Source organism: Gallinula chloropus (genome assembly GCF_964237585.1).
Source record: "Gallinula chloropus genome assembly, chromosome: 24".
NCBI classification, from domain to species: Eukaryota; Metazoa; Chordata; class Aves; order Gruiformes; family Rallidae; genus Gallinula; species Gallinula chloropus.
The window spans coordinates 1,237,600-1,309,344 of record NC_140109.1 but is presented as its reverse complement, the minus strand read 5'-3'; the positions used below and the strand labels follow the sequence as shown (position 1 = coordinate 1,309,344).

At 46.8% G+C, this 71,745-nt stretch overlaps 1 protein-coding gene across 1 annotated transcript; it reads right to left on the bottom strand.

Annotated features, from left to right (window-relative positions):
* Positions 1-12,486: 12,486 nt before the first annotated feature.
* On the bottom strand, positions 12,487-52,351 carry ARHGEF12 (Rho guanine nucleotide exchange factor 12). The gene is made up of 38 exons (XM_084275074.1): positions 52,330-52,351; positions 45,089-45,187; positions 44,567-44,616; positions 43,772-43,829; positions 42,867-43,045; positions 42,200-42,277; positions 41,575-41,694; positions 40,847-40,981; positions 39,260-39,331; positions 38,419-38,511; positions 37,728-37,838; positions 37,146-37,244; positions 36,457-36,499; positions 35,968-36,073; positions 35,020-35,157; positions 34,480-34,512; positions 33,900-34,014; positions 32,738-32,843; positions 32,299-32,508; positions 31,716-31,845; positions 31,415-31,450; positions 30,695-30,849; positions 29,886-30,032; positions 29,067-29,152; positions 27,469-27,594; positions 26,552-26,666; positions 24,213-24,313; positions 23,882-23,959; positions 22,586-22,661; positions 22,006-22,173; positions 21,454-21,541; positions 20,477-20,566; positions 20,256-20,332; positions 19,655-19,879; positions 17,851-18,336; positions 16,015-16,325; positions 15,239-15,311; positions 12,487-14,615 (listed from the first exon to the last, which is right to left on the bottom strand). The coding sequence occupies exons 3-38, from the start codon at positions 44,603-44,605 to the stop codon at positions 14,605-14,607; spliced, it is 4,314 nt and encodes a 1,437-aa protein (XP_084131200.1). The 5' UTR covers positions 44,606-44,616; positions 45,089-45,187; positions 52,330-52,351; the 3' UTR covers positions 12,487-14,604.
* Between the last annotated feature and the right edge of the window lie 19,394 nt (positions 52,352-71,745).

Below are 71,745 nucleotides of genomic sequence, written 5' to 3'. Positions count from 1 at the left end.
CCCCCCTCCCCGCTGCCCAGAATCAACACGGCTTGTTCATTAAAGGAGGGAGCGTGGCAGCATCCAGCCTGCGCGTCTGCGCATACGACAAGCACCTCGTATAATCGAAGAGGAATTATTCACAAGCACAACTCCAACGGAACGCATTCCAGAACAATGAACCTTTTCTTTCCAATCCAAAGCCTGGGAAAAACACATCAGCTGAGGAGCGTTTTCCTCACCGCCTGTGACTGTAGCACGCTGGCTGCAAATACAGCAACGCACAAGCCCCCATCCAACCATCTATCCATCCAACCATCTATCCATCCATCCACCCCAGCCCCGCTGGAGATGTCCAGCACACACGCTCCCACGTACCAGAGGCATCCCCAGAATCATACCCCGGCAATCCACGGGAGTTGCAGCCACCCAGCCTCCCCCCACCCACCCCCCACAGCCCCCCCGCACTCTTTGAACTTCATCTCTTCAGAAAAGCCGGAGCGTGGCATTTCGCAACTCTAAAGACCCCGCGGCCGCCAAAATTCCCCCCCCCGAAAGGGGCTCGCAGTAAAGTCCTTTAGCAAGTGCTGCCCTAAAACCGGGCGGACGAGGCTCAGCGCCGCCGGCAGCCACGCAGAGCCTGCCAAATTTCGGCGCCGGTTCGCACCTCGCTGCCGGGGCTCAGGCTGCTCGGGGCTCCGAGCGGCCCCGCGGCTCCGCTGCGGCGGTGGAGCGGTTCTCCCCGGGGGCCGGAGCGGGCGGCGAGGCTGGGGCGGGCACCCCTCGGGGGAACCCGGCCGGCGCTCCCGGCCCCGGGGAGCGGTACCACCGAGGGGGTAGCGGTGCCTCTCTCCGAGCGGCCGTGCCTGCCTGCCTGCCTGCCTCCCTCCGAGCGGCAGGGCTCCCCCGACCCCCTCCCCATCCGTCCGACCGACCCTCCCTCCCCCCGGCGGGACACGGAGACGCTCGACCCCCCTTCCCGCGGCAGCCCCCGGGCCGGCTCCTACCTGGGCTGGGCGGCGCGGCTCTGCCCGCGGCTGCTCCGGCCCCGCTCCGACAGCGGCGGCGGGTCCCCGGCGGCGAGCGGGGGAACTGCAGGGGGCGGGGGGCGGCCGCCGGGGCACAGCGCCGCGGGAAGGGGCTGCTGGTCGCGGGGGCCCCCCCGCGGGGATGGAAGAAGGGCGGGGAGAGGGCTGGAGGGCAGAGATCAGGGGAGGGCGGGATGATAAATAGGCCGGGACGTGGGGGGGGATGGTTGCTGGAGGACGAGGATAGGGGGAGGACAGGGCAGAGCGGGGATGGAGGGGAGGAGAAGGGAGTGGCGAAGGAGTGCCGGGGAAGCATGGTGGGATGGCGAGGGATGGGGAATCGGCGGCGGAGGGGGGGTGCGGGGGATGCTAGAGGGAGGGCAGAAGCCAGGCTGGAGGGAGGGCAGGGAGCAATGGGCACTGGAACTCTTGCTTCTGAAAGTCATCGGTTTTCCCAGTGCCAGGTGAGCACGACTGGGAGGGCAAATTCCTGACCGGAGAGACTGTACCTTCTCCCCACACGTACCTCAGCCACTTTAAGTCCTACACCGCCCGAGAAGAACAGGCTGAGAGGCTTTCACTACAGCTCCTAAAAATCTCCCTATTCCATGTAAATCTCCTCCTGGAGCCCGGAACAGTAATACACGTTGGGCACTGACATCTCCTAGCTCCGAGGAAGGGGCAGGACCTGTCCCAGAGCACAAGGCTGAGACATGTTGGTTCCCTGAGCACGGTCCCTGGGGGATGTGATGCTCCAGCCTTCCCCGCTCCACTGCGGTTTTGTTTTCCTGTTTGTTTGGTTTTCACAGCCAGCAAAGCAAAGCTTTTAAACCATCAATTAACTGGACTCCTGCTTTAGGAGCAATGAACTATTATTTGACAGACATTCATCTTCCCCTCCTGCTGAGAAGAATTAAGCTGGAGGAAAAGAATCAGCTTCGCAGGAGGGGAAAAAAAACAACAAAAAACCCCACAACAACGCCTCTGCTTCAGAGAGAAATTACTCATAAGCTACATAGGTAACAGGCACAGGGTGCTTTGAGCTCATCCCTTTTACACATCATTTCCCTTAGGACAACAAGGCAATTGTCTTGTGAATGACCTTTTGTGACCTGCCCAACAGGCCAGCCCAAGCACTTATTATTCTCTGTGGAGAAGAGCACTGCCCCTGCTCTGCTTTTGGTTTCTGACTGTGGCCCTCCAAGTCCAGCCCCATGGTGAGGTCTGGGGGATGGGAGCACACCGGCCTGGCTGACAGCTGGGATTGCTTCTGGACCCATAGCATCCTTTTCGCAAACTCCAGAAGCAGATTACGACAGAGCCTACCTCTGACCACCCCGGCACCTGGCAGGGCTTCCTCTGTTCAGCCCTCACAGGCACCATCCCAACAGATGCTGCATCCTCCTCATCGCTCCTGCCCTCTCCTGCCTTTGGAGGGATTCGCTTGTGCAGCCACGCTGCTTTCTGAGGTACACCCCTGCATGGAGTCCTTCACTCCAGCACCCCCACGAGCCATCCTCTGCCACGGTGTCACAAAGGTCAGGGCACCTTGTCTGGCAAGACCTACCCCGAAGGAAGCATGGAGGAGACAGCAGCCCACACAGCTGTCTCTGGTCTCCAGGGACCTGGAAAGCAGAAGGCAGATGTGCTGCCTGACCCTGCTGTCCCACAGGTGGCTGAAGTCTTCCTTTTTACCTCACCTGTGATGGGCAAACCTCCAGGACAGCATCAGCTGGGGGAGCAGCACACCTTCCCTCCCCACCTTATCAAGACCAATTCCATCCAGGGTCTTGCAGGATAAAGGCAGCATGGCTGAGACTCATCCAGCTCCCTCCTCTAGGCCCTTGCTTTCCTCATCCCCTGCTCTTGAAAAGCTCAGGCTCTCCTGCTGCAAGTCTCGCCACCAAGTTTGAGCAAAGATAGCTGGATTCCAATTATTTCCAACTTAATTTGCTCTCTGGTTTCTGAGACATTTGTGTTTTATGCAAAACCTTTGGGGATCTTTGTGCGTGAGATAATTCAGCAGGGGAGAAAAAACGGGGTAGAAACTGCCTGCAAATAAACCTGGTTTGGAAATAAAAAGGGATTCTAACCGTAAGAGAGAGGGTTTGGAGCTGCCTTCCAAAGGGGGAGGAGGAGGAGGGAAGCTGCCCAGCTGGCACTGAAATGGTTTGGCCACTTTGTGAACCAGGTTACCGGACACAGGTGCCTGTGAAGGCAACGTGGGTCTGCAGCCAAGAAAGGCACCACAGACCTTCCAAGATGGTAAATCCCCAGGGTACGGTGGGTTGGGGATCCCACTCATGGTCGGGGGGGCACAGAAAGACAGGGAAGAGGTGCTGGTACTCCAGGAAGCCAGAGAGGTGGTGACAAAGGACCCACTGAGGTATTCAGGGTGGCCTCAGCCAGCCCCGAGGGCTCCTTTTCTGGGGGTCCCTGCTAGACCCAGGGGAAACCAGGTGGTCTTCGATAACTGTCCAAAACAGGAGCTCAAAACAAGGGTTGTACTATCGTGGGTCCAGCTCAGTCCAGGCCCAAACACGCTCCCCAGCAGGAGCTGTGCCTCCACAAGGTGTAAGGGAGCCTGCAGTGATGCATATGGATCCATCCACCCCTCTTTTCCCAGGCAACCGCCGCACTGTTCCACGGGATAATCTAACATCCACAGATCTGAGACATCTGGGGGGAAATAGCCCTCAGTAATCACACCACTTACCTCACAGCCTCTTAGATATCTAAGCAATTAAATTACCTTCTTCCTCTGGGTTGTGCTAAGAGGGGCTCCCATCTCCAACCGGCGTGGAGTTGGATCGTGAATCATTTAAACAGCCGGTACATTTATCTTCATAGGTGGCTGTATTTCAGCAGAAGAGTAAATAACTGTCCCGCTGTAAAAAAGAGTCAGTCAAACCCATGAAGTACTGCAACGTTTCTGGGGATGGAAGACAGGATTTCTCATGTGAATGTGTAAAAAAATAAAGCTATTATATATGGGGCTGATTATTATATTTTTTCCTCCTTCAAGGTTCATAACAACTTCCTATTGGCACCAGAACGTGTCCAAATTAGATAACTTTATAGATAAGAACGGCTTTGAAGGAGCTGGTTAGTGGAATAAGTATCTTCTGGTAGTTACATAAAAAAGCCCATCTAATTATATATACATATTTAGATGGCTCAAAAAAAGTTTGTAGGATGAGTTAGATAAATAAGGAACATTTTGCGGAACAGTTTGTTTGCTTTCCCTTTTATGCAAAGGAAAATGTGTGTGAATTTAAAGGAGCTGAAGTCAGAAATGGCATCTGTGATCCTCAGGCAAAATGTGGGGCAGAACCAGGAGTCCCATCTGAGGAGGCTGCTCCACACCCGGCAGCGTACTGCTCCCCCTCCGACGCACGGGAAGGTCCAAAGCTTGGCTCTGGGTGAGGATGTGGCCCTGCCAGGGGGTTCCCAGCAGTGGAATGCAGGAGGTGGATCTGTGCCCAAAGGCTGTGTGGAATCAGATGGGGGGGTCCCCACTGGCATGCTGTCCCTTTGTCCTTCTGCAGTCAGGGATGCACGCTGCCCGGGCGCTCTGGGGAGAGATGCCTTGTTTCCCAGAGATGTGGAAGCCCCACTACCACGCTGGCATCATTCACCTCCACTGCCATTTAAGCTCAAACATGTTCCTATGCACATAGAGTTAGTGTGTAACACTTCCCAGGGAGGTGGAGTACTGACCCTCCCAGGTGCTGGACAGACGATCCTGGAAAATTAAAGAGGTATGCATGGTGCTGTGCCTTTTGAGGGATGGGAAACAGGGGCCAGAGCAATGGTACAACTGCCATAAGGTCACACAAGCTCATCCCAGGTAAACCCAGACCACCCTTAGGCACAGCCCTGTGCTTCCAGGAGGAGATCCATCCTCTTCAGACAACAATAAATATCAGGCTGATTGTTTGCAAAGTGCTTATCTTCACTTGCATCTTAGTTTTCCTCACTGCTTAATGTTCTCTTCCTTGTAATTACTCCCATCAAAGGCTGTTTTCTCCTCTACATATCCCATTCACACCAAAGAAAAATAAAAGCAGACATTTAAAAAGCAAAGGGAAAAAAACACCCAACCAACCCCCCCTCCCAAAGCCCACCTCTCTTTGAAATGTGGTGAAAGCAAAAGATTTGAGACTTTGAGGTGAGAAATAATTCAGGGGGTGATGAAGAACAGAACTGACTTCAGAGATCTCATCAGTGGGTTGGTCCAAGTGACTAAGGACACAGCCTGGGGAGGAGGCAGCGGTGATGCAGCTGCTCTGGGCTCTGGCATCAACTGACAGACCCTCTGAGCCCTGGGAGAGCATCGTGCCTTCATCACCTTTGCAGTGGGTTCAGGGAACGACAGCTCCAGAGTCTCTACTCCAGCTGTGACTTGCTCTGGCACAAATTAATCTGCCTTGAACCTTACAAATCCTCCAGTCTTCAGGGAAACAGCTTTCAGAGCTGCAGACACACCTCTGTCTCCCTCCAGTTTCTGAAGGAAGCGTAGATGCCCCAGACTCACCTGGCCCTCAGGGCTGGCCAGGCCATGTGCCACCCTGTCCTGAGCCAGCAAGTGCTCTTCTGAGTCCAGCTCCCAGCACCCTGTTCTGCTGCTTCTCCTCAGCACGGCGAGTGATGATTTCCAGCACTGAGGCCAGGAAGGCAGCCCAAGGGGGCAGAGGCTCAGGCGCAGGATGGTGTCTATCACCACAGGCACATCCCAAGGACAGAGCAGAGCCCAGGGGAGTGGCTGAAGCAGGGCAGCCAGTCCTCATCCTCAGTGCAGTGAGAGGATGGGAGAGAGAGAGAGAGAAGCCAAGACTGGGAGTCCTTCCCTGCTCCTTCGCTCACCAAGCTGCTGGGAGCTCTGCCCCCCGTGGGACAGGCAGCGCTGTTAGCAGCACTTCTGGGGTGGGATTCCTTTTGTTTCCAAGGTGGACCGATGCTGCCCCACCTCACACAAACGTTTTCCTTTTGGCAGGTCCAGACCAGTTGCAGAACCCATCTCAGAGAGAGAGACAGATGAGCATTAGCTCAGCAGTGACAGGGGCAGTTTTATTACAGCAGAATAAAGAAATTGCAGAGGGAGAAAGGATGAGTTCAATATAAGATGCAATTGAGGCTATTTGACTTCTGCTGCATGCATCCACTAAAATGATGAAGATGAATGGATCAGAGGGGCTTTCAAAACGTTGCAGACCTGTTTCTTCCAGGACAGAAGAAAAATCCCAGTATTTGGAGGTGAAATGTCGGGTAAAGGGCACGCAGAGCAGGACAGCCAACAGGCAGGTCCTGTAACCAAGTTCTTGCAACTTAGTGACCAAACACCAGATCTGGTGGAGAAAGGGGAGGGCATCTCTTCTGCTCAGTGCTGCCTAATTAAACTTCCAAGTTTTAAAAGGAAGTAGGAGGGAGGGAAACCCGCAGCAGGATTTAAAAATGCAACGAAGACCCACAGAGGAGGGTTTAATCTCCAAAGGTCAAAGGGAAGCGCAGGTGGAGTTGTGTCAAACACATCTGTAGGAAACTAGAGAGACAGCATTCTTCCAAACCAGAGCTGAGGAGAGGCAAGCACAAAGCTTCCTCCTTCCTACAGCAGCTCAGAATGGAGATGTTGTTTTAGCACCAGAAGCAGGATCTGAATTGAAGCTCTGAGCGACAGGAGGGAGGAAGATGTGCTCGTTAATATCCTAGTCTAACAATAATCTCAGATAGCAGGAATTACCACAAAGCCTCCACAGGACTGATAGAGATGTAGATTTACTCTCCCTTCCACGGAGCTCCACTTAACGCAGTTTATTCAGCAGCACTGAGTAAATATCAACAAGAAGGTTAAAATATTGATCAGGGAAAATACTTCACACTGAATAAGCTGCAGACATCTGGAAACAAACAAACTGGTGCAAGAAAGAGGCAGGGATATTCTGGGCGTTTTATTCTGCCAAAAGCCCAACTGATGATTTGCAGCTGTAAACTCCCATCTGGTGAGGAAGGAGGGGAGGAATAGATGCTCACTGCCTGGAGCAGCAGGAGGAAGCCCTCTCTGCTGGTCTGCGACACGGAGGAACACAGGAGGGATCTGAACAGTCATCTCAGCTGCTCCGAGTGCCCAACTCAAGTTTTGGGTGGCCAGGCCCCTCATCCAGAAGCCACCCCTTCCCTCCTTTTTAATTCACAGGTATCTGGAGGTTTGTTAAGCCACCACAGACATACACTGGGTCTCCTTCCCATGCTGTAGCACTGCACTCAGGTGTTCCCCACCGAAATGATGGCATGGCTTACACTTGGAGCAAACACATCTGAGCTTCCCTTTCTTGTGGGCTGTGCCTGCCTGGGTCTGTTTCTCCAGCCAAACCTTCACCCTCACAATAATGGGACAGTATCCTCTCGGCACTTGGGCAGTGGGTGGACACAGGTACCGTCCTTGGTGCTCACAACGACCCTGGCATCACTGGGTGTGTGAGCAATGGGGGTGGATACCTCTGGGTGGGTCCCCCTGGGCTTAAGCAAAGGCTGGGAGAGACACTTCATGAGGGAAGAGTGGTGGGTGGATGGCTCAAGAAAGGCATTACCTGGGGGGCTGGAACTAGGAGATCTTTGAGGTCCCTTCCAACCCAAAGTATTCTGTGATTCTATGAGGTTGGCACTGCTTGCACCTCAGGACCCCAAAACATGCTCAGCACAGGTCTTGTTAAGTCTGTGGCACAGCAAAGTCCTTGGTCCCAGCTAGAGCTTACCACGTAAGACACATTCACCCACCAGTATTACCCAGTTCCACAACGTTTCTGGGAGCTACGCTGCATGACCACAGCACTTTAAATAACATAACCCAGAGATGACACAGACCCATCTGAAAGAAGACTCCTTGAATCCTCTCTTGTGCTTTCCTTCCCTATCTGTGGGCGGCAGCCATGAGAGATTAATTCCATGGCCGTGGACATGAAAGCTCCCTAAAAGATGCAGTACAGCTCTCTCCCATCCCTGGGATTCAAGGGCATCAGCTGCAGAAGACACTCAGCAGTATCTGAGCTGTTTATTCTCAATCATTTATTTACAGCAGCGCAGTAAAGGGAATGTATAAAATAACATTTAAATAGGCAAAACACGAAGAGCATCATTAGGAAAGCATAATAGAGCTGAGATTACCAATTATAATACAGTAATCTCTCAAGGAGCTCCACATACGTACTGCAGAAGGGGAGGGGGGAGGAAGAAGAGAGGCCTCCAGACAGTGGGTGATGTACCTGCTGCAGGTTGTTTTCTGCTTTGGCACTTGGTTTTTCTTCATCTATTTTTATCAGCTTGTCTATCAGGAACATCTTCCTTCCAGGGAAGTCTGGAGCTCAGGACAGGAGTATCACTGAATGACAGGGACTCACAAAGCACCCTCTGTGGAGAACACAACAGAACAGAGGCCTTGGCACAAAACTCTCAGCACAGATGTTCCCTATTAAAAAATTTGCAAGTTCCCTCAATAGCCAAGCTTCATTTTCCTTCTCTTTCAAATTTCTATTTGATCTGAGTGGAGGGAGAAAACATCCAGCACAAGAATGGAAATGAAGAGCCTCCCGTGCTCCCGGTGCCGATGCACAAAGCAGCATCACCCGCAACCATCCCCATGGGCGCTCGATCCCATGGCTTGTGAAGGGGAGACAAGGGCTGCCAAGCAGAAGGGGGAAGAAGTTTCATCTTCTGGCAGCCCTCACTTGGTAAAACAGAGCAGTCTGGAGAGGAAAAACAAGCAGCTAAGTTCTGCTGCACCCATCACTTCACACATACACTCCATCTCCAGAGAAGGTGGTCCCAAAAAGGACCCGCTGGAACAAACCAAACTCCTTCAAAGGGACAAAGCTTAAAACCAAAAGACACGTAGAAGGAGGAAGATTCACTTTACAGAGCACAACAAAACCATTGTTGAAGCCCACTGGAGTCTGGCTAACGTTTCCAGTAAAGCTGAAGCCCTTTGGTTGAGCAGCAAACACTTCCAGTCAGGCTTCAGGGGGAAATTAGCCCAGCAAGGCTTCAATGGTGAAAATTTGCAAGCTGAGTATCGTGCTGAAAGGCTCCACACTGACAGCACCTACTGTCAGACCAGAGTCTGCTTTAAAATAAGCCCAGGAGTGAATAAAATCAAGTTAAAGTCATCAATTGGGTTCTCTGGTTGGGTTTAATTCCAGACACTGCAAAGCAGCTGGAGCACGGGAGCACAAACCCACCTTGGACAGGAAGGGAAACTCCCTGCTCAGGTTTAATGGCCAGAGAAGATCTGAGGAGCCAAAGCTCTAACAGCAGCAGCTCTGTTGGACCTTTCCAAGCCTTCATTACATTGCTGTGAGCGACACAAAGAGCGAAATGCCAGTGAACAAGCAGCCTTCCAGCAACCCAGCAGTGGGTGCTGCACCCAAGGGGGAAATTCGCTGCTTCCAAATCACCACCAGCAACTGCAGAGACCAACAGAGCAGCCACGTGTGGGCTACACCCTGTGTGAAACAACCACAGTGTCACTTACCCCAGGGAATGTCTTCAAGTACCATCTGCAACTCCCATCAGGCGGCAGGACTTGGTTGCTGTCTTGATGCCCTAATTCCTCCTCACTGCCCAGCACTAAGGGGAAGGCATAGGGATGTTTTTCCCTGTACAATAAAGATTGGGTTTTGCACAGAACCAACCCCCACCCTGCTTTAGAAGGCAGCTCCCAGACAGGCCCTTGTCTGCTGTTACTCTATTTTGTCACTATTTTCTGCCCTGGTTTAGCCTGAGCCCCACTGTTCATGCTCCACGTGCAGATGGCCCTGTTGGATTTTTGGACAAGACTGCTGGTGGGACCAACACTGAGAAGCCAAGAAGCACAAGTCCTGACTCCTTACTCATCAGGAACTCAGCTCTTCAGGAGGTGGGTTTGACTTCAGGAGCCGACCTGGCATCCCCTAACCAGCTCTGACCAGCAGAGATTTGATCAAGGTACTCAGGTATCTGTGAAAGACTGGACACAGTCAGTCCCTGTCAGGACTTTTAAGACTTGATTAAAATCTCTTGAGATTCAATAGATTATCTGCTCCCCCCACCACCCCCCTTCCCCTTGTTTTTTCCCCAAGGGCACAGCCCTTTGGAGCAGACACCCACGATGAGACACGGGACCAAAAGCAGCTCCTTGAGCAGATGCCAAGTCCAGGAACACCCATCTGCTCATTCACCAGGTTGGGATGGGGGTGGGATGTGGATGGTTGGAGGGAACTCAGGGATTAGAACCCAAATTGCTCCAGTGGCCCAAGCACTTCCTCTGCACCCAGCAGGAGAGAGCACAGCAGGAGGGGAAACCTCAGTGCTTGGAGCTACCTTTCCCCTCAACCAGAGCAGGAAGGCAGCTTTTCCACTCCCTGGGGTTGGCTGGGCACAGGAGGGCATCTCCTCTGCTGCTGGCAGGGGGCTCTCACTCTCTCCCCAAGGAAGAGCAACTCATCAGTCAGAATCGTGCTAAGGGGGAGAACCGGGGGTCCCACATCTGCGACAGCACCAACAGGTCCTCTGCACCCAACGAAACCTTCCCCTGCTGATGGAAACTGTCCTGCCAGGCAGGCAATCTTAAAGCACAACCATCCCCAAAAAATCCAGCAGACAAACCTTTCCTTTAAGCTTATTTAATGATATTTGAAACGCTTAAATTTTCTATTTCCCAGATCCTGAAAACAGATTTTTTTTTTAAGTGACCAATATTTAATTCCAGAAACATACAACCTTATCAGCTAAGTCATAAAAGAGCTATTTTACAAACATACATCTGGATAATTAGAACAATAAAGTCTTTTTAGACATTCAAACATGATCAGTAAAAATACAGGATTATTAATAAAGATTTTTGTGTACTTTTTTTAAAGAATACTTCCAGATTTCTTTCTTCTTCTCTTTAAAGTAAATCTCTGTTAAGAGTACATGATTGTATGTTGTACAAAGAAAATAAAAATACTCTAGTATGAAGAGAGCTCCACAAGACTTAATTCAAAATAAAACAGCAGTGTTTTGGCTGCAGTATCCCTTTTGCAGTACATCTGCTTGTCAGTTGGCACCTTTGGGGAGGGGGAGGGAACGGAGGCATTTCTTTGGGGAACAGAGGGAAAAGAAAATTCCAGATACCATCAAGCACTGAGATTATAATCCAGGGTCACCTGCTGAAGCCTCAGACCATCTTATAGTAACGGAGACAGCATCAGCACACCCAAGTTTAATGCAAACACTGGAGACAGGCATAGTGCCACCTCAAAGCTGACCAAAACCACCAAGGCTTATGAGCTCTTGAGGTTTATTGCTGATCCCACCTATGGGATGTTAAAGAAATCCCCCCTTCCTACAGACAAGGAATGTTCAAGAGGCCAGAGCAATCAAACACCAGCTCAGCATTCACTCTTCTCCTTCTCTACAGGAGGAGACAATCCCCCTTTCCAGAAAGCACCCCTCAGACTTCTTTACTCACCCATGAACTGTGTCCAGCAACAGCAGAGGAGAAGCCGCTGCTCAAGAGGACACAAAGGAAGGTTGCCATAGTGTATCTCTGTTCCCAAGAGACAAACCACTTGTTCCTCTTGTATTTGGGGAAGAAAAAGAGAAAAAAACACCCTGAAAAACACAACTGAAGCACTGGGGAGGAGGGACTGGGGCAAACAGACCAGAGAACATTGTCCTGCTCTGCTGCCCAGTCTGACCACGGGAATGTGGCATCAATCACCAACCAGGGGCAACTTCAAATGCTCCTTAGGCTGGAAACTGGGATTTTAAGGAAAGTGACCTCATGGCAAGGGGGGAGAGAGAAAATCCTGAACAGTGCACTGAAGTTCCAGCTCCTTCCACCTAGCAAGATGCAGCCTGAGATCTGCCACACAGCAGATGTGCTAGGGAGGAAAGAGGAATGAATCCCTTGTTATCTCAGGTTCCTGCTCTCAGGAGAGAACAGATCCCTGAGCCCATTGTTCTCTCAGGCAGCAACACTCTACTCATGAGGATGGCCAGTGAAGCACAAGCAGGCCAGCTGAAGCAGTCCCCAAACCAGGCAGAGAGCACAGTGTGCCCTTTCTATCACCCATGGAACTGGCAAGGGAGTGCTGGATGATGCTACAAAATGCTTGTGCAAAGGTGAAGATGTCAGAGGCTGCACGGGCACTGCTGCCCCATGGCCCATCTGAAGAGTGACACACTTCTGCAGCATGCTGTTCACCACCAGCCTTGGAATGCACACAGGTCACATCTTTGGTGGTCTTCCAGAATACTCTGAGAGCCAGACTCAGCTCTCATCAAGCCCAGGGGTAGTTTTCAATCACCAGCAGATGCCCACTGGAAAGCTGAGACAGCTATGGTCCTAACTTCTCCTGTTTCTGGAGCACACAGACCCAGGCAAGCATCATGCCAACCACTGACTGGGATCTGTGAGGACAACAAAGGTCCTTTTCTTTGAGGCCTTAAGCACCCGGTCTGCTTGTCACCCAGTTCTCTTCTGGCAGGATCAGGTCAAAGATGCTGTATCAGCATGAGGCAGCGTTCAGGTGCAGGGTGTTCCAGAGCAGGTCTGGATGCTTCCAGCCAAAGGAACTGTGTGGCTGGGGGCAAGGAGGGGAGACCCCACCCCTCAGATTGAAAGTGCTCGGCTAATACTGATGCTGTGCTCACACTGGTGCCACAGGATGGGCCTTCGGGGCTCCCAGGGAAGAGAACTCTGGCTGGTGCTGGCAGTGCAGTGCTCTGCTGCTGAAGAATGACACTGTGCAGAGGGTTCTTAAACCAAGAGCAACCCCACCCTGCTCCCTGGCTTTCACACCAGGCCCCAAGCTGGCCCAGCTCAGGCTGGGTACAGGAACTTACCCCCTGCACCTCTCTACCCTGATGAGCAAGGACTGGGGTTTTCCCCCTAGGTGAGGAGGCAAAGGACAGACCTGCTTCTCTTCAGCTGCTGGCAGGGAACACGTTTGTTTCAGAGGAGCAGGGTTTGATCTTCATGCTGAGAGAAGATGGACCCCCAGCAGGTCATGATGCACTAACAACGCTGCAGCAGTTCCCACACGTTCAGGGGGGTTGCAGTTTGGGCATGCTGCTCCTGTTGGGCTTGTTACATCGTTTGAAACTTGGGAAGAGGGTGCAAAAGAAGGCTGCCTTACACACTTCCCACTAGCAGTCGTGTTCAGAGTGCCTGTGAAACCCAGGACAGCTTGAACCACCCTGAGCCAAGCAGGAACTGCCTGTGACAGAGCAACAGCTGACTCTGGCTGCCCAGCGTTAGCTCTCCCAGTGCCATGGTCTTTACCATCTCTTTCCCAGACTGGAAGGGATCCCAACATCAAAACCCTACAACAGGCCTAAGGAAGCACTAGAGAGATGTTCCAGCCTCCTTTGTTTTGCACATCTTTGCTTCAGTGAGAACACATTGGCACAGCTCAGTTTAAACACCAAAACAAACCCCAAACAGCCTGACCCTACCCCACCAAAAAAAAAACCCCAAACCTCCCTGAGCCCTCAGCAAGACATACTTTCAGGTACTAAAACTTACTGGCCCTATAATCAGCAGTACCTGTGGCTAACTCAAATGGCAGCCCTTATTCATTCAGTAGTGAATCAGGGGCAGAGCTGCCCCACATCTTTGAAACACTTCTGGGTTTGCCTTTTTTTTTTTTTCTTTTTTTTTCTTTTTTTTTTTTTTTGATCCAGAGAAGAGTTACAAAAGTGCTGCAGGTCCAAGTATTTTTATCACTTTACAAAGGAGACAATGATCAAAGCCAACAAAGTCAAGAAAAACAAACAAAAAAAAATAAGAAACCTGTTTTTCTCCCCTCCCAGTGTGGAGAAAGGAAACTCTGAATGGGAGAGGGGAAAACTTGCCCATCTCAAGTGCCTGGCTATTTACTGCGTGGAGAAGTCTCGTTACACCCACGGTGACACGAGCTGTTCCCACACAACTGTTGGATACAGAGAGTTCCAGCCACAAGTCACCCTAACACCTTCATAAGCAGCTCCTGACGTGGCAGCCTGAGGGCCAGCGGGGAGCACGGAGTCCAGTCCAGTGAAGAGAAGATCCCCTGCACATAGGGCACCGTCCCACTCCGACCCGCCCCTTGCTTTGGGAGGGGGGCAGGCAGGGTGTTCTATCTGCAAAGGGCTAGAACTGCCCCTACCCAATTAAAATACAACCAAAAAAAAAAAAAAAAAAGAAAAAAAAAGGCAGATTAAAAAACTTAACCTGTGCTTTAGATACACGGAATGAAGTCAAATAAATACATTGATTTTTTTTCTTTTTTTTCTTTTTTTTTTTAATGTCTAAATACATTTTTATATCCTACACCCAAAGCTCTGTACATTTGGTTTGGTTTTTCTGTTCTGAAAAATGAATTTCTGGTAGCAAGGAGAGGAGCAGGATAGACTAGACTCCCCTCACTGACAAGATAGTGCAGATGCCCCGCAGGAGAAGCACCCCGTGCCCACTGTGCCAGAATACAGTTCACGTTTGGGTGGTCCAAACCCTCTCATCCCAGAGTTCACAAGGAAGACAGCGGGTGCTGCGTCCTGCCGCTCTTCATCCAACCTTCAGCCACTCCTGAAAACACGACTAGCTTCTGTCTGCAGGAGGAAACACAGCACAAAACAGGGTGGTGAGAGAGAGCGGGTGGAAGGGGAGATGAATGCCACCCGTTTGTGAACACCAGTGAAAAAGAGGAAGCCTGATGGGAGAGGCAGAGCGCCCATTTAACCTTCAGACCTTCATTAGGGATTTCAGCAATTACATCTCTTGGGTGCTGAAGGACAATTCAAAGGGACCCACAGCAAGGCAGATGTACTACTGGATGTACTACTGGACATAGAGACAGCCCAGAGAAAGAAAAGACAGACTGTGGCCATTCTGCACGTTCAAAACTCTTCCTCTGGGACTTCACATCAATCCAGTCTCCTCTGAAAGAGGAGTGGTACATCCTGAGACACAGGTCTTTGGCAGGTAGGGGTGACTCAGCTTGCAAACAACCTTTTCAGAGGAAGGCACGAGCTCCTCTGCACGTGTGAGTCTCAATGGATTCAACTGACCTTTCTTGGAATCATCCCAGTCTCAGCCCTGTGACAGCTGCTGAAGTAGCTGAAGCCTTTTGTGTGTGTGTGTGAGGAACATTAATAACTGAATTTGTGCTCTCTGTTTAATGCCTGAAGCTAAGGTGGTGCACGCTGCCCATCACAGGCAGGCCGGTGGGTACCTGAGTGCTCTCCTGTGGAGGCTGATCCAGCCAGCCCTTGGCGTCGGAGAATGGTGTAGTCTTCCTCAACCTCCTAAAAAACAAGAACAACCCCCAAAATTAAGTTGCTCTTTATTTACCAAGAGAACAAAGAGGGTTTCAAATGGGAAAGGGGAAGTTTCACTACAGGTCAGTGGGCTGGAACCACCCGTGTTGCACCGTCTGCCTGCTATATTCTCCTTTCTTTCCAGATTTCAGTTAAAGGCTGGGTACTGCCTTAATGTGCTACTACCTCACACAGCAAGATGCTGTAAACCTTCTGCAGCAATGGCTATTATGTATAGAGAGTCCCCATCACATCCCAACCATCGTTTTGAATACAGTGAGACTAGAAACCTTGTTACTGGTCTGCTGCACCTTAGCATCTTCACCTGACGCCAGCAGCAGTGTGCTATGAGATCAGTAAGTCTTTTTGTGTCAGGAATTCCTACTCCCCAGGTCAGTGGCCCCTTCAAAACTCTATGGTCATGGATTTGCATCCACTTGGTCCCAGCCCTCAGGAATTTCTCCAAACATACACACCCGCTCACTCTAGCAGAGCTATTTGTTTCTTGTAACCCACAGCTTTAAACAAGCTAAAAAACAGCCCTGAGTTTCTGCTTCAAAAAGCTTCCAGAGATGAGAACCAAAGACATAAAAAGGCATGGCTGCCTTTCTTCCCCCTCAAAATTATTGTCAAGCTCTTTTCTAAAACAAAACCAAAGGGATGGAGTACAGGGAACAGAGACACAGCGTACCTTTAACTTTTCAAGGTCATCCTCTATCTTCTGAATATACTGCATCATCTGCACACGTGACTCTATAGAGAAGTGAGGGCTTGCTGCAAAGGAGCAGGGCTCTTCCACTCCCCCCCAGCGCGGGGCCATCATCTCCTCAGCAAACGGGGAGCTCCCTCCGTCCGACTGGGTGTCCCGTGGGGAAAGCGGCTGGTGCTGTGCAGAGTCCAGGGAGGTGCGGCCACCTCCCGCGCACTGGAGCACCAGAGACACCTCATCATCCGTGGAGCTCTCCTGCACCGTCCCAAATCCATCAAGGATCAAATAATTTCCTGTTAAGAGAACAGCTTTTTACTAACACCTCCAGCTCTGTAATCACCGAGAACCACTGAACTGCAGACACTTTACGAAAGATAAGTGGTGAGAGGCCCATCTCCTGAGACAGTTTAAAATGGGTAAGGAAAAGCATTTGCAGATGCTACGCAGAATAGTGATGGCATCAGACCAGACTAGTTTGGTTCTGAATTGGGCTTTGAAGATCACGGCTGGTTTTCGGACCTGCAGTGTGAGAATTACACAATGAGATGAGCTCATCTTCTACCTTCCCCTTCTTCTGTTAGAACCTCTGGAAATCCTGCACCTGACAAACCAGCCAGCCACATTTCTAAGGTCCATTAACCAGCTGTGGTACTGAGGATGCTCTTAGATGTTTGGTTAGCATTAAAATTTAGCTTGCTGATGGTATGCTAAAAGATAAAGCAATTATAGATGGAAATGTTTCCACAACCTGCACCCAGCAATAGGATTAGAGTAAACAGATTTCTCTGCGGTATTACAGGGTTGAGCACAAACAGGTCAATCTAATTCTGGTGTCCCTGCACAGTTAAGAAAGTAAACAGCATAAGAGGTGACAAATAAATTAGATGCTTCGAGTTGTTGGCTCAGTTTTAATAATTTAAAATGTCTCAGTAATTCAGGGAAAGAATGATTTTCAATCTGCAGTTGGAAGGCAGCAATTCAGACAGGCACAAATTGGCTTATTCACAAGGATAAAATCCAATTGTTAAGTAAAAGCACATTCATGGGTAAGAGGCTCAAGACTAATAGTCATATAGAATCTACCTACTAGTAGCTACTACTACAACACACACAAGAGAAACCTCAACTTCTGTGCTAAACGTGTCAGCAAACCAATGCTGTGCTTTACAAAGCCCAGTGAAAGCACTCACAGCTGCTTGTCCTACAGCTGGATTTCTACTGAGTAACAGCTCTACAACCTTCTGGAAGGTGAGAGCAGATGCTGCTCAGGTAAGGGCCAACTAGATCGTACGTACTACTAGTAACAGGAATGAATAAGCTTTTAAGAGCTTCAGACCAGGGTGAGGTGTCAGGAGACAATTACAGGGCAAAGCTAAACTCTAAGTTTCTTTTCTGAACCCTGATGAGGAGGAGCCAACACAAACAGCATGAGTAGGGGGGCTCTGTGTGTACAGGCTCAGGAAGAAGTGCTCTGCCCCCAGGGAAAACATTTTCCTTCCAGGGCCCAACAGTCAGCTGAGAGAGAAAGTGGTCCAGTGGCAGCCACAATCAAGAGCTTGCACTGTGCCTCCCTAATTACAGCCTGTCACAGTGTATTAACCCCACAGTATTTCAGCTTCCCCTCCCGTGACATGCAGAATTCAGTGGGCACATGCTTTTGGGGCTTGAATGACTGTCGAGGTCTGAGAGTTAACTTTGAATGTCTTACTCCACATAAGCAAGAGAGGAAAAACCTACTGTGATTTTCTCTAGCTTCTATTTAAACCTGAAGCCAAGTCTCTAATAATGAAGCTGGACGAGTGAATGCGACATGCTCACCTGAGATCCGTATTTGCACTTCCTCTTCCTCCTTCCTCTCCATGAGTTCACTCTCTGATGGATTCTCATCGCTGTGAGCTTCTCGAGCATCAAAAAAATGCTCCCCACTCTCATCAGCACCCACCCCTTCCAGCTCCGTGGCTGAGACCTCCACGTTCATACCCATGCGGTCTATGGCCAAGTTACTACTCGACCTGGGGTCTCTCCCCACCAGCTGCATGACATCCCCTGGAGCTGGCGAGCCAGCTGAAGTCCGGAGGCCATAACCAGCTGCAGGCTCACTGGTTCCGGTTCTCGGAAGCGTTCTGTCTGTGCCAGGCTGGGGGAATTTGTTACTGTCAGGGTGCTGCAGTCCAGGCTCACTCCCACTCTCTGTCTGGGCTTCTTGAGAAACGGTCCTAAACCTGGGAAAGCGCTGCCGGTCTTCAAGGGTCCCCTTCTCAGAGAAGCCAAGCTGCTGTACCAGCAATTGTTTCAGCAAGCCCACTGCAAGCAGAGATAACATTCACAAGGTGTCACAGACCATAACCTCCACAACAGTGCTTACACTAGGCATAAAGGCCACCCTTTCAAAAAGGTGCCTTTCATAACAGCCAGCCCTCTCTCTGCTCTCAGTGGGAAAAACAGGGATAAAGCCAAATATAGAAGGTCTGAAGCCCTACTCCACGTTTCACCAAACACATCAGCAGAAGTTCCATCTTGCTTAGGGGGAAACAGAGAAATCTACTGAAATTATCCAGCAAGTGAACTGGGGTGCAGGTGAGTGCCTGGGTTTTATCCAGACCCCACATGAACTCAAAGCCATGGCCAGAGTAGGGATTCCCACCTGAGGAAGCAGCGTGCTGAGAACACTCTACTCAACTTGGAAAGGACCCATCAGAGAAACTGAAGGCACTAAAATTTCCCCTAAAATTTCATGCAAATTTATGCTTGTTTGAACTGCATCCCACGTTCCCTCAGCTCTCAAATTATCCCAAGCAAACACTTCCTAACAAGGCTGCATTGTTCAAAACAAAAATACAGTACCACCAAGAGCTCAGGAACACTGTTCCTTCTCACCGTGCAACCCTCACGTACCACCCAAGACCAGCTATGACTTCACAGGACAGAACAGCCACTCATCTAAGTGATGGCTCTTGCCAAAATGTGAGCGACCACTGGTGCTGTTAGCAGGCTGCTCTTTTCAGTCTGGGTAGGCATGAGATGCCAGGTCACTAACAGTGTCTGCACACACCCTGTGGACTAAGGTTATTTTCTCACTGGTCTCTGAAAGCAAGTACCCATTTATACAGCATTCAGAATTAGAAAAGGACTTTGAATAATGCAAGGAGAAATATAGATGGATCAAAAGATCCACAATAAGCTATTAGATTGCAGGAAACTCTCATGGCTTGCAGAGAGAGATGGAGGAGGGAATCAGGCCAAGGATACGAATGCTCTGCGTTCTGGTAAAAGCAAGTGACACACAGAGAAGTGACAGAGACTTCCCTCCGAGCACAGCTGAGGGACTTTGCATCCATTTCAGAGTTGCCAGGAAGGATAAATGGATTAATGAATTAATTCAAATGATGGGGAGTTTTATTTAGGAATTGCACTGCTGGATCTGATCGAGTAGGTTGCACAGCCCTGCGTCCCTCCTCTGAAAGGAGTACAGCAGAGAGAGCAGAGGAAGTGCTGAAAAATTCCCCATCAAACAAAATTCCCCATCAACAATTCTGCAGAGCAGTCTGTCCATCAGGATGGCTGACCTAACAATTCCCACCTCTACGTCACACCCCACCAGGCACAGCCCAAAGATACTTACAGTTCCTTAGTGCATCCAGTGCCCACTGCCCTTCCGACACCGAGGGTGAACTGGAGGCCGTGTGCTCGTAGCACGCAGGAGAGCCAGGGGCCAGCTCTGCCTGCTGCACCTTATCAAACTGTCTTTCTGATGCAAGGAGACTCTCTACCTTGGACTTCTCAGACATGATGGGCGAAGGCGACTGAGCATTCAGTATCAAGGGAGATTCGAGGCCTAACTCTTTATCTAGTGAACAGAAAGCATACATTCCAGTTAGCTGTGGCAAAAGGGATGAGAGGCTGCAGGAAATGCAGCTTCAGGCAGCAAGCTCTGAGAACACTCAGTAGTACAGTTCTGCAGCGTGGGCTTGGTAAAAGGCCAGTTCCTTCTGGGGGGTGGGGGGTAGAATCTTTCCCAGCACTTTATAAACCAGATGGAAATAGTGAGGGTACATTTCCAAGAGGCGGAGTATCCCTTCAACATGACTTGTAAGGAAATCATTCCTTTCCAGAAGAACAGCAAAGCTACCAGAAGATTCCCAAGCCATGAGGAACACGGCTTGGCATAGCTGTGCTCCCTGTAGTAAATCTACTGGTACCGTTTACCTACACTGCTGCTTTACCTGGGCTCTGTAGACTACTGGCAGGAATGTCATGTTGCTCTTTGAGCTTCTGCTGCTCCTCCTCTTCACGCTCCTCCCTGCAAGAAGGAAGGAATGAACACATCCTTGTAGTCACACAGCCAAATTGCTGCACAAGAGTCAGTGCTTTGGCTGGCAGTCTTCGAGCTGGGGCACCGGAGAAAGAAAACCCAACCCTTCCTCCTCCAGACACTTTTACTTACTCGCCAGGTCCTGACTGTGGTAATGGAATCACTCTTCTAGTACTCCCCATTTTTACAGTCCCTGCCATCTGAGCTATAAGGTCCTGCCACCTGCAGCAGAAACATCAAACAAAAAACATGCAAGGCATGAAGAACTGTGAATGCTTCAGTATTAAAGACCTCTTAAATCCAGCCACTATCACTACTGCTTTTCTTATCAAGAGAAATCTCTTTCTTTTCCCCCCATTCTGTTCCACTCAATGCAATATTTCTCAGCCTTCATAAGCGAAGCACCATGGCACAAAGCTCCTCTTGCCAGGATATTCTTCAGCAGAAAGAAATGAATGACAGGGCTTTATCAGGAGCTGTCAGGTGAGGCAGTTATTTTTATATATAAATATATACAAAAGCATTAAGTAACTTTTCTCATGTTACTGAAAAATTTCCGTATGACGCACTAGAATAGCTGCTGTGTGTCACACAAGTGAGTCTAAGCCCCAGTTATACTCCAGAAGAAAAACCTTTCTACCAAAGAAGAAAAGGCCTCTAGTGAGGGAATCAAATCCTCACAGCGGGGTGCTGACGGGGCTGCTGTGGCAAAGCCTGTGAGGCTCACTGGCTCTGCCTGGGGATGAGGGGTCGCTTATGTGGCAGTCCAGGATTGCAGGGGCAAAGAAAAGCATTTCTGAGGTCAGGAAAGGGGTTGGAGTGAGCCCCACATTACATCTGGGGTTTCCTAACACACCTGTGTGTATAAACACACAGGCACTCACTCCACTACCATTTGTATACGCTCTCCCTCTGCTTCATTCCAAGCTGGGAGAGGCCATCCTTGGATACTCCCTGTGCAGGCCAACAGAACTGCGCTTTCCACCAGGCTCAGAGAAGGAACTCAGGTAATTCCCAGACACCTGCACCGTTACCCCAGGCAAAGAGATGTAAAAGATCTCTCAAGTACAACGAATCAAGCAGCAGATGGAGCTGAACCAGTTACTTACACGTTCTTTTCTGAGACAGTCTGTGCCACCAGTTCATAAATATGAGCTCCATTTTCCGACATGGAGATGACGAAGAAAGCTTTGTTATCTGAGGCAACACAGGGAGAGGGAAGAATTTAGCTGTATGCCAGAGGCAATGAGAGCACAGCTCACAAGGTAGCCCTCCAACATTATAACACCCAAACATCCATCTTCACCCGCCCAGGAAATTTTTCTATTAGTCCTGAAGAAAAGAGCTATTACCGCCCAATCCATTCTGAAACAGATTCCTTTCTCCTCTTTTCCTTCCTAATAATTTCTAGAGTACCTTCCATCTATTATAATCAGAGTACTTTAATTTAGAAGTCTATTTAAAACTCAAGCTATGCTTATTACCGATGCAAAGCAGTTAAACAGCTCATACATGCAAAGCAAGATGTTGGACAACCAAGAATTAAGCCTACGCTTTTTTCCATGTTCTACTCTGGAGCTCGAGACAAAAACATCTATCCTCCACTGATCTAATCTTCATTTTTGGCTGCTTCTTTCGTATTCCCAACTGGTTACACTGACCTGTTGCCACCTGACGAACCAGCACGGTGTTCAGTTTGATGATAGGACTGAAGGTGTGTTTACTGTCAGCCGTCGATGCCAAGATCTTACTATGACACTTCAGGACCAGTTTATCATCTTGTTTCTGCAACAGCACCAGAATGTCCTCCAGAAGCAGGGTGTAGAGATCTGCACAGAGTGCAAAAGAACTCAGAATGAGTTACAGAGATTCATAGTTTTCTATCACACCCCTGCAGAAAGGAAAAGGCTGCATTTTTGATTACTCATGCAGAGGCAGTAATCAGTGCTGTGCCATTCCAGGCAAAGCTTGCAAATCTTCCTCATCAAAACTACAGCAGAAAGCTAGGGATGGAATTGGATCGTCTCAGGACTGACTGCTGTGTCCCTGCATGGCCTTAATGACACTCCAGCACATTTCAGAACTGACAAGAATAATTTAATCTGCTCTGTGAAACACACAGGCATTATTATAGGTGGCAGGAAGGATGATAATGGGAAACTGCAACGTGTTTCTTTTTCTTTCCCTCTCAGCAAACACACACCAACCCAACCCCAGGGCAGCTGATGGAACAGGACTCACCAATGGTTTTGTCACGATTAACCTTCCAAGTCAGGGGCCCCTCATGAAGCATTTTTCTCTTTGTTAGATCCAAGTTCTGTCACCAGGGAAAAGATAAAAAAGCAGCACTATGAAACCTCCATAGAAGCAAGGAAGGGTAACACACAGGACTGTCAGAGGGAAGGCTGGAATGGGGACACCCATCTGGGGATAAGCAGCTAAAGCCAGTCTGGAAAAAGAAATGCAGAGCAGGAGTAGGGTATGCTTGTGCACCAGAATCTTGTGTGAGAAGTGTTTGTTATCACTCTTCTGCATTCACTGCTGGGGTCACAGGGTAGAGAATTTTCCTACTGAGGAATTAGGATGTCATCCAGTTTCTAGGAGGAGTTTTTCTAATAGCCCATGTAAAGTTTGTCTTTCTAGTATTACAACTGGTTAATGCTTCAGCACTCCATTTGCAAGTCAAGCATGCCTACAAATGATATACTGATACACAAATCATTCCAGTGATCGGATGGACTTTATAATGTCAATGGATTCCTCAGTCGTTTCGGTGCTCGTGACATTTAGATCTGCAGGCAAGCAGAAGTGACAGTTTTCACAAGTCATTCCTTCCAAGTGGCAGAGTCTACAATCAATGACAGCAAGATTTCATAACTGCCAGTAAGTTCTTCGTTTCCTAAGTAAATGCTTGCAAGTTTATTTGTGGAAGGCAACACGATGCAGTTTTACAGAAGAGTTTTCATATAAAAAATTCTTTGGATACACACTGACTATGGAGATGGCAGGGTTGTGATAAATAAACAACAGAGAATCTATGGAAGACACAGGAAAAGACTTGCAAAAATTAAGAACTGGGGATAAAGAACCAAATCTCAAGGAAGAGGTGCAGAAGCAAAGAGAGAAGAGTTCTCAGGATTAAGTTACCTACTTGAACATGTGTGAAAGAAAAGGAAATATGAGTGTTTCAAGTTGCAAGTGGCTATTGGTGCTCATCCTCCACTTGCAACATGAAAACCTCATAAAGTTAGTCCTGCTCCAAGGATGTTGACAGAAAGTAACCAGTTTCACTAAAGTAACTGCAAGAATATGCAGAGCCCTCAAACACAGTACTTGTAGCACAGGACTTAAGACTTTACTTGACTATACCTGTGGATCTCCTATACAAATCAGCCTGTGTACAAGCTCTTCTTTTAAAGCCACCTGCACTGCCACATCTGGTGGCTCTCTGAGGCCTCCCTAGTTCCAGCAGCACACCTATGATGCGATCATGGGAGAGAGTCAAGATTCACTAATTGCTGCAGCATTCTCACTCACCCTGAACTCATCCATCATGGGATCCTCAGACTGCTTCAAGTAGGACAGGTCGAGACGACGCTGATAATCTTCCAAATGCTGCAGAAAATGCAAGGAAGATGGTGCCTGTGAGTAGCAAAGCTCACTAGCACCAGAGTGTGGGCACTCACGACCACGTCCACACATTCCCCAGTGCCCAGCATTCCTCCTCTTACAGGAATACTCATGCCACAAAACATCTTTTAAGCACAATATAAAATCACTAGTAGAGACTCCAGGCACCTTAGAATCGCTTGTTGCCCTTCACGTCCCCTGTCCCCAGCCCTTGATGCTCACTCCATTCACCTCCTACCTGCTTGTTCTCCGACTCCTTGACAGCCTGGTTCACGTGGTTAAGGATCTGACGACAATGATCCGCTGCTTTCTTTACCTTCTCTTTCTCTTCAGGCAGCTCTGCAAGAGGAGGAGATGTAATAAAGCTCTCCAAAAAAAGGCTGAAAAAGTCAGAATACTAGTGCAGTTTGCTGACCTCGGGCCCAAGAGAGAGAGTCCTTAAATTCACAGAACAGCCTATCAACAAAAGCACCACATTTCAAAGGTGGAATCACAAAACAGTTTTGTGACCACAGAGAATTCATTCTGCCCTGCAGAACACACCAGCCTCTGATGATCACCACACAGCACTTGGCAGTCTGGTTTTTGAGGGGCTTGTGACAACTATCAACTCCACAAACATCAACCTGAGAAGTATTTTGAGCAGTGTAAAGAGTTTGCTAAGACTGGCACAAAGAGAGCCTGGGGACAGCTATTTAACTTCACACAGAGCCAGCTAGCTGAAGTCCTGGGATCTGACAACTGGCTACTGGCTTCTGCATCTCTCCCAGTCCATTTTATAATTAAAACACACACAAAAAGTAAAAAAAATGCATCACACAGTAACCTTTTCCACCCAGACAGCCTGCATCTTAACAGTGCTGGAAAAAAGCATCTTAGGCTACATTCATACAGCCTTACTATGAAATCCAGCCTCCCATGACAGCAAGAGCAAGCAAGAGTTCCCTTTCCAGCTAATGTCACTTGACCAGACAGACACTGGTGAACCCCATCAATTCTCACTACCACAACCCATGTGAAAAAGTTCAGTCAAATAAACAACTACATCAAGAATAATGGATTATTGCATGCTTTCCTAATTACACCCAGAGTGAACTTGTAAATGCAGTGTATTTGTTATGAGTAATTAAATGAACTGCAGCAGGTATCCACTAGTAAACCTGAACAAGCATTTTGTGGTATAGAACCAAAAAAACATCCCTGGGCAATAACAAGAAAGCCTTGACCTTAAAAAAAAAAAAAAGAATAAAATCAATCTGTTCTGTATTATTTGCTTTTTGTTCCCCTTGTAATAAATGTGTTGATTTGCCCTAAGTCTTAACACTACATGATTTCTGCTTAGATTCTGTAATGCTGCCCTATGATTATCCAAGCTTAAACAATGGCATAAGTAGATGGCTTTTTATTAGTTCCTTCATTCTCCACATTTCTGTTAGTAATGGATGATTAGGGATTTCTGTTATTGAAGATCTCATTCTTTTTCTCTGTCAAATGCATGTACATGGAAATTTGAATTCACTTTAATGTGTTTTCTTTTAATAATTTGATTTAACTAAATTAATGTCCCGAATTCAAGAAAAAATACCTTCATCAGAGCAGATTTATTATTGAAAACCAATTTAGTGAAACAAATAGAGTGTCCTCTTTAGTGAGTCAATTCTTTCCAGCTATTTCCTTCATCGAGACCATAGAAAGGAGTTAAATATATCTAGAGAACTACAGAAAGAACAGGCACGCTCCCGACTCTTCAAAATCACAGCACAAACCCTACCTTGCTTCTCAGAAAGTTCCTAAAGGCTTGGCTGCTAAGAGTGCGTAATAAGGAAGAGTTCCTCTCCCCAGTGGGGGTTCAAGGCCGGGTTGGATGGGGCTTTGGGCCCCCTGGACTAGTTGAGGGCATCCCTGCCCATGGCAGGGGTGAGAACTAGGTGATGTTTAAGGTCTTGTCCAACCTAGATCTCATTCCTCTGATTCTTTCTCTTCTGAATGTTACTCCAGCTACTGACAGTATCACAAAGTCATATAATCAGAAATACAGGGCTGCAGAGAACATATTTCCTCCGCTTCTAATTGGTTTTCATAGTCATTAGAACTCATTAATAACAGGAATAGCATAAAACTAAGCAGCAGGCTAGGAGCTGCAGAGTGGAGACAGGAATTCCTGGTTTGCTCCTTTGAAACCCAAGCAAATCAAGTTGTTCTGCTAGTAACTTGCAGCAGCAGTTCAAAACTTCAGCATTCCCCTCCCCTAACTGTTTAATACTACATTTGAACAGTTTCATTGCACTCTGGGGACACTACAATCCGATGCAGGCTGTCATTCACTTCTTTCACATTGAATTTCCTTTTTTTTCCCCCTGCCCAAGGAGGAAACTGAGTTTAAATTAGAACCAAAGACCAGATTTATTTTTTTAATTACTATTTCTTTTTTAACCCTCCCTCCTGCAGTGGCAAAGTCCTGCTGAAAACAGACAGTGACCCATAAAACTGAACTGTTCTTCAGCAAATGCTTTCAAGTCCCACTTGCCTGCAAGACCTGCTGAGGTGCATGCACAAGCCCTAGGGAAAAGGTTTTACCTGTGTACTTTGCAATGTTATCCAGCAGAAGGGGGTACTTAGTCAACCTCTGCATCTCTGTGGGAATGATATCCTTCAGCTGCAACCGGCGACACAGCGGATTGCTCTCAGCATCCTAAAATTAAACAGCACAATAACTGCATTTGTCATTTTTATTAAGACTATAATTACCTGTATGTGCAACTCCTATTCATCACATAAACGCCTATTACTTCACTTTCCAGTAATTAAATACAAGACAAGAAATGCCAAGATCTATCATTCAGACAACACATCCCCCCCTCCATCTGCAATTACACCCAGGAAAGGCTCATCACAAAAGCAGCAGCCTCCTTCCCTCATTACTTCACAGAGGCCCAGCACCAGCTCACATCAATCTCCGTCACCACCACGCCGGGAAGGCATCAGTTCAGGCTTCCACACTACAGTGAAACTGCAGGACACTTCTCAGTGGAACCTCAACCCTTGTATTACCAAGTCCTTCCAGCCTGTGGTAATGAAGATAATGTTCTCTCCTCCAAATGCCACATGTACTCCAGCCCCTTTCCTGGCAGGCAGGATGGGTGTATATCATCTGTCTTCTGCATGTGGCACCCATCAGAATGCACCACCACAAGCAGTGTTCCCCACAGAAGCACTCATCCTTGGGAAACAGCCACCTCAAGTGAGATGCCATCTCCTGCCCAGGACAGCATGTGCTCTCCTGCATTCTATCAGGACATTCTGTGTTCCCCAGAAGGCTCCTCCCTTCAGTAACTACCAGCAGAGATAAATGCAGCATTGGAAGCGATCCCGATCTGAAGACAACGTTAGACGTGATGTCATTAACTGTAACAATTTCATCTACAAGCATTCATTAGGCTGTGCTGGCCACCAGCCACATCCTCAGGCAGCTCAAACCCTTGCATAAAATTCACCTGCACAAAAGTCTGGAAGCGAGAGTCCTTCTTCTGGCGTGACTTGATGACCTCTAGAGCAAAGGGCTGGTTACTGCAGAACGTGCCAGTTGCATGCTTCAGCTTGTCCTCTGCTGGTCCACTAAACTGTGCCAGAAAGGCAAAAAAGCCAAATTTAGACAGACTTGAGTTCAGCACGTGCCCCTTTCGACAGACAAACAGCCATGTAGCAGAACTGCTCTTGCCAGGGAAGAAAGAAATTGCTGGCAAAATACGAGACGTCATTTCCATTCTGTTTTGAAGGTCCTGTCCTCCCAGTCTGCTGAGGAACCCCTCTACATCTCAAACTCCACAGCTCTCCTGCCTCCAGCCCTAGCACATCCAATCCTTTCCATAAATGCCACACTCATTCAGAGGGAGAAAGTAGTGCCATGTCTCTGCTCTCAGCCATAAGGAGAGCAGATAAAACCACCCTCGGATGAACCACAAGGGATTCTCTACCAGACTGTAGGTCAGCAAAGTCAAGAGCAAAGGTCACCTTGCTACTCAGGGATACTCATGCTTAAACACCACAATATAACACAACATCTTAGATCCTAAACAAACATATTACAAAAGCATGGCATGGGGAAATGAGAGGAGCCATGAGAGGGGCTGAGGAACACGCTGCAGGTGACAGATGGTTAATCCGCTACTGCAGCTGCAACTCTTTCTGTTCCTGCTACTCAGGCTGTGCTGCCACATAGTAACTCCTGTGTATGCTTGCTCTGGAGAAGGAGACCCTGTGGTTTTGTGTTGCAGCTACTTAGGCAGGACACTACACAAGGGCACGTAACTATTAGATATGGTCTAGCTTGCTCTAGCTTGTATTTTCATGCTTTGCATGGGAGAACTGAAACGGCTGGATGCCTTTCTTTACCAGCCACGTATGACTCTCATTTTCTTCCTTGTTTCCCTGGAATACCAGACAAACAGTGGGATATAAAAAAAACCCCACTGCAAGAGACTTCTGCATAAAGAGCAGAAAAGAATATAAGCAGCTCAGTCTTCAATACTAAATTAGGTAGGCTTGAAAGCAGAAAACAAACTGGGAGATGCCCAAGAGAGAATTTATTTTTTTTTAAAGAATCTCCATCACTCCTGCTCCTGCCATTTGGATCTCAGAAAAGGAAGCCTGCAACAGTGCTAAAAAATTTTAAAAGGTTCAGCTATGTAAATTCTAGGACTGGAAACCAGTATTTTTAACTCTCTTAACTGTACCACAGGCAACTCAAGACTTAATGTTTCAGTGTTACTGAAATAAATTGTGCCACTGCATTTCTGAAGTCCTGCTCTCACCTTTATGTCTCCAAAACTACCTTTCTACTCTACCCACACATCAGAAGGAAATTATTTTTTCTTCCTTAAGTAGCTCTTATCTCTTGCCAAATGGAAATCCTGTCAGTTCTTCCTGCTTTCCCCCAGGTCTCATTCTCTTGCTCTGTGTTGGCTTCACAGAAATGACAACTCTAAGACCTTCAGTTCCTATTAGCTGGGAATTACCTTTACTAACCTACATCTCTGGTGGTTGTTCTACAAAACATTATTCTCAAGTATAAGAAAGCAAAAAGAGATTTTACCCAGGAAAGCAAGTCTTCCCCGATCTGGCCAATCACAGAGGTCTCGTTCCTCTTCCGGACAGCTTTCATCTGATCGTTCAAAGCAACTTCACACAAACAAAACACAAGTTTTATTAATACTGCTCAACTTGTTTGCTTCATTTTCACCATTTATATTAAAATAAAAGGTACCTGCAGTAACTGTAAATGCGAAGTGTTCTGCAACAGAGTCAATTTAGCAGAATATCTAAGAAACCATCATATACCCCCTTGCACTTCAGTCTCACCTGTCTTTAAATGACCCCAGGAACCTTTCCAGTCTTATCTTTTCTAGGGCTCAGTATTACCACCGTTTTAAAAACACAGGTTAGATGTAGAACACACTTCAAGCCACCTGCATAAAACTATACAACTGACTTTGGTGGCAGAGCTGAAATTGGGATCCTGAACAGTCCTTTCTCTAAACAATTGGGAAGGGCCACCCTTCAAAACCACCTGCAAGACATCCATCTTTCCAGATTTGTTTTCATGTTCTCTTCAACAACAGTTGTAACGCTTTGGACGCTGACCCATGAAGACCACTGCTCAAAGCACTGCTCCTTTTATCAAAGCATGGAGCAGCACAAGAGCCTGTGCATGCAGATAAGAGAAACGTATCTGAAACCCTGGGCATACGCATTCTTTATCAGAATCTCTTTGCAAGTCAGAAATGGGAAAGCAGAAGGAACAGCAGCTGCAGGATCCTTTGGTGTTGGACAAGGTTCCCTCTTGTTTCAGGGTCACATGTTTACATTCTTTAGGTGTTGGCATCCAGCTGAAAGGCACCCCAGCTGCTCTTACCATGAAGCCCAAGGATATCCTCCAGATTTGAGAAGATCTTGCGTTTGTCACTGGAGCTCAGGATGCCCTCGCGGGTGACACGCTGGTAGAAGACGCTGTGCAGAACCTTCAGCGTGCGGACATGAGCTCTCTCGGTGTAGAACAGTTCTGAAGAGAGAGGGGAAGGCAGGATTGTAACTACTGACTTCAAGAGGTGTGGCAACGTGCATCCAAATGGAAAGCAGTCAGCAGTATGAACTTAGAAAAGTCTCCCTCACCCACACCTGCCTTGCTGGCCCATATTCCAGCCTGCTCCAGAACGGAGCCATGCCCTGCTAAGACTCTGAAAGAACAGAGGAGCCAATTGATCTGTGATTCAAATTAACTTAACCCAACAGTGGGCTCTTTGCAGCTCACACAGCCACACAGAGCGTTCTGCAGGATCCCAAGACCTGAAACTGAGATTAAGCTTTGAAGACAAAGTTTGGTAGCAGCTTTCCATTTACACAGTGTGCTTTCCCATGGTCTAAACAGTGCCTCCTGCTTTGTTTTATAGAACACAGTCTTGCAAACTGGCCTTTCGGTGTCAAAACACTTCATACTGTTTATTTATTCTCTAAGGATTAGGTCAGGCTCATCTCAAGATAATTTTCAGTAACAAGAAGAGTTTCACACACACCAGCTGAGAAACAGAAATAACAGAAGGCCACTACTTTGAGCAGATCAGTGAAGACAGACCTAATGTCGAATTTAAAGAACCTCAGAGCTCCAGAGAACAGGTTTCAACTTTGTGCTCAGTGGGCTAGGAAAAAAAACCCCATCCCTCTCACCATTAATGACTTCTTGGCGCTTGATCTCATAGGGCTGCAGCCCCATCAACACTTCTCTGCTCACAAGCTGCTGCCAGTTGGGAGGGTCCATGTCCGTGTCAAAATCATACAACTCATCTTCACTTTGTACATCTGCAAAACCAACACTGTCCATCCTAATAAGGGGGAAAAAAAAGTCAGGTACTTCCTGGTTTATGCACGTAAGGAAGAAAAAAAGAGAAAATCTAAGTACTCCTACCAGTTGTAAAGCATTATGGATGTGCTCTCTGTAACAGCTGGAGGCTGCTAGGTATCTGAACCTACAGGCACATTTTCTAGTTCTGCCCTTCACAGAACACTAAGAGTGACTATCTGTTCTTACAATATTTCCTCCAATCTCCTTTTAATGCTACAGATAAAATAATTTGAAGTCAAATATCATGTTGGTGAAAGGTCAAGTTACAATTCCTTCCTTGATACCTGCAGACACTGAGCTAACAGCAGATTTGAAAATGAATCTGGATTCCCTAACCCAACAATTCAAATCAGCAGACAGAACAATACTTCACTCCTAGATCAAAGGGCTTATCTGCATATGAGTCACTCCACCCGTCCTATACGGACACGAATCACACAGACGATTGTACCAGCTCCCAACAATCCCACTACCACCTTCTATTCCATAACCTTTTCAAATCTCAACAAACCCAGTGAGGATCAAACGTGTGTAAGCACACTCACTTGCGAAAAGGCTTTGGTGTTCCCATGTCAACCATTCTGCAAAGAAAGAAAGAAAGAAATTACTAGGGAAGCTTATGCAAGAATCCCACCCCCCTGACTGTGAACTACAAGATTTGTTCCATCTGTTAGCTCACCTTCCTGATACAAATGGTTTGGTAGTAGACACAGACCAGGATTTCCTACTTCTGCCAATCGTGTTTAACACAAACTAGGTCACTAATAGTTTTATGGACTAAGCTTCAACGGTCATTGTCACATCTACTGTCCTACAAGGCTCAAGCAACCAGGGCACCACAGTTACCTCTCTGATTCTCCCTCCTCCTCCTGCAAGTTTTCCAAAGGAGATGGGAATTCAAAGGTGTTATTCGGCGTGCGGGGTGTGCCATCCATGCAGTCGTTGGTAGGTGGAGCTTCTCCAGCCTGCTTCAAGCCTAGACAGAGAATAAACACTACATGTTAAGAACCATACCAAAGCAGAGCTCATTGAGAACCTGACAGCCTCTTCAGAGCCTTGTGATTCACAGCCTCTTTTCATCCCAGAGCCAGAGGGACTCAGTTCACAGGCTGGTGAGGAAGAGCTCAGTGACAAACCTTTCCAGATGACACCGACTGGCGCTTACAAAAGCGGGCACCTGAGACTGGCTTTTTCCTGTTAGATGATCCAGCACCACCACAGTGATAGAACCCACCCAGCAATTTCTGGCTGTGGTAAAGATTTCCTAATCTGAACCAGAGATTAAGTCAGAAAAGGTGACTAAGCACCCCAGAACATCATGTTTAATGACATAAAAACACTTCCTGCTCTGTCACGTTCGTTGCATCAGACCTGCTTTGCATATCCCATTCAGAACTTTAATCACTCCTCTTCATTAGCATCACCCCACCTGTCTCGCTGTCCTTGCTTCCCTCTGGAGAGGAAAAGGGACCCATTGCCAAAGGAGACATGGGGTTGGCAGGTGGGTATGGAGCATCTGTTCCATCGCTGGAGGACCCGCTCTGGCGCAGCTTGCTAGAATCTGGTGGCTCTGGGCTGACAGAAGATGCTGTAGGTAAGTGCTTCATGCGGGGCTTCTGCATTTCCATGGCTCTGCCAACTGAACAAACAAGGAGCCATCACAGCACTGGAAGAGCTTTTCCTGCTCTCAGCTGTACAGCCAGGAAGTGTTTTCAGGACAAAATTAGTTGGTGTGTCTTCAAAAACATCTATTAAAACCCAAACAATTACTGAGTTTTCTTAAAGTGGATTTTGAAAGGACAACTGCAGAGACTTTATCTGGCTCTCAGACAATAGCTAGGGAACATACAGTTCTTTGCCTGACATACTTGCACTGCTGTCATGTCGACTTGGTCTCCTTGGTGGGCCCAGAATGTTGGGAAATCCTCTTCTCTTTGCTTTTTCCTCTCCTTCTTTCTCTTTCTTGATACTTTGCTGCAGTTAATGTACAACAAAGAAAAGAAAAGCCAACAGATCACTCATTTCTGTTCCAGTTCTTTCCTAAGATATTCCCTAATTCTTTAAAACTTAAAGGTACAAGAGAATTTTATTTCTAGAAGTTTTTGAGAAGTCAACATCCTGCAGCATCAGAGGCAAAGACAGACTGTGGTCAGACTGTGAGTGGTATGTAACAGCGTTAGCAGCAGAAAGCCACAGCATCTTAAGAGATGTATCTGTTATAATCAAAAACACACATCCTGTTTTGAACTTAGGAGCTAGAAACCACTCTCCTCCCTAGTGCAGGAGACCAATCTACAGCACCTTGTTTCTCTAAGGGACAACATCTGGTGACTCCAAACCTCCACAAGCAAACAAACTCTGGGAGAGAAAAAGACAACCAATCTTACCACTTCAGAAAGGCTGTGAATGCTTGATCTACCCTTTTTGCCCTATCAGTGCAGTACTGCTCCAAACAGCCTTAAAACTTCAAAGGAAGCTGGAACACTGATGGAAGTTAAATAGCTACTGTGACCAGATACACCCCCATCCTGTGGGAGGCTGCTGTACACACCCACAGAGATGGGGTTCTGGTGGAAAAATTCATTATATAACTGGGAAAAGTGTGGGTGGCAGCAAGAGGAACCTTCCTGCGTCATGAAGCCCGAGTTTTTGGGCAAGTTTCTCAAGAAGAAAACTCAAGTACACAGACCAACAGCCTGATTAGCCTTAATGAGATGCTCAAGTGATTCAAGGTTGTATTATATGAAACATTTCTCACCCAAAAATTTTAATAAGGCTAGAACTGTGAAAAACAAGCAGCTAGTACTCAGGCATAAGGAAGAAAGGAAAGCAGCTCATTTCTAATTCACAAGTCTAAAAACACATGCAGAAGCCAATTTCAACTGGTAGCTTTTCTCTGCAGCTCAGTAATCCCAGATCCTTTCGTTGCAGCACTGAAGACTGTAAAATTATACCAACTCAGAGTGTATCATGCAAAACCAGACTTTGCATTCTAATAAAGCACCTGTGCTCTGGCCACAGCACTACTACCTTGATCTTTGGCAAGAAACCGATGCGGCCACGCTTCTGCTCCAGGTTTCGAGGTTCTTTAACTTTGACTCCCAGGTGTTTCATGTAGGTGAGAATCACATACTGCATCGTGGAACTGCCAAGCACAGACAACAAGAAAAAGAGGAGGATAAGGAGAAATATAATTTGTCAAAAAAAAGGCCAAATGTGAAGGTTCTATTGAGGAATTAACCATTTTTATAGTAAAAAACTTGGCAACTATTTTTAATATGAAACACACTGTCACAGATAATGGAAAGACTCAGCCAAAGGCAACTTTTTTCCTCTTGTAAACAAAACCCAGAGTATATAAAAGGTGTAACAGACTAGGAAGTCAAAACAAAATTTTGAGAATTCCTTGGTCTTAAAGCCAACAAACTTTAGAACAAGAGGTTGACGGCCAGAGGTTGATGCTCTGACTTTGAATGAATTAAGCCAGAGAAATAGGAAGTGAAAGCTGGTGGCCAGAGCCAGCAGAGCTCTGGCTGTCACCCTGTGCTCAGCACAACAGCCAGCAGCAGGGCTCTGACCATGCAGACGCGGCGCACGCCACTTCCATTACCTCTTCTCTTCTTCCAAAGGCTGAGATGTCATCCTGAAAACAAGAAGGAATTTAAAGATGAAACTGAAAAACCAATTAACACCCAGTCACATCCACACAGAGCATCAGCAATTGTGTTCAAAGTGTCCCTTAGAACTACAGAAAGTCGGGGAGGGGGGAGGGTGAGAAGGGGGAACTGCACAAAATTCAGCTGGGAAAACTGGATTCGACTCACAGTAAAGTTAAAAAATGGGTTCTGAAGCTACAGGCTTGTACAGCCCAGAACCTGGGCTCTGCTCTAACAATGCACAAGCTGACAACAGAAGCCTTACCTCTGCTGTTTGAACAGCAGCCTCTTGGAAAAGATAAATGGACTTTACCTAACTATTAACCTTACTTCTGGCTACTGTTACTCAAACATACATTGACAGCAAACAGGGGAAGCAATGCCAACACCACAGTGATGTAAATTTGCATCTGTTTCCTAATTCTTTACTCTGCTGTTGTCAGGTTCAGGGTAGAACCTTTTTTAACCCCCCAATCATACTTGCTGTTACTCACAAGACTTCCTCAATCTTAGCAATGATCTGTTCTGCACATGCTCTTTCTCTCTCCATCGTATTCCGGTCACGAACTCTCTCTGCATCCAGCTTGGTTAGCTCTCCCTCTGCCAGGGTCAATCCCATGCTACGTTTCTGCCTGAAAAGTGGGGAAGAGGGAAGCACCACTTGAAATTGAATGCTGACCTGTAACAAGGAAAAGCAACCTCTTGACACTCAGCAGGTCAAAGAGGTTTCATTATTGTTTTCTGTATCAGGATGGAGAAATCACAGCATCTCTCCATAATGTCTACACTCACTGTAACACACAGCTAAGAGTCTGTGGAAGGACAGAGCTGTATGATGTTTATCAAATGAGGCAGGCATTGCAAGGGGCAAGAAAAAGGTAGTTACTCTTTCTGCAGCATCCCAGGATTTATATTTGAAGCACACGCTCAGATTGAGACATTTTTGGGTACAGAAAAGGTCCATCACTGAGCACTTGTCCCGGTGTAAGTCTCACACTGGCACAGAGCTCTTACACCTGCCCATGACAAGGCATATCAATCATCAAATTCTACTATATGCCCATGACAACTAAAGCAGATTATTCCATGCCCAAAGGGGAGAGGGAAGGAAAAGTGGGGAAAAAAAAGGATGTAAGCTGATTATAAACACAATTAGTAAGAAGTATTTATATTGCATCACCTAAGTTATACTGTTCTAAAATTGCCTCAAATAGCTTCAAGGAATTAAGAATCCAGGCTCTAAAATCACTCATGCAACTGATTATTTGCAACACAGTGTCAAAAGATACTGGAGGATTGGCCAGGATAACCTCAGAGGCCCCTCCAGTGGCATCTCACTCTTAGCCCAAGATGAACACTGTGTGCCTTGAGTTTGGGCTTCCCTTGTGTTGACTCAGAGCAGACAGGAATTAAAGAGAAACTACACAGGCAACACTTGATACCTGAAATCTTCCAGATTCCTTTGAACTTCTGGACAGACTCTATCTTGCATAGTTTGTATGAACTGCCGGTGAAGCTCTTCAGGAAGGAGTTCTGGCCTTCTTCTGTCTGTAACTCAGAAGAGAAGAGTTAATATTCTTTTGAGAACAGAGAGAGTCCTCTCCACCTTAGAATAACACCACTCCTGCCTATCCTTTAACCCATACAAGAGCAACTTTTGCCTTTCACTTGCTGATAATATGGCCATCAGTGCATCAAGCACAAGCAGCTTTGGTCACATCCAACATGTATGTGCCACCGTGGGCAGTGCTTCTCACCATGTACACATGTGTATCACAACACACATGATGCCATCCCAAAGGAATCTAAGTAGTGTTTCTTCATCTCCCAGTTACACGTTTGAAGTGACCCCAAGTGCATTTCAGAGACCTGCTTGGACTGCCTCAGAGAGCAGAAACCAAAGAAAGATACTCAAGGCAAAAGCAGCCTACCTAGTTCTAAGGAGATCTCATCTGGAACTGGAACTTTCAGATTCTGCAAAAGAAAAGAGAGGCTGGGAGAACACACACCACAGCCACCACCCCAACAAAACACACAGCACAAAGCATAGAAGAAAATCCCCTCAAAAGCCCAAATCATACAATCTGAACGCCTGAGGGTATTCAGGAGGAGGCTCCCATCCTGAATGTACATTACATTACACAAGGTATTAGCCTCAGCTACACGACCTGGTAGCCCAGTTCAAAGTTTCTCAGGCTTTCCAACAGACACAATATTTTCCAATTCTTGCAACAACCACAGATATATGCAGTGTTTATAAAATACAAGGCAATGTACAACAGCTAGAGCTTGCTTACCCAGCACAGAATTATTTCTCCCATCAGACAACACATTCCCTGTGATTTACTGAGGCTATCTACCACTCATTTTGCTACAGTAATTCATAGCATTTAAAAGAAAACCAACACTCTTTTATTTTGGAGTGCCCAGAGAGGCTGGGTCTGCCCCTAGATCCCTGGCAGGGTTCAAGGCTGGGTTGGATGGAGCTTTGCGCACTCTGGGCTGCAGGAGAGTGTCCCTGCTCACGGCAGCAGGTGGAAACTAGGTGATGTTTAAGGTCTCTTCCAACCCAAACCATTCTATGATATGCTTGAAAATCAGAGAAATTACTGGAACCTACTGCAGCTCGATCCAAGAAAAACTGGTAGAACTCAAGGAAGACACGGCGAGTCTCTTTGGAGTTGGTCTGCTTGTACAGGTCTGTGTAAAGGTAGCACAACTGTGGGAAACAGGGTGGGAAGAAATGAAGCAACACCATCAGAACTCATCTAACACCCCTAACTCCAAATTCCCTTTCAAATATTTCAAGGAATTCAGCATTGCTGGATTGAAACTCTCCCTAGCTACCTTGAGCCACCCAGACTGCGCAACTCAACGAGGCTGCCCAGCAGGCAGCAGAGAAGGGAAAGGCAGGAGGGCTGGAAAGAGACAGAGAGACATCAGACCTTCCCTACTAACAATGAATCCCACCACCTTAGTGTTGAATTAAGTGCTTTCAAGTGCTAAATACTTCTTTCTAAATAGCCAAGGAGACAGTTCTTTGTGCTTCTCCTCCTTCATCTGAGACACTCTCATTCCTGCACAGGATCTGCATATTCCTCTCCTTGCCATTCCAGGCACATCACTGACAATGCCACACAAGCATTCTTGTTCGGATACGCTCTGGTTAAGACTACCAATCTGGGCCAGGGAAACATCTTACCAATGCTGCAGGGTCAAACTGGGACACCACATGATGCAGAAGAACAGCCAGGTGAGCTGGGCGAGACTTCAAGTGCTCTATGTTTTGGAAACAGCTGCATTGTCCATTGATCTGCAGAGATACATGAAAACTATTTGAATTATTCAAGAAAACTACTGTGAGAAAAGCCAAGAAGCTTTGTTCCAATGGTTTAGCCCTTCACTTTTAAAATTCAAATAAAATCCAATCAATACCAGAACATTTGCAATGCCATCCTACCATCCTAAGAAGAGCTTACAACAGGAACGCTAATTCTAAATGTTCTCCTACAATATAATGAAATATAATTCAGAGCAAAGGACAGCTAAGAGAGCTCAGAATAAGTATGTTGAAAGCCACAGCAGCTATACTGCTGTGACAATAACAGGGACCAAATAAAGAAAATTAAATGAGGCAAACTGATTTCTAGAAAGCTTGAAGTTAGGAGAACAAAAACAGAGCAACAGAAATGATCAAAGAGGGCACATCCTCATATACTCCCCAAATGTTTTGATTTGGCCATAACAGAAATCACATTCTCTCATTCTTTAACTCCCCACTTAAGAGCTGCTCAGTAAGAACAAGTCATGAGACACTTGTAGTTTAGTCACAGAGGAAAAGAACTTTGGTTGAGGGGGAAAAGGGGTGGCTAAGGCTAGAAGTCATCCCCTACCTGCTCCTGTTCAGTGTCAAAGTCGTCATCTTCTGCTCCGATGATCTGAGGCCCCGCTCGGGATAAAGGACTGCCAACACTGCACTGGGAATCCTGGGGGGAGCAAGAGGTGAGAAGGAAGAAATGTGCAGTGCTGTTACTCTCTTGGCATCAAAACCTTCTTTACCAAGTCAGACATACTGCTATCCTCTTCATTCTCTTTCTCAAAACTCAATGGCAACCTGTGTGTCTTTAACCAAGTTGCCCCTGATGAATGCTCCTCCCGAGCTGCATTCAGAGACACTAAATCAGATGGCTCAAGACCAACTGCATCACACAGACACGAGCACACTGGGCGTGTGGCATGTGACAAATGCCATCTCAGTACAAATGGAGAAATATAACTCTGAAAAGTCAAGCAGATGAGGGGAAAACTACTTAGGAAGTCACGCTAAGGAAGGAAATTAACTGTTCAGATAGGCCTGCACTCGCTGCTGTGTTCCACTTTCACCTCCTCCCGAGGCCATCCCTGATGATGCCAGCCTCTAATGACTAGATATCCTTAAGACAAGGCTGTTTCCTTTACTGCTGGCCTCAAGGAATAAAACATGTACAACTTCTCTACCTATTTCAGGCCAGCTGTTTTACTGCTTATGATGTATTTCTTGACTCGAAATGGGCCCACTCTTAAGCTCCATAAACATTTACTCAGCTAATTAACTTTCCCTGCACTATTTTAATTGCATTTTATTTTCTAAGGCAAATTGTATGCATGCTCCATCTAGAAAGCAGGGGAAAAACAGCAAGGTTTTAATGGGCCCATTACAGGAGATGCTGTTGTGACACCATGTTCTGTACTCACAGTATCCTGAACCTCAGTCTTTTCTGGGCTCTCATCTGGAAAAATCCTCTCTTTCAGGCCACTTCGAGGACTCTGGGGAAACAGGAAGTTCAGCTCTAGTGAGTACCAGGAAATCCAAGAAAATGAGAACTGCACAGTCATTTTTTCAGCCACAACAGCCACACTTCTCCTTTCTCACAGAGTGAGCTGTTAAAACAGCCACACTAAAACGTGTGACCTACATGCAGAATTTCCAAAAAAAACCCCAAACCCCAAAACCCAACCAACCACAGAAGCAGTTTGGGTAAGAAAGCTAGTGACACTGAATACAATGGAGTTGTAAAATCTACCAGTGCACCTTTGTCTTCACCTTGTCCACCTCTTCTGACAGTTTATATATCACCCAGCTCTGAGCCTGCCCCTTTCTCAACATCCCCTCTGAAGAGGGCTTGGTATTCCAAGTGCTGTCTCACCAGTGCCCAGCAAAAGGGGCTAGCAACCCCCCTCCACCTCCAGTCCTCTCTCTCCTGTAGCCCAGCAGACACAGCTTTATCTGCAAAACACGTGGGCTGCTGGCTCACAGTCACACCCAGGTCACTACCCAGCCTGTACAGACACACGGAGTTACTTCATCTCAGCTGTAAAACTCTGGACTTCCAGTTAAACTGCAAGAGGTTTCTAATATCCCCGAATCCTTAGGTTTCTCAGGGTCATTTTGGGGTGAAAAACTTGAATACTTGGTACATCAGTCACCTCCAGTGATCAAATACCATCCCCAGTACGACAGGATTAGTTTTCCTAGGAAGAAAGCTGTGAACTTTTCTCTGTGGTTACTATATACAAACATGAGTGACAGGTAGTTGGGTTTGGAATTGGAGGAGCAATGTTTCAAAACACTGTCATGTATGGCCATGTTTTGGAGGTGTATCTGACCCACCTTCCTTTCACTTCCAACTGCTAAGTACCTCAATTTAGCTCCCACATCCTTAAGTTAAAAACAAACTTGGGCCAAGGCCCAAGTAGAGTCTCAATTCCTCTGCACTAATCAGATAGCGACTTAATTAAGGATTAGGTGCTAAGGCACTCCAATAAGGAGACCATATGAGCACACAGATTGATAACTAATGACTGAACAGACTAAAAGCCTTTACTATTTGCAATAATGGAAGCTTATTTGGTAGAAGGAAGGCTCTTCCCCACTTTCATGGCAACCTGCCCATGGACTGAATCTGAGTCACAGCTACTGCAGTTGGAACATTACCATACTCTTAAAAGATGCTCTAATTGGCATCTCTGAGCTCTGAGAAAGATGCTGGCATCCATCTTTCTTTGTCTGGTTACAGGGATTGTGCCAGGAAAATCTAATCCTGGATAAAAACCCCAAACCCACACTATTTCTTTCCCTGCCTCTAATGGAAGACCAATATAGGATGCTTCCTCAGGGAAATATTTTTGGTGTGCACTGAGAAGCCTATTGCAGCGATACAGTGTTACTGAGACAGAGCACACATGAATGGCACACAGCACAGCACAAACAGAAAGAATCTGCACAAGAAAACCAAATCCAAAAGGTAGAGAAGCAAAGGCATGGAGCTGTTCAAGACTCACATCAGCGATGTCACTGTTTGGTCGCGAGGGGCTGTCACCAGTGTAATCCAGTTTGCTCACACAATCCCCACTCTCTGCCTCCACTTCACTGATCTGCAGCGATTCCGTTGCAGACCTGGAGGCCAGGACTCCATCCTGAAAAGAATAAGCAGGCTGGGAGACAGCACAGAGCAAGCAGGATATTCTGAGAGATAATTCTTAATCATTAACTGTGTGAAAATCTGGTGAGCTCACACTAGTTATAAAACTTTCTTCATGCAGCCAGAAAAGGATGCAAACGTTTTTCTAAGGAAGAAAATCACTCCAAATCTTCAGGATTTATAACATTAGAGGTAAAGGGGGAAAAATATCACCTCCTTTTTTTTCTCAAAGGCAAAAGCAAAGCTGTTATACGCTTCCAGTTACTCATTCTCGGCTGAAGAATGACTTCGCAGGGTATTTTAAGTTGCACCGACAGACCAATAGCCACACGGCGATTTGCACCCGCTGTTTCAGGCGCAGGTTTGTCACAGCCGATGTGTAAACCCGCTGTAAAGTCTCCTGCTCCGCACCCCGACAGCGCCGTGCGCTGCTCACAGCCGCAGTCGACACGGCTCGACTCTAGAGGGTGCCGTTGGCCCGTACAAGCACGGCAGAGCCGCGCAGGGAACTGCCTGCCCACAATACCATCATCCCCCAAGAATTTTCACCCGGAACACACCACAGAGAACCCTGAGCCGTTGTATTACCTGAGCACAGCCTGTGGCTTTGGACAACTGCTCCTGCAGCTGAGGAATGTGCTTCTTTGCTTCCTGTATCTCTTTGAGCAGTCGTGTGGTGGGCGATCGGCTGTACTCTTCTTGCAGAGACTGAAAAGCAATGTTATGAGCTTCCAATAACTATTTCCTCAGTATCAAAGCTGAAAACGACAACCCACTACCAATCTTCATGGTGTCTGCACGTTTTAACCAATCAACACATCTGCACAGGTAGGAAGCAGCTGCTACAGAAGGTCTGTTTTGCACAGCTCTCCTCTGCCTCGTGCAGTATGAGAACAGCCACACTCTGGGGTTTCATGGAAACCTCTCAGTTAAAGATGCTGGCTTGCCCAAGGATTAGATCAGATTAACAGATATGTACATTTCAACTTAAGAAAGCTCCCACAATTTTTTTTCCTTACTCTCTAAAGGATTGAAAACTCAAGAGCTGGTCTGTAAGAGTGATTAGACCTCTGGTGTTAGGCCAGCATCTGAAAAAGCTAGGCAGGAACACAAGGTATGCAAGGGAACATCGAAGATGCTACTAAATAATGATTCAACAACCAATCTTCACATTTGCATCATACTTTCCTCTACCCCTCTCAAACTCCAGTACCTGCAGCCGCTCCTGCTCTTTCTGTAGCATCTTTCTCAGAATCTCCACCTTCTGGTTGTGGACAATATTATTCTCCTCCTAGAAAATACAGAGAGATTAAAGGTCAGGGTTCTTTTGAGGAACTTTGAAGAAAGATAAGGAAGACATGCACATTTTTCATCTACTTCCTAAACATGGGCTCTGCAAAGCCCTCCAAGAAGCAAATCAAATTTCTAAATCATATCCTATGAAGTCATAGCTATCAAGATTTAAAACAAAAAAGAGACCAGACCCAGCCCTGCAGTGTTTGTTTACTTGCTTTCCTTTCTCCTCTTTGCCACACGTCTGCATCCCTTACAATCCCCTTTTCAGCAGAAGCTACAGCATGACTGGCTTGGACCAGACAATGTGCCAAGTCATAGCACACAAATTGCAGCATACCTCAAAGACAACCTGTGCACAACCTCCCAACTGCCTCTGTATTATTTCAGATGAGATTATGCATTTTTGCTTGCAAAATGTTTTTCCCCATGTGACTAAATGCCCACTGGGTGGCAGGACAAACATTCCCATTCCCATCTGTGATCTGTGCAAAAGCACTAAGTAATTTGAGAAGAAAAACCCCCAAAACAGCCTCATTTCTGCCACTGTGACGCTGGTTCTTTGCAGAGAGCACGTTGAACCTTACCCCCACAAGCACTGGGCTAGTAATCCTTTCTGCATTTCCTGACGTGCCAGGCGAATGGGGAGATGTCATGATGGGAGACATATGCCCAAATGCTGCCAGATCCACTTCAGAATCAGCTAATGGAATCTGGGGCGACCCCGGCGGGCGCCCCTGAACAGTGAGAGCTACATAGGAACCCGCTGCAGGGAGAGAAACAACAGTTTACACTTCAGACACTTGCAGATTCCTACGGTTGCTGCTTCACCCTAGAGAGAAGACTCAGACCAATTCTTCTTCACCCATCCCTTCTTCAAACCACAGAACCCAAGAGAACGTTCAGGTCTGGTGTAGAGATCTCAGTTTTAGACTCCAGGTAATCCAAAAAACCTGCATGATAATCATCCTTAACAAAGAGCACTCAATCCAATTTCTACTCTATCAGGTTAAGTTTACCAGGTTGCATTTATAGTATGTGTACACTCAGGCTACAAAGTAAGACTGTGCTAGGGTAGAAAGAACCACTGACCTTCTTCCTTGTACAAGAACATCAAGAAAGAACACACTTCCTCTACAAACACCAGTACTTTGCAAGCATCACAAAGCAATCTGCATTAAGAGTGCCTGAACAGCTGTGGTATTTAAGGTGGAATCAAAAGATGGGAAGATGTGTAGGCAAGGTTTGATGGTAACTCTGAACATCACGCTAAGGAGAAGCTGCAGACATGTGCACCAGCTGAAGTCAGAGATATCAAGATGACCCCTATTTCACTTCACTGTTTCGTACACACCCTTCATCTCTCAGCACAGAGCATGGTTAGACCACATCCTTGTCACTTGAGAGCCAAATCGGTCACTGCTCCTTTAAATTATGGCTTTCATGCTTTAAAGGAGCACAGTGACCAAAACAGTAAGCTGCCTTTACTTACACTTGATCAGCTTTACCACCTCCAAATGGTTTGAGTGTGTCACAAGAGTGCCATTCACCTGGGGGCAGGGAGGAAGAGAGAGTTAACAGCGTCCAGCTACTGATTCCCAACCCACACTCTGCACACCAAGCACAGAGAATGAGGAACAGTGTTTCCCCCATCCCCACTGCCATGTCTTTCACAACAGTGTCAGAAAAACAACCTAGCCACCTAACAGTTTACCTTGGGGAGCAGAACTCTGCAAAAAGAAAACTATACATACATACACACACCAAAGGAAAACTAACGAACAACAAAGCAATCCATCCTCATTTAATTCATCGATTTAAGTGCCCAGTTGAAATCACAGCTCCTTGTCAGAAGCCACTGTTTTGCAGCAATGTATTAGATGGCCTTTTTAGCTACTGGATGGATTTCTTAATTTTTGGGACTAAAAGAGAACACTGATCTGGGAGCACTTAGGTCAAACACAATCCAAGATGACTTTTATTTTCTGTTCCTTTCCTTCCCCTGCCACTTGCTTTTATTAGATGTGTGATACTTGAACCTTACAGGATGCTGCATTTGCCCAGCAAGTGCTGAAATGAGAATGATCTCCAGAAGAAAACTGGAACTTCAGCAGTGTGCTTTCAGCATGTTGCTCTTCTGGTATCCCCAGAACACAGAAATTCAGACCGTTTCTCAACCTCACAGGCGAATGCAGCCACCCCAGCAGACACATCCATCACATTGTTCCAGGGAAAGAGCCCATGCAATAGAAGGGATCCACTTCTTTGATGATTTCCACGTCCTTACCTTGATAATTCTGTCACCTGTCTGCACTCCAGCCCGCATGGCTGCTCCATCTAGAGAGGCAAGAAATTGTGTAGGTCCCATTTTAACAGAACCATTCAAAGCAAAAATGGCTTAGGAGCTTCTGCAGCTTCATGCCAAGCTACTTCCCACACTTGCCCAAGCTTCCTCTGTCTCTATCAGATTAAAATCTCTGAGTGTTTAGACTAGGGCAGTTCTGTTCTTGTTTTGCAATGGATACATCAAGCCACGATCCCACCACCTTTCAGAGAGTCATCTCTTTCCTCTCAGCTGCAAACATTCAGTATCCAAACACATCAGACATGGATTCGCTGCATCCCAGCAGCGCGATGCTCTCTGTCCCTGCACATCCATCCCCAAGCTAGAGCCACCCCACCCACGAGGAAGGTGTCTGGAGTGTTCTCCTCCAGCTCAGGCACGTGTTGCTTTGATTCACAGGACACCCCTCCATGCTGCTCTCACACCCCCCTCCAAGCTGCCAGCACACTCAGCAAGCCTGCTTACCTTCTTTGACGGACTGCACGAAGACTGGATTGTCTCCGCTGACTGTCAGCCCAAATCCGTTCTCATCCCGCTGGATAACAACACACCGCTGAACAAGACCTGCATAAGAAAGATGGGGAAAGGGAAGAAGAAAGAGAAGGAGAGAAATACAGAGAGACACAAGCTAGGCATCAGTCCAAAACCTTATCCTCCTAGATAATCACAGAGCAGTGAAAGAAACTGGTACAATACAACAGAGGGAAAAGTACATGAGAGACAGAAACAGGGCATCAGTCCAGAAACTGATAGGAATGTCAAGACAGGTCAAGCTTATTGCTTCAGTTACACAAAACAGAGATACACAACAGCAGAGATGCATGGACAGCTCTGGCACATCAGACACAACTTGAGGTAAAAGCAGCTTTTAAAGAAGAGCAGCTATGTATACAAACCAATGAGCACAATTTCCCTTTGTCTGTATTAATAGCTCTTCAAAGCACGGCAGAGGGCTGTCATGTTCCAGTACACCATCAAAACCACCAAACAACTTTTACAAGCTACTCTAGAAGAGAAGTTTCAAATCTCTCAGACTAACCTCAGTGGGTTGGACCGAAACAGATTTATTGATCAGGAAAAGTTCTCCCAGTTCTCAGTGAAAACCTCATCTCAGGGCAGCTTATTCTGGATGAGAGTGTCACCCAGAACCAGAAGAGCAGCAGCAATGAAGTACAAGGGATACTCACTACACTCAAAAATGCTTATGAAATCAAGTACTTCCCACTGAGCTACTGAAGCACAAGGCCAAAATCCCAGGAGATGAGAGCCTGAATCTGCTCCTCCTTCAGCCTGCTGAGCGGCATCACAGGCAAATTGGTTTGTTTCCTGGTGTAATGATTGCTCAGTACAATGTGAGTGTAAATGCTGCTGTGGAGATAACGACACAGTGTAGGTGCAGCATTTTGAAGAGGTGAAATGTTGTGTGTGTGTGACTACTGTTCACCTGAAAACGAAATAAGGGAAAACCAAAACAAAGCAATAGTCCTGGCACTTTCCTAGATGCATCTGCAGGAAGCCCATCGCAACAGAGCCCTCCCCTTACCCCTGGAACTCTGCAAAAGGCATCACTATACTCTTGGGTTTACACAGCAGAAACTACCAGCTACTGAACATCACCATATTTTCTCTAAAGCCTCATCAGGATGCTGGTGTAAGAACTCTGCCTGAGAAAGAATGGGAGCTCTCCAAATCAGATACCAGAATTGCAGCAGTTTCATTTGGTATGGGGGGAGCAAAGGGAACTATGAAGATGCTGCCCCAGGAAGGTTGTCCTTGCTGGAATAATTTTTAAGGAATGAATTGCAACAAAGTGTGGAGTCATACCTATACCTTAAATTACTCTCGCGCTACTACAGCTCCTTTCACCTCTCTGGAGTTACTCCTAATGGAAATGAGAAGCCCTGAGTGAAAATACTGCCTGCCCAGTCAGCCCTGTTCTCCTCCAGTGTGGCATATATGAACATGGGTGTGGGAGTTGTGGAAAAGGTTACATTCCAGCACTTCTGCAGCAGGCCCATCACAGTACCACATCCCAGGAACTCCCCTCCTGCTGATAAAAGCAGCAGCAAATGATGGTCTACACAGCTGATGGAATGGGTGCAAGGTGAAAGCAGGCAAGAGGAAGAAAAAACCCACCACCTTCCCCACCCTCTGTATATGGCTGAGCAAAAGAACATGCCTCTCCCTTCTGTACCTCCCATTTTTCTATATGACCAAGCTTCTTTGAGTCTCACTTCACAAGAATGATGCCCCAGGGTGGGGTGTGGGAACGAGAACATATGCTATTTCATAAAAACAGTTCATTTTAAACCCTGCTGCCAGATGTACAGGTTTTATGAGTAAGACACTAACTAATCTTTTGACTCACAAGGACTGTCCGTGTTTAAAGGCACAGTATAGCCCCACATACTCATTGCTCTTTCACTCAATTTCTTTCTTTTCCAGAACCAAACCCCCTTGGATCTCCTGATACACCTCCTCCTTAAATGAACCAGAGGCAATGCAGTAGGAGATACAGCACAAACTGACCACATTAGAGTATAATTAAAGAATATTCTGAGACTAATCTAGCTAAAATGTTTCACACCATGAGTTTCAATGTCACCTCAGACCACCTTTTAATTTTAGAACAGGGAAGCAATTGAAATTAGGACATCTCTAACCCAAAGCTAGCCTGTAATCGATTTTTTTCCTGTTATTTGTTCCCTTCAGACAACAAGTGGGCACTTAATCCTTCTCCTAACACTGCAGAAGGCTGGAAGGAGGTCTAGGCAGGCCAGCTGAGAGACACCGTGCTTGACAGAGATACACAGCAGCTTTATAGCCATTTTAATTAAGTTATCTGAAAGTTTTCTGAAGATAACACTACTGCCTGCAGAACTAGATCTGCTTTGATAACAGTCCCTGTCTGAACCAGGCAGACTAAAAGGAGCAACCTCCAAGTGCTCTCTTTTCCTCTACTGTGATGAAAAATTAGCCAAGAACCCCCCCACAGAGTGTGTCAGTCGCTCACTTTCCTTCTTTAAGTAAAACACATTCAGTCTGAAATCTGCTTAGTGGTGGAATTTTAAGACCAGAGCAGCAATGTTTTCATAACCCACGTCTTGTGCCTTGAACACCTCATTAGACACTCTGGAAAGGCCTGAAAGGAAAGCCACAAGCCACTGAGAGCCCGGTGACTCGCAGCGTGGAGTTCTCAATAGCTGCTCCTGTCACGCCTGGGTATCACAGGTACTACAGGAACTCTTACACCAAATTACTAACTAAACCCACTTCAGCCCCTTTAATTAAAGTCTGTGAGTCTGTGGCAACACTGAACAGCCCATGTTAGCAAGCAGCAATCAGCTTTTCAGTCACCTTTGTCGCTTCCCAGTCCCAATTCTGAGCATTCCCTGGGTGGAAATCACGACTCATTCACTGTGAAACATCTTACGCTGATATTTCACCTTTTCCAGCTGAAGCTTAGCAAAGGTTGCACTGGTCAGCACAACTGCTCATTGACAGGACTCAAAATCGAACCAACAGGAACCTTATTCTCACTCTCACTTTCATAGGACAGGATCTTGATGGCATGAAGTGAGGAGAAATCACTGCAGCTATGCTTTAAGTACACAGTCAGGCTGCGTGTCCCTATCTCGAGTGGATTCATGACATTCTGCAGAGAAAAAATAATCTTACAAATTCTTTTTCATCCTTGCACACGGTAAAGTTCCCCAGACCAGCTGGTGTAGCCTCAAGCCAAGAGGCCAGTCAAGCAGCTAACTGTGAGTTGTAGTTAAAGAGGTTTATGCTGAGACATGGAAACAGTTATAAATGACCAGTCTGGGACAAAAACAGAACTGCAAGAGCAGCAGAGACTCTTCAGCAGGTGGCACTACTCCCTCTGTGACACCATGCTCAGTTCTGAGGGTGCCTTTTGGGTAGCAGGGCAGGGTGCATCAGAACTTCTCAAGGTCACCATGGTAAAACTGTAGTCTCTTACAGGGTCTCGTCAGATGTGGTTTGATTGTCCAAGAGCTTCCCCAGTAAAGAGAACTTTACCACCTTCTCTTCTACAGATCCTACATACTTTGAGGCTAATAAAATAGCAAATGGCATTTCCCCAGCAGCACCCAGCAAACAGAGCAGGGGTTCATTCTACAAACCTGACTCACCAGAGAGGATGGAAACACGAATCACATCTCGCCCAACACAACGCAGCCCTCTCCTCCCATCAAACCCTGCGGACACGGCACGGGAGGAGCCCTCTGAACTCCCACCTCCCTGGAGGCACGAGGCCACAGTGGGAAAACGCAATTTAATACAGTGATTTGAAATGAATCATTCAGTAAACACAGAAACAAACTCCTTGGGGTTCTGAGAACGCCCAATTTCACTTCATTTGGGAAGCTTTATTTCTGTATCATATTTTCAGACATGCTGCTCCATGAGCTAAACAAAACTATCAGCATTCTAAAGAACATCTCCCATCAGAGGGCATTCTGAGCATCAGCCACCGCCGTGCTCTTCAATATCAAACCCTGTATTAGCAGCATTCTTCAGATTCTTCCACTAACCTGGTAACCCAAGTCATGTAAAGTCAGAGCCAAACCTCAGCTGTCTGAAGCTCGTGTGGTGTCTCAATAAAACCGTTAGGAACAACGGCACTGAATCCTGCTCCTGAAACAAGGCTCACCACCCTCTGCAGAAGAAAAGAGCCATGTATTTTAACCATGATAAATAGGACTATCTGTTCCCATGGCAACGACACATTCAACCCCTGTGGTCCAGCGCCCCTTGCACTCCCAGCAGCTTCTGGCTATTGTGAGGGGAGTGATGAGGGGCTCCCAAGAGTCCTTTTAAGAGTCTGGAAAAATGGTGGCCACAGCATAAAGGCACAAGGCTGACAATTTAAGTTCGATTAAAAAAACCCCTTCCCAACAGGAGTGCAGTCTGGGGTTTCAAAACAGAAACCTTTATAACCTGATTCTAAAGGTGCAGAGAGTATGTGGAAGAGGCTAGTCTAGCATTTGGGTCTGAGAGTGATTATTGCTTAATATAAAGGAGGGTATCTTTGGAGAGACACCAAGGCATGGGGAAAGGGAAGACAGACTGATCTCTCACCCACCACCCTGAAAGCTATTTTCAAGTTCATTTAAGAGACAAGAATTCTGCTCTGAGAAACAGGTATCAAGTATTGTGGGAGGTCAGAGCACTGATTGAGTAATTAACAGCATATCTGAAACTACACTCAATCTCCCTCCTCATTGCTTCAATTTTCTCAAACACACAAACAAAATGCCTGGATTTATGGAAGAGTTTCTAAGCTTCATGCCACTATAAATCAAATACTGTATATTAGACCAGTTTCCCTACCTAATCACTCTGCCTCCCTCCCCCAGCCACTTATGTATTTCAAGAAATTCTGGTCTCTTACTCCTTAATTAAGAATTTCAAGAGGTAAAAACAAACACATACACAAAAGCCACACCTCCTTGTCCTGTTGTCATTCAAGACTCTCTTATTGTTCACTTTCCAATGGCTAGCCAGGAAAGCTAACATCCAGTCAGCAGTGAGAAAAATATCAGCACAGTATTTCCACTCCTGGGTTTTTAAATAGTTTGGTTCCATCCAAAGCAAACAGCAGATTTCTCTACACATACCACAGAACCTGGGAACAGTAGAGGGTAGAGACAAAAGGCAGAGCAAGGTCCAACACAGCCCAGGCTATTGGAAAGGAAGGATGAGTGGAAACTGCTCCCACAGATACTGGGCAACAGATGGAGCATCTGCAGGAAACTTTGGGGGAAGTAAAGGCTTACGTTAGGAAGTCGTGTCTCTTTCTGCCACACATGAAAAACCAGGACACTGTACAGACTGAGGGAGAAGTATAAACACAGATACATTCCATCAAGCATACCAAATGTTTCCTGTAATTAACCTACGATAGTTTGACAGCACCTCCAGCATATTATGGGTAAGCGGCATTAGGCGAAAATTAGCACAGGTCCAAGTCACACACAGGGATGTAGTCAACCTGACTGCACTGTCACCAGCCCAGGGAAGAACTGGCTGGGGCTTCAACACCAGCTCACCAGCAGCATCGTCCCAAGATACACACGTGTTTCAAGCAGGCCATCTCCCTGCTCATCCCCTCTGAGCACAGGAGACACACAAGCTGCAGCAAGTCAGGTCTCCCTAAGACAGGTTTCCAGCTCTACTTGAAGCAAATCAAGGAACTCTCAAACCTGTTTACAGCTCCTGAGGAACAGTCTCACACCCTGAGGAGCATGACTGTCATACTATTATTTCTTAAATGTTTTTAAAAGAGAGTGTGATTCAGAATTCCAAGAACATTTAAGCACTCTGGTTTTCACAGAAGGAACAGATCACACCTCCCTAAACTGCACCACTTAAAGGGCTTTTGCTAACATGCCTGTGTTGCTTTAGAGGCAACTCTAAATCTGGGGGGTTGGGGTGGGGAGTTTTTGCTTTTATTTTTTCATATTCTTTACAACCAGAGCTATGACAGCAGCATTCTGTGTTACACCAGTAGTTTAAGAAGGTGCATTGCAGCCGTTAACACCTGAAGCTTTATTCCAGTGGCATGATAAAGCTGACATGGGAAGAGGAATGGCATCTCTCCTAAAGTCCACAGCTCATTACACTGCTAATGGCTTTCTCAACAGAGAAAAATGAGAAAGTAACACAGGCTGCTTGAAGTATCAAGGGGAAAAAAAGCCAGGAAAAGGGAAAGAAAGGCAACTGAAGGCTGCAGTCAGGAGCTGGGCATGAGATGTGGCAGTACTGGACAGATTCAACATAGGCCCAAGGGTTTTAAGATGCTGGTAGGATCCAAAAGACTACACACCAACTAGTGAAGACTTACTACCTCGTAGTTTTTAAGACATAAGCGTAAATATCTTTAGCAAACAGAAATTCTGTAAGTGGTTAACATACAGGTAGGATGGAGAGTGTGTCACAGCCCAGAGAATGACATATCTGATGTAAGCTGGAGGAGGAGGAGCAGCAAACAGGCTGTGTTGGGTTGACATCATTTCCAACAGCACCCACCATGGTGCACTAGCAGCATAATGACTTGTGGGTTACTCCTATCCCAGTTACATGCTGGTTTGTTCTGGTCTACAAGCCCCTAACCTAGCAGCAGTACACCACTCAGGGCTGCCAGTACTCCCCCTTCAGAGCAGAGCACAGTGACACTCAGAGTGGTGGATTTCTGAAGTTATTTACAGGTATGTCTTTCCACTTCTGTGAAACATGAGAAGGAACTGACACAAGACCCTCTACAAATAACACAGAAAGATGAATTGCTGGCTCACCCAGGTTAACCTCCACTGTTAGAAAAGCCTGTGTCTGGTTCTACAACCACAAAGGCTCTCCTGGACCGCAGCACGAGCGGGGTTTTCACACAATACCAAAGCCACCAGTGGCACACGAGCTCCAGGGAGAACAGCCCCCACTGGTATTCCCAGCTATCAGTAGGTAACAGGAGCATCCAGGTGACAGCCTTTGCTCGCCAGGGACGGGTTAGTTTCCAGCCACTAGGAGTAACTACAAGCCGATAGCAACATTGAAACCCAGTGTCCCACTCCCTGCTGCAGAGCCAACCATGCGGATGACGTGGAGGATAAAAGCCTGGGGTGCACAGACAGAGAGCACGGAGCAGACTGCAGGGGAGCCAGGCTGCAGCAGCTGCTGGAGCTTACCATACGTCTCGGATCTACTCTCCTCCGAGCTAGACTTTGTCTTCTTGGAGGAGCTATCTGCACGAGAGCAGGAGAGAAGGAGAGAGAGATATAGAAAATATGGAGACCAAACATGAGAAAAAAAAAAAAAAAACTTCATGAAAAACACAGATTTATTAGGTTAAATCGTGCAAAACACAAACAGGATGTGAACAAAACGTAGGTGAAACACTTGGAGTAAGGGGTGAATAATACGAGCACGAAGACACAGGGAACATCACAAAGAATCTATTACAGAATCTAAGACAAACCAGGAGAAGTTCTCTGTGGTAAACTACAGGAAGAGTTCTGGATAAAAACAGTCCAAGCATGGGACTCTGGTAACGTTTATCTCCAGAGTAAGTATCCAACATATGCATAGTAAATCAGTGTTGATTCACCCCTTAAAAAGAAAGGAATTCTGTGAAGGCTCCAGTATGGAGTACAGATCCAGTAGATCGGACTGGATCACAAGCATCCAAACAGTGGTGCCAGGTAGCAGCTCTCAAAATCAGAATGACCTTCAAAGATGAAGGTGACTGTCACAGTGAGGGTGAGGGAGCCCTGGGACAGGCTGCCCAGGGGGTGTGGAGTCTCCATCTCTGGAGAGATTCCAGCCCCGTCTGGACGCCGCCCTGTGCAATATGAGCTGGGGAGCTGCTCTGGCAGGGGGTTGGACCTGATGATATCTGGAGGTCTCTTCCAACTCCTACGATTCTATGATTCCTGAAGTTTGCTTCTGAGGAAAATAAATTCCTTCTGCAGAACAGGTTCAGAGCCTGAGCCCTCCTCTGACCTACCCCAACCTGAAATTATTTTACATCATCTAATCCCAAGGACAGAGGAAAAGACAACAGGCACCACTTCAGGTTCTCTCACTTAGAGGATTCAATTTCTTTTGGGTTTTAAACAGATACTAAAAGCCAATTTGGATTTATTTTGGGCAGGCTAGGAAGGAGTCATGCAGCTAGGGGCAGCAAGCATTAACAGGATGGTTTATAAACATCAGCTTCAAATGCCTTGTGCAAAACCAGATTCTACAAGTTCTACCACCGTTCCATTTGACTCCCATCTCTTCCACAAGCCCCAGGGAAAGACCAGACTAAGCAGCAGAAGGCAGAGACATGAGAAACACGTGTTGCATGGGGCCAGGAGGCTCGGGCGAGGGCCTGTCCTGCACATCACAACCACACGCCCTAGTCACTGGGTTAGTGTTTCAGAGAGAGAAGGAGGAGCCCCTCCATCCATCCTCATTTCCAAGGGAGCACTGGACAGGCTTGTCAAAGCGACCAGGATTTAACCTTTCGAAAGGTTAAAAATTAGACTGGCATATCCTTTAAAAATAGGAGTTTATCTTCAAATAAATCCCGTTGGAAAGGGCAAATTCACTTTAAAAGTGACAGAGATGGATCAAACATGCCAGGGCTCAGAAAAAGCCCCAAACCCCAACGAGCAATGCCAGCCTTGTAACATCTCCAATTTCACACTTGGACTTAACCAGCCAAAAAAGCTTCTCACAACTAATTACAGTATTTGCCTAGTGAAATGCCAGGCTGACTTTTCTGGAAGAGGAAGCAGCTCTAATTATTCCCTGTACCACTAATGGAGGTTTATTCTCGCACAGCGAACAGCTGCTAGGGAGATGAACAGGTTTCAGGGCAAGCCATATTCCCTTCAGCGTGCTTCAAAAAGCCTCAGCGACAGGAAACCCACCCAGCTCTGAACACCACGTCTGTGGACACGTGAACACCATTTCTGTCCCCCCTCCCCAGTGTTCTCCCAGCCTGGACCTGTTCCGGCGCCGCTGCGGGGTGTTACCTGTGGGATCGAAGTCGTGCGTACTGCTGCAGCGTTCGACCTTCTGCTTCTTGTCAGCTGGAGACTCTCTGTTCAGAATGCTGCCGTGTCTGTGTCAAACCAAAGCAGAGGATCCTCACCACCGTGCCACAGCCGCAGTGCCTAACTGGGGAGGCTCTTACCTAGTTCTGTTTGCTCAGGAGGAATTCAGATTAAAACCTACGCGTTAAGTTCACCTAAAAAATTTATTCCCAGGCTGAATTCAAGGGGAAAAATGACCTCTCTCTCTCTCTCCCAGCATCCTCCGGAGGTTCTAGAAACAGCCTCATTAACCATCTAAATTAGTAACAGCATTCTCTTCAGCGTTCAACACCAGGCAGTGTTTTATTTTAAAAGCAAAAGAAATTTAAGCTGCATATAGCTGAAATAACTCCCCAAATCTCAACTCTACCTCCTCTCCCAGCAAGCCTGACCTATCTTTGTATGTGAAAGTTAAAGATTTACAACACAGACACAAGGAAGAGCCCACATGCACCAGCAGAGTGTCACCGCCTCTGCCCATCTCCAGCCTCGGGTAAGCTGATCCGCGGTGTAACCGAAATGCAAAGGGTAACACTACACCCCACGCCTGAAGTCCACCACCAGCTGCACTCCTGGCACCCTGTCTTGATCCTGGTATCAGTTTCCCCACTGCTGTAATGGGCACAGCTACCTGTGGTTATGTGGACTCCTGCTCTTTCTGAAAGCTCTGCTCATAGGGAAAGGCTGCAGGGCAACTGGCAATATGGGTAAGCACAGTGCAGTAACTCACCTTGTAGGTTTTTTGAGAGGAAACCTGAAAAGAAGAAAGAACACATGTTTAGTGAACTTTTCCTCAATAACATGTTTGACACCAACACCAGCACTTAAATACAGTTAAACTGACACCTCTGTAACGCCTTCAGAAGGGAACACAGAGTGTGGACACAAGTTTTAAGTAAGGAAAAGATGTGAGATTTACAAAATAAGCATTTCTTTCTCCTTGAATTACCACAGGAAAAGGACAGAACAAGGTGCCTGCCATCCAGCTCCCCACCCCCTTCTACTTTCCTAGAGCAGAACTAGGTTTTATTTCAGAGCTTTCCAGAAGTTTAGCTCCATTCCTACTCATTAAATGTATTGAGATCCTTTGGCTGGGAAGTGACACAGACCTTTAGAGCTCTGTGTGTGCACAGAAAAAAGTCCCCTTTTGCTCTAAACAAAGCCAGCTACAACTATTATAGCTGATATTTCCCATTACATAGGTAAAAGTTACCCCTGGTGCATTCAGTTTATTGTATTTATACAGGTTTTCCAGGAAGAACTGGGGTGAGGCTTAGAGGGAGGCAGGGAGGAAATTGAAGTAAAAAGAAATCTAATACCACGGAAGTGACAGGGCATTAAATGACTCGACTTCCCCCTTCCCCAAGCGTGGCTTGGTTTCAACAGCCCTATTTGGTGAAGCTCAACAATCCCATGGTAAGCCTGCATCAGAAAGAGAGGACATCCATGCAGGACAGTCCCAAGGCCACCAGCTCCAAACTTGGGCTCATCTGAGTGGAGCAAGGGCCCTGTCCCACCACACCGGTGCAATGTGGAGCAACAAACTGTTCTCCCAGGGCTCTTCAGAGAATCACGACAAGGGGGATGCCCAAAACACACACCTCCTTTCTCTAGAGGGGCAGCATCTTGTCACCTATTCACCCCTTCTCCTCAATAACTATACATAGTGTGGCTCAGCCAGAAACAGCACAGTCTTATAACTACAGTGACTCCCTTCCCATTACCTGAAACACGTAACTGGATAGGCAGCAGGAGGACTCACCTTAATCCCTCTCTCTGGGTCACAGGCACCCCACTAACCACGTGTACACCCAAAACGCTGGCCAGCTCCCACACACCAACCCCCTACGCAAGCACACACTAACACTGCAGCTCTGAAACACACACCTCCAGACACATCAGGCCAGTGAAATTAAAATGTCATCTGCCTATTACTGAAAATAATTATACACATCAAGACACTTGCCAGCTGCTAGATAACAACATCAAATTCAGTTGAAATATATCAACGGCTCCAGAATTAAGGGGATAGATTGGGCCTCTGACTGCAAAGCCTCAGGAACCTATGGGTACAGTAGCACAAAAGAAAATTAATTAAAGAAAAAAGGTTGTGGACAGACTCCACAAGAAGCAGTGTTCCCCCTTCCACTCCCCCCAAGCACTGTTTTCATCTCAGAAGTCAGGGAAATCCACTCTGATGGGAATAAGAAGTGTGCTGCTAACCAAGCCTCTCCTCGTCCTGCTCCACCTGCAAGGCTCCATCCCTTCAGCATTCAGTCCTCCTGTTTGCAAACCCTGCCCAGGAAAGACACACTCCGTGCAAGACACACAACCTGAACCCCAAAGCAAAGGAAGCAGAAGTTGGCTCAGGCCAGCCCAGAGCACTGTGCAGCAAACAGATGGAGCAGGGATCAAGGGCTTCATTTCAAAGCAGTAAAGGAGACAAAGGAATCCAGGGAAAAACAACCCATTGTCCCTCCAAAAGCAGGAAAAGATGCTTAAGATGAATTATAGTACATTTGTCATCTAATGCACTTGAGCTTTTGAGTTGTGTAAAAAAAAAAAATCCTACTGCTGACAGCAAACATCTTAATGAAGAGTTTAAGTGAAAACCTTTATCCCATAGTGCTTCTTATCAGGCACCTCGAACTCCAGCTCAGGCTCCTGCTCTGAGAAAAACCAATTACCCACAAAATGCAGCGTGTTCACTGCCGTGCCCTTCGGGTGGGTTCAGAGTTACTTATTTCCCTTCAGAAATGAAGTGTGAATACAACCTTTCTACCTACACAGAACAAGAACCCCAAAGTTTTGGTATATAAAGCAGTACTGAAATCATCAGGAGTTTCTGCTGGGCTTCGACATTAACGGTGAGCACAGAAGCCCCTCTGATTGAGAGCCAAAATCCCACAGTGTCCTGGTCCAAATCCACGCCGGCACGAGCAGCTGTAGGCACAGCCCTTCAGTACAATGAGTCAGGACTCCCAAGGAGCCGGCTCGCTCGGAAGAATCCCCTCCACATGATGCTGACACCCACGGGAAGAGATGTCTGAGCCCAGGCCGGGGATGGCACGAGTGCAGCCCGCTGCCCCCACGGGAGCACGGCTGCGAAGCGGCTCCTGGAAGCTCTGGAGCCCTCTGGCCGCCCTCCAGCTTCCTGTGTTTGTTTCTTCTCCAAAAGCGGGGAGGGAGAAAGGGACACAATGGAGACGTGGGGCAGGCAGCAGGTCAGCACCACCGAGAAGCCTCTCTGGTACACACAGCATGTTCACCAGAGGCGATGAGGCTGTGGTTGCTCCAGGCCCTCTCTGTACTAGCTCTACTTCAGAGGTATTCTATAAAGCCAGCCAAATAGGAAGGGGTGGTCTTCATTCAGCAAGGCTGGAGGTGAAGCTCCCTGGAAACATTCCCCTCCCAGACCTGAGGTCGTTCCAGGCCAGTGAGTTATGAAACCACAGAAATTAGAGATGGAGTCAGCTGAGCTACAATTACCTGTGTGATTTAACATCCTTGCTAAGTCCGACTCTCTGTCCAGAAGTCCCTCCCCTTTTCCCAGTTTCCCACTGGAGCAGAATCAAACCCATCCTGATTTGGTGAAGACACCCTCCAGCTCCCAAACGCCCTGTCACTCACAGTACTACAGCACAACACACACGACAAGGGGGTAAACGGAGCCCAATCACAGAACACAGAAGAGCTCCCATGAGTCTATCCAACAACTATTTGCATTTCAGCGCCACTTACTTTACTTTGTAGGAGTATTTATTGGGTTCAAAAGTAGCACTGGAACTCCCCTCGCTGCGTGACAGCATCCGGCACCGCGTGGAGCACATAAAACCTACTCTACCTGCTGCTGTAAACAGCAGGCAAGCTGAAGGCAGAGCAGGGTGCGGTTAGCAGCCAGAGACTCGATTCCAAATCCAGCTAGCAAGTTTAGGCTACATGATAAAACCCTGTAGACATTTTGTCTGATAACTGATGAACATCAGCACATTTTCAAACGAGTTGTTCCACTCTCCCAAATACCTGGAACAATTAAAAGCCAAGTCACACTTTGTTTTTAAAATACTGGGTTCAAATAATTTAGCTAATTTGAATGCATCAAATTACTAAAAGTACGTCTTGTTAGTCATGCTGCATTGGGAGAATCTATTTACCACCAAGCCAAGTAAGAAAAACACACTTACAGCTAGTAACACTGCGGATTAAAAAGAATATTCCTGCAAGTCAGCTCACATACACCAGCACCATTCAGTATTCAGACCAATGCCTGGCAACTACTTTGAAGCCAAGATAGAAAAAGATAGTTTTAAGACCTACTGTGTCAAAACACAGCAGAGTGAGGAAGGATTCCCAGCTTCCAACAGTACAAAGCATTCCATTCTAGCCCGGGAGGTTGAAAATATATCTGGCCATAAATAGCACAGCATTCAGATAACCATGTTGGTTGTTGGGGTGGTTTTTTTTCCCCCTCCCATGCTAAAATATCACCCGAATTCAAGTATCTGCTATCTTAAAAACCAATCAAAGACAGAAATATTTAGATCAGACAAGGGCCCCAACCTTGGAAATATTTATTCCTGTGCCTAACTTTAGTCCCACTTCAGCAGGATCACTCACATGCCTGAAATTAGGCTTGTGTGGCGTTTGCACGGTGCAAGTACAAATTACTACCACTTCTGCTGGGATGAGTAAGAAATATTGTGAAACCCATACAAAAGAGAACAGCCAAAAACTGCTTGCTTGACAGAACTAATCTTTAATTAGGAGACCAACAGTTGCAATAGAAGCTTCTTCGCTGCTTTATTAGTTTCATGTAAAGTTGACGTTGCTTATTACAGACAAACCCTCTTAGAGGGCTCTGAATTTGACAGAAAAGCAGCAAAAACACTCAACCACCCCAAACCCAGGAGAGATGAGAAATATTACAGGTTCACTCATTCGTCCCTTTCACACATCAGACAGAGCCAAAGAGGTTAATGCAAAGTCCAAGCTGAACCAAGGCTATTTAAAATGACATCATCCCACTGGAGGAGGTTTTCACAGAGTAATTAGTCAATGAGAGGCCACCTCTGTGGATTTTAGTGACGAGTTGTGTAACTGGCAGCTACACTTCTGGAAGGCTGAGCTGGATCGTGCTCTCCTCTTGCTCACACGTACCCACACAGCTCCTGTAACTGGAGGAACTGAAGCTGCTCTCGGGTGTCAGTGAAGTATCACTGAACAATTTCAGGACTATTTCTAGCACATCCAACTCCTTCTGTACCTACCCAGCTCCTTTCTCAACAGCCTGCTTGGACCTGCACTGACAGGAGTCTGACAAAGGCCACGTTTTCTGTCTAAACCTGGGAGGTTTAGGAGAGTGCCTTGGAAGCACAGTAAGCACAGCCAGCTTGAATCCCACTCTGCAGGTATTTCCCAGAACTTCATCTTGAAAGAGACAGGGGAAAAAACAAACCAAACCAAACCCCCAAAAGCAAGCCTGTTTATCTTCCCAGTTTGCAGATGTGGATATCCACCAGGGCAGTTGTTTTACTGGGCTGAAAAGCCCTGAGATAGGCACTATGGGAGAGCGCTGCCATGACCCGAACAAAAGCAGCACCAGCGTGACACTGTTGCAGGGCTAAAGGCAGTCTCCCGTGACAGCAAAACGGGGGAGACGTGTTCTGTGCAGGGCAGTGGGAGTGAAGGGAGCTGATGAGACAGCAAATGACAGGCGGACAGAGAGAAGCACAGATGCAGCAAGTGGGCAACTGTAGCGACCCAGGGGGAACGGGGACAGAAGCCTGCCTGCCATGGCACTGCACTGCCCACGGCTGTAACCACAGCCACTCCTCTGCAACGACACTGATTCAACACATCCACTCTATTTACCTCTGCATTAACACACTTAAGCAGCAGCTTTATGCGCTGTCATCTCTCCCCATATCAAAGCACGTAAGCTCAGGAAACCACCACAGAGTCTTCTTCCTCCAAAAAAATCCCTGCTGTGGACTGGTGACAAGGGACTGGTTACACTGGGTGCAGAGCACCAGCCAGGCTGAGCAGGGACCCGACCTCAGTGGATTCCTGGGAGCCCTCAGCACCTAGGGACAGGCCTTATGAATTCAGAGCAAGTGCAGGAGGAGGCGAAGCCGAGCTGGGCAATACAAGTCTCCGTGTTATTTTGGTAGGAGTCTCAGGCAGCAGCCACAGCTGACACAGTGACTCAGGGAAGAATCCTTCGTGGCATTATTAGCTTTAGATTACCAGCAGCTTTGGGAACAGGCCTCACTGCTGCCTTCTCATAGGGAACATGGGAGCTCAGGGAAGGAACTGGAGAGTTCCTATAGCTAGTATCTTCTTGCCAACACCACACAGTTCTCCATCTCCTAAACATTCCCAGCAATTTCAGTGAATGCCACCAACTCAGCCAACACTCCTCTGTTCTTCTGCACCTCCAACATTTCTATCTGTAACCAGAATAAGCTTAATTGCCATTAAATTTTCCTTTAAGGTTAGGAATGCAGAGTAGCTGATAGAGCCTATCAACATACTTCCTGATGGATCAGTACAAGGACCAACACTATGGTAACCAAAGTGCTGAGTTAGAGCACTTAATGCAAACTAGGCTGAGGAAAATCTGATAAAAATCAGGGAGAAAAATCACAAGTCTGGAAAGCTAGCAGGTTTCTGCTGGTCTTTAAGAGGAGGTGAGGACCCTAAGAGAAAGGTACTTTTAAAGGGAAAGCCCATCCCACTGCTTCTGGTGAGAGCACCTTTCCATTGCAGGGCTGATTCCCCTTTGGGACTGGAAATGTATCTAGACATAGATCTATCTTTCATTCTTGCAGTTAGCTGAAGATTTATGTTAGGGTGTCACCACAAGGGATGAAGAGATGGCAGGGGCATGAGAAGAAAAAAAAAAATCAGTTTAAAAAGATGAATGAAAAACAAAACACAAAGATAAGTCTTTGTCATACAGTGGAATATAAGAACACACAGATTTTGGCTCCACACAAGGAGGTGCACTGAATTTCCTGATGATACAGGTGCTACATCCACCCCAATGAACACAGCTTCCTCTGGGAAACAACGCTTTGGGGACAGGCATGAGCAGCTCTAACAGGAGTGTCTGTGAGACCAAGTAAAAATGGATACAAACCAGCAAACTGGTTATTCTGAATATACTGCAGCCAAGTGCAGCTCTTCCCTTCGCACTCTGTCGCTGTAGAACTCTCAGATGGGCAGGGTTTGTATTTCTCTATGAACAGTAACGTTTGGGAAGGGGAGAAGAAAAAGCATCTCTCGAGAAGTTTCATCCACAGTTCAGTCATTCAGTCCCAGCCCAAGCAAGTGCCTCAGCTATTTTCCATGACACAAGCACTTGGATTTTTCCAAGAGCTGATGTCAGGGCTTTTCATGGAGAAAGAACTGCATTTACAGGGCAGGCAAGGAAGGAGGGCTTCCCCAGCAGCCATTCTCAATGTGGCCTTTGTGCTGCTCTGCTGCTGAAGCCAGGACCCTGCAAGAACTCTTAGTCCCACAGAAGCTCTACAAAGGGGAGGGGACAGAGACATTTTCAGCAGCCAGTACTGTTCTTCCACTCCTGACTGACTTCCAAGGCTGAGAAGCATCAGCTTTCCATCTCCAGGGCCTGAAGTTACAGCCTTTTAAGACAAGGACACCTATTGTTTAATATTTCTACAATGGGGTGGAAACAGACAAACAAACTGAAACTGGGGAGGGGGGCAGTGGAAGAGAACATAAATAAACTCATGTTTCCCTAAGGCTGCTCTGAGATTTGGCCTAAAAGCAAGATCCAAGGAACAGGGATGCAGTTTGTGCACAGAACATAGCTCAGAGCAAGAACAGACTCTGCTCAGAAAGGGGTGAAGAACACAGGGTTGCCAAATCACAGGTGATTTCCTACCAGCTTCCCAACTGGACTGGTTACTTACTGAAAAAGGCCAAGTATTTTTCTAAGAGGACCTTCACAGCAAAAATTCAAGGAAAATTCCCAGTTGCTGCAGAAGAGAAACATCCACGACTTGCTCGTTTGCTCTGAGCTTTTCTTTCACAGCCCACGTAACAGCATTGCCCAGGTACAGGAAAAAGGTCAAGCCTCCCAATTTCAGAAGTTATGACCCAGTTTTCTTGCTTATTTATTTATTTTTAAGCAGGCTGCACACAAACATTCCCAGGCACGGAGAGCTGAGGCTTCCCTGCAGCAAGGAAAAGCAGCTGAAATACGTGTGGTTTGGCCATGCTAGAGGAGCTCCAAAACAGCCTTTTTCCTTCCACAATTTCCTATCTTCCTGGCAACCTGAGCTTTGGTGCTTTGAGGGGAAAAGAATAATAACAAAAAAAAAGCCCAGAAGATGTGTGTTTGGATTTTTTTTTTTTGGTGGGGTTTTTCATTTCAGGAAACTCACTCCAAACCCCTCTGCCCAGGGATTGCTCCTCTCTGGAAGAATCAAAGAAAGCAAGGAGGTTTCTTGCACAGACAGGGCGTGGCAGTCAAAATTAACCTGCCTCCCTAAACTGGAGCTAATTACGGGGAAATGAAATGTTTGCTTTGCTTGCCAGTTAATTGCAGCACTGAACCAGCTCAATGGAAACAGCCCTACTCCCGCCTCCCTGCCACCACTCCTCCCACACGGCGTCTGGAAAGGCTTTCTAGTTAGATGCACGCAGAAATCAAAGCAAGAGACAAAGGAACAAGAGCACCACGCCAGACCATTTTATTTTTCCCTAAACCAGCCCATAGAAACCTAAAGCCATGGGCTGCCCTGGGCTTTGCTTTCACCCGACACACGCACAAGGGCTGGGAGATCACTCGTGTTGCCCCAGTGTGTCAAGCGGGCTTTGCATTTCATTAGGCACACAGCCTGGTTCCTTATTAACACCATACCCAGCCCGTGGTTGTTACAGCCAGTGAGGGGGCTGGTGTGGAAACCATGCTTTGGAAAAAAAAAAAAAAGCAAAAGAAAGCAATTAGAAAGGGAGGAGGGAAAAACACAACACGCAACACAACTGGAAATGCAGCTTTCCAAACCCTGTAACTCCAACTACCCGGCTCGACGCTTTGCAAATGTGTGTACAGGGTTCAGAGCTGCATCTCAGCATCTGGCCCAGCGTTCACGTTTCTGGTGAGTACACCAGTAGTTGCCTGGCACAGGAACACCACACCTCCAGCTTGTAACTACTAAATGGAGCTGGGGTGGCAGGTACCAGTAAGGAAGTACCCACACTAAGACACACTTACTACTCCTACAAGTCTTTCAAAAGCTTTTTTGAAGAAGCAGCAAGGCTAAGTTGTTGTTCCACTCTGCAGCCTTAGGAACTCGTGTTCTTAGTATCTTACAGATTTACCTTGACACAGGTGTCAGTTACAACTGGGAAACATGAGCAGAGGTACATAGCTCAGCACCACTTTCACTCCATTTAAATACTCAACTGGTATTATCAGCTTGAGTGACCCACTGCACAACACAGAGCAGTTACTCCTGTGATACATACCCTCAGCACGACTCACATACTCTGCTCCAAGAAAGGTTCTTGTCTTAATTTAAATTTTCCTTCAATTCTCCTGTTAGCTTGGTTTAAAGTTTAGCAGGTGCTCACTGGTCTAGAAACATAATGCTGATGACACTTCAAACCCAAGACCTGCCTGCTCATCAGATCCAGGAACTGATCAGCTCCCAGCTAAGCAGATGCTCCACCAAAAAGCATTTCCAGCCCCCTCTTCCCACCAGTCACAAACCTTTGGTCAAACTACACCAGTTCTGCACGGGATATGCAGACAAGCTCCAGCCTTACAACAAACATTCACCAGCTGCAGTAAACTAATTCACAACTAATATGTCCAACTACCCCAGGGCAAACTGCTCCCAGTGGCCTAATTTACACCAGGGAAAAACTGGATACACAGACAGTTTTACAAAGGAAAGCTGCAGCACAGAGAAGCACAAGAAATCATTACCCCAATGTTGGTTAACCTGTACAGTGTATTATTAGCTCTTACCCTTTTCCCAGCTTCCAATCCAGCTGGTGAAGCTCTACTCAGGCAGGCACAAACACCAAAGGCAACAGAAATCTGAGCTGTTTGGGGCTAAATTAAAAATAAGCAACGATCTGAACATTTCACCCTACTTGCTTCAACACCTCCCCAGAGGGTTTCCATCCCAACTCCTATTTTGAAAGTATCCATGGAAAAAAATTCTCAACAGTACATCTCAGTTCGTCAGAATTTACAAAAAAAAAAAAAAGAAAAGAAAATATGTAATATAAACTGAACTAAGGAGAGATCAGCAATGGTACAGTTGTGCTAAGTAAGCTATCACAGTTATTTACATGGCCTAAGAAAAATAAAGAGCCTTCTGTGCTATGCAAACCTATTGCTTCTCCCTTGAAACACCAGGTCTCACCTAAAACAACACAACACAAGAAAGGCACATTGCATGCATGGCAGGAGAAGTGAAAAAAAATCCACGCAGGCATTTGTGGCATGCTTTGCCCCTTCACATTTCATCTTCCCCTGCATCAACATTACAGGCTAAATCCAGAAAGACTGACTGGGAAGGCCGGGAGCAGAACACAGGGTTAGGGTTTCACAGGAATATCAAGACCAGTTTCTTCTACTATAAAATGGAAGAGGGGAAAAAAAATAAAAGAGAAGAAAACCCAGCAGCAAAGCCATGGTACTTGCAAAATGGCTCAAGATCCTGAGAACAGCATGTGAGTCAAATACACTGCTATTAATAGGCCCCTGAATCTGTCTGTATCAGTGTTTTGCTCTTGGCTCTCTTCAATAAAAACACAAGAAGAAAACGTTTACCCAGGAAACCTACCAGCTGCTTGGAGGTGACACTCGGCAGCAGCAGAGAGATAACCAAGTGATCAGAAATATCAATACTGGCTCTAAACTGCTTCCCCATCCCCCTTCCTTCCACCAGTTCTTGGTGCCTCCTCCTCCTCCCGGCAGAGAGCTGAGGATTGCCAACTCCCCCCGAGCAGGGTGGGAGCAGAGCCTGCAGCCACCTGCAGACTGTCACCGGGGGTTTCAAGGAGTGACCTCTGCACAGAGCACCTACGGTGCTGCCTCCCTGGACCACGAGCATCTCTCCACAACAAAAAGTAACTGCTTTACAGCACAGCCAGTGAAAAAACAACCAACCAACCAACCAGCCACACCAAGAAAAAGAACAGGTTTTTACATATATACTTGTATACACAAGTGTGTAAAGGCAAATCCCCCAGCACTGATTAGCATCTCACAACCCCTCAGCATCAATTCCTCACACCTCACAGCAGCAGAAACCAGCTCTGATGGTGTCACTGTATCTATCAATGGGCTCTCAATTCTGCACCAACAGTACTGTCCAGACCATCACTGCCACTACCCTAATGCAACCTGCTTCATTGTTAGAACACTTTACAGTGAGATCAAATTAAAAAAAAAAAGAAAGGATCAGTGAAAACTGTATTGGGGGGGGAAGAAAAAGACAATCACCCCAAACACTCCAAGATGGTTTCTTGAACACCAATTTAACATCCACACATATATAATATCAGCTTATCAAAAATCACACTCACTTGGACCACGAGAGCCAGGGAGAAGGTTCTGCTAACCTGCCAGTTTGTAATTCAGCATTGGGAAGCAGCAAGAAGGTAGTGCTGCCAGCAGCTGCATCTAAGGCAGCTCTCCTAGCTGTCAAAACCTTTGTTCTTGAGCAGAGACACCAAAGCAATGATTTTCATAGCAAGCATATTTAATTAGCCATTTTCACAAGGAAAATACAAAAGAGTAACTAAGGTTCACACAGCAGCTATTAAAGGAAAGAAAACAAAACAAAGCAAAGCAAAGCAAACCCCCACCACAGAACAAAAACCTTCCCCCTTTTTCTAATAGATAATAAAGGAGAAATTCTTTCCTCTGTGCTCAAGGACGCTATTTTCTCATCCTTCAGTGTATTTGTCTACCACAGAAGAGGAACAAAGCCTCCCAGATATTACCTGCTTCACAAGGCAAAGTCAGCTGAACAGGGAGATCCCAAAGGCCCATTTCCAGGGGAGTACAGGGAGATCAAGTCCTCTCCGAGGAGCACAAGCTGCCTGGTTTTTCTGTGCTTATCCGATATCCTTGAGAGGCATCTGCCCGATTGTTTCACTGACCACTTGAGGGAAGGGAAGAAACTCCACCTCTTCTCTCCCACCTCCTCCCCACCACCATCAGCTGTGGCCCAACGCCGCGCGGCTCATGGGCAGGCTGAGAACAGCATCCCCAGCAGCATCCCCGCAGGTCCCACTGAGCCGGCGTGCAACAAGGCAGCAGGAGAGCGCTGGGCTTAGGAACCAGCGCCTCCGAGTGCCCCCGGGGACAGAGCAGCACACGGCTCCATCGGGAGGCAGGACGCACGGATCGGTACGTGCTGCGTGTATTTATATCCACACACGTCTGCGGGCGTGTGTCTGTGCAGACAGCCGCACGCATGTCATTCAATCAGGGCGCTGATGGCAGAAACGGGCACCCCAGGAGGCACAGGAACAAAGGCTCGGCACAGGGCAACACGGCTTCTCCTCCAGCCCCCCTCAGCCCTTCCCAGGGTCACACTGTGCCACATAACGGGGAGGCGGCACCTGCAGAGCACCCGCTCTGAGGCAAGGGAGCCCCGGCATTGTTTTGGAAGAGAGGGGGGCAGGCAGGAAGGCGAGGAGGAAAGCCTGTCTCCTCCTGTCAGCCAGGGAGAGGAACCGCGGGGGCAAAACAGGGGGGCACCGAGCTCACCGCCCCTACAGCCTGTGTGCCTGGCCAAGCCCTGGGGAAGAGGGATTGGAGGGTGAAGGGGCTGTTTTCTTTTTCTGCCCCAATAACCTAATTAAGTTTGTGAGCACAGCTAGCGGGATAGAAATTTCTTCACGCTACACTGTCTGTTTGTGTTTGATTAATGTAAATCTTCCCAGGGCTCTAACCATGCCCCAGGCACTGCGATGCCTGGCGCTCCATTAACAGGCATCCCAGCCACCCAGCACAGTGGGATGAGAGGGAAAGAGCACCAGCCCTATTTCAGCCCTCACCATAAAACTCAGTCTAAATATTCTTTGGTGATTTGATTTGAATTACCACTCCTAATTAAATTCCACTTCTTTCCAGAACCACAGGGCCTACTGCAAAGGCCAAACTGCAGCAAACCACCTAATACATTAACAGCAGTTACTTTCTTCTGCACTTCCTCAGTTCTCATGACCAAACGTTTCAGACTCTGCTCAACCACAACTTCTGTGCTGGCCAGTCCAGTGCACGCTGGTACCAAATATAATCTCCAAGCCACAACTGCATCAAGGCTGCAATTACACTGCAGACAGGAAGCCAGAGAAATCAACTCCTGCCCCTGCATCCATCTGCTCCGTAGTTCTAAGCCTGCAATAATTTCCCAGCCAGAGCTTGTATTTTCCATGCTTCCATCTTTTCCAGTGGCGGGCGTTAGCATTTCCTAATTAGCAGTAAGCTGGATTTTATTGGTCCTTCGTTTGAAACGTTTGCCCAGCTCCTCATTTTCTAGGAATTTCAGAAATCAGAAAAGAGAACATCAGCTCTCAAAAGGAAAGAAGAGTTAAGGAAAAAAGCCCAGAGCCCAGCCAGCTGCTCAGCCACTCACCCGCTCCGACTCTGTCCTTTCACAGTCCTGGTATATGGCCCAAAGCACAGAAAGAGAAGGGAAGGGAAAAGAAAGGCCAGTATGGCTTAAGGAAACGTGAAATCACAAAGAGTTAAAGCAGCGAGGGGAAAGTCACTGCAAATCCCAGAGCAGAGCTCCACATCCAGTTTATTCACGCCTGAGCGGGAGTCACGTGTGCCAAACGCCAGCACTAAGGCACGGAGAGGGTGTCAGAACAGAGATGTTTTTAAACCTGGGTTACATTTTGAAATCAAGCATTCCCTAGTTCTCCTCCCAAGGCTCCTCACTGTTACGTGAAGCAGAGGGGAAGCAGCAGCAGGCCGCCATGCCTCCCTTGGCTGACGCAGGCTCTGCTCCCAACACTGCCATTTCCCATTCCCCTCCCTGCACAGAGCGCTCCGTCCCTGACCGCAGCAGCACGACGAGCAGATCGTGGAGCAGATGGTCAGATCCAGACCTGCTCCCCTCCACAGAAATCTGCAGTCCTTACCTGCCTGCCTCAGTTTACCCCTCAATAAAATGCCTGTTACCCTGCTGCAGAGAAACACCACAAGTCTGAGATTCCTCAACTGCTTTACAGTCCTACAGGAAAGGATGCACACCACTGTAGAGCATCACCATACCCTTGCAAAACTGGAATTCCTCAGAGTGCTTGCTTTTTGACATCTGCATGTAAAATATTTCATTTGAAACCATTTGGGTCAGTGAATGAATGGAGGAATACAACAGGAACGTGCTTCAAGGTTGTGTGATGCCTTTACCCCAGAAGGGACATTTTCAACCCCCTTAAACACAACAACTCTCTTACTGGCACCAACACTGGGGAAAAGAAATGCATTTGTACCCTTAACCAATCTTGAGAGCTTCAGAAACAGGTATCACAGGTCTCTCTTTATCATAACAAAGCTCAAAAACACTCCAAAGAACCCAAATGAAATTTCAGTCTCTCAGGAAGAGTCTCAAGCAGTGAAGGGATTTAAGCACAGAGCAAAGGAACAGCTCTTTGGGAACACTATTACAAGAACAAGCTCTTGAGCTCAACACTGGATTTGTTCATCTCTTGCTCTGAGGTTTCTTTTACATTGCAAAAACAATATAGAAGGGATTGGGACATGTAGACACGGCCTGTCCTGCTGATTGCTTCTTTCCCCAAATATTGAATTTCTGAAAGAACACAGGCTTTCTAAAGCCCCAACCACCTTCTGGAGTGTATTATGTCCAACTCAAACATCACAAAGGTGGCAGCATCAAACTGGAGGCAAGGTTCTCTTTCTTGCTTTACTTACGATGGGGAAGGGCATATGAACAACTGGTTTTTAACAGGGTTATTATCCACTAAGGCTGCTGCAGAACTACACAGACCAGTCCCCTAAGACTCAACTGCAGTTTTTTGCTTATGCACCTAATAAGCTTATAATTTTACAGCCTTAATTTTTATTTGTATTTTATCTACAGCTTTTGGGAAAAAAGAAACACAATGCATTCCTTTCAAGTCCAAACCAACGCAGCTGCCAGGAAACAGTGTAAAAACAAGAAAGATCCAGGAATGGAAGCTTGTATCTTGCTTCCTACTCTGATTTCCCAGATTTCCTTCCCTCAGTACTCTCTCAGCCACAGGACATAAGAAGAAAACAATTTGGAGGGGAAAACAGTAAATAAATAAATAAATCTTTAAGGCAAGACAGACTCTGGTGCCACCAGGATTTCAGAAGACATTAGAGGCAGCTAAAATGTGGCTTGGATTGTAAATGCAGCATCAGTATTTTAAACTCACAGGGATTTCTACAGTCCTGTACAGCAGCAGGAAAGGAAGATAAGCAAAGAAAACATGGAAAAGAAATAGCACTTTCCATCTCAATAAAAAATGAAATCTCTCCTAAGAACACTGGAGAGGTGGTAAAAGAATAAACAGATAACTCTTCCTCATCTAGCTAGATTTCTCTGCCCTTTTAGAAAGTGTAATCAAACATAAGACAAGTAGATTAATAAGTGCTTCTAAAACATCGCACTACAAGCTAGAAGCCTGTTTATTTCAGGCTTCACTTTCCAGAATTTTCCATCTCTTCGTTCCACCATTCTTTGTCAAGTAAGCTGGTCCCCACTGCCTCCCTTGTGCTCCCTATTGATGGAGGAATGCTCCACTTCATACCCAAATATAAGCCCCACACCCTGTGAGCAGCATCAGCAAAGCCCTTCTCCTCGTTCAACAACAGTATTAGCAGCTCTCAGCTGTTTAGGCTGGGATATGGTAAATATTTATGCAGAATTCACAGACCTTTACCCCAATAAGGAGCCAGGCATGGGAAAAGAACAGCTTCCCAGAGCTCCGTAGAGCGGAAGTCAAGTGGTCCCCAAGGAGCAAAGTCCACACCCCTGCAAAAAAACAAATCCATGGAGCAGCAAGAAGAGCTCCACATCTGATCACTGCTGCTGCTGGCTGAGCCTCTGGAACAAAAGCCAGGGCCACAGCACACAGAGCACTCAGCATCTTGTATGAGGCTTCGCTGAGGAGGCCGAACCCCACTCCGAGAGGCATGGGTGAAGAAACCCATCCTACTCCTGGAGAAGGATGGAGTTCAAATACTATCAGGACATTGGATAGATAAATGTATGCATTTTTAATGAATTAACCCCTAACATTGTAGCACAGCACATCAATACACATCAAGCTTGCCAATGCACTTCCTTGGCCCCTAAAATCATCCTCTCCCTTTCATCTGTCAGGCTCAGGATGTTAATTGCTCCTATCTTTTTGAGGCAAAGCAACAAAATCCATCCCTCACATCTTAAACAGGGACTAGCAAAAAGGCTACTCACTTTCTGAAAAAAAAAATAAAAAGCAGTGTAACTGCTGTCAGTAACTGGCCTTTACCTTCCCTGCCTGTTCTGCCTTCGTTTCAAGTCACATGCATTTTTTATTTTGGACACATCCTGGTCTTTGACCTCCTCCTGCCTTTACAGAGCCGACACGGACCCTTCAGTGGTTCCTGACACAAACCTGCAGCTGCTGCCCACTCCTTCCATCCCCCAGAGATGATTCCTCACTGCCCCTGGAACTGCGCAGGCTCCACTCGCCCTCCCTGCCACTGCAGCACGAGTCACGTCCTTCCATAACCTTTCACTGGGCTGAAATAGCAACGACTCACAGGCAGCATATGACTAAGATCTGTTTGGCTACTCTGGGTCTGCTTTCTGGAGGACAGAAGACAACTTGATGAAGAAAAGAGTTAATCTATAATTTGAGTATCTGGAGTAAGCTGCATTACGTAACGGGCAGTGGAAGTTAAAGACACAGACACTTCCTCTCAGGAGCGAGTCAGAGTGGACAGTTTAAGGACAGCTTGTGTCAGATAAAGTAATAATTTTACAAAACCACTGCTTCACATATACAAACCCTTCATTATTCCAGCTACTTAGAAACATGCCTTCATTTACTGGAATTTAGTTCAAAAACTAGGAAACCAAAGTACAGAAACAGGAAATTCATTCTGCAGTCAAAGAGCAGAACAGCAATTGCTGAAGTAGAAATACTACCCAGACTATTTGACCAGTACTCAGCCATTCTGCCTTCAATTAGTACCATAATTTCTCCTTGAAAAGGTTAAGTTAAGAGAAGTTCACAGGGCACCTCACGAGGTACAGAAGCCAAGTCAGATATACCCAGCTCATACAACAAATCTGGGAAGGAAAGCAATGCACATGCAGGGAAGTCAGAAGTCCTGCACGTTTCCAGGTGTCAGAGCATTTGGAGAGTTAACAAAATGCTTTTAGGATCCTAGATACTAAGTAAGAGCCCCTTAAGAAATACCCCCCAACTTTTCAAGTACATCAGCAGCACAGCTTCAGCAGAGACACTGTGAAA

Bases quoted from the DNA above. Each gene is read 5' to 3' on its own strand.
- ARHGEF12 (XM_084275074.1), bottom strand. From the start codon at position 44,605: ATGCGGGCTGGAGTGCAGACAGGTGACAGAATTATCAAG. The intron at 32,844-33,899 runs GTAGTAGTGCTG...CATTAACTGCAG, and splicing joins GTTTCTTGCCAAAGATCAAG to CAAAGTATCAAGAAAGAGAA. The intron at 31,451-31,715 runs GTAACTGTGGTG...CTTTCTTTGCAG, and splicing joins GAGGAGGGAGAATCAGAGAG to AATGGTTGACATGGGAACAC.